Source organism: Eleutherodactylus coqui, chromosome 7, assembly GCF_035609145.1.
Source record: "Eleutherodactylus coqui strain aEleCoq1 chromosome 7, aEleCoq1.hap1, whole genome shotgun sequence".
Classification (NCBI taxonomy): domain Eukaryota; kingdom Metazoa; phylum Chordata; class Amphibia; order Anura; family Eleutherodactylidae; genus Eleutherodactylus; species Eleutherodactylus coqui.
The window spans coordinates 167,795,937-167,864,491 of record NC_089843.1 but is presented as its reverse complement, the minus strand read 5'-3'; the positions used below and the strand labels follow the sequence as shown (position 1 = coordinate 167,864,491).

Here is a 68,555-nt window from a genome sequence, read left to right as displayed (position 1 = left end):
TTCTCCACCCCCCTCGTGGTGCTGAGGCGTTGAAACTTTCTTGCAGTGTGAGGCATGGATCCAAGTGGGTTTGCCTTCTAGCTTGACCGAGGTGGGAGTGGTTAACAGCACTTGGTATGGTCCGTCAAAGCGAGGTTCCAAAGTCTTTCTGACGTGTCTCTTTACCACCACCCAATCTCCGGGATTCAGAGAGTGGGATCCTTCCAAACTATCAGGGTCTGAAATAGAAGAGAAGACTAGGTCGTGCGTTATTTTTAGCTTTTGGCATAAGTCCTGCACAAAAGAAGTAACTTTATCATGACCCAGGGATAGAGCTTGGGGGTGATACAGTCCTAACCTAGGCACGGAGCCAAAGAGAATCTCATAAGGAGACAGTCCTGTTTTCCTATTTGGTGTGGTTCGTACTGAGTAGAGTGCCAGAGGTAGGCACTCGGGCCAAGGTTTTCCTGTTTCAACCATGGCTTTCTGTATCTTAAGTTTGAGGGTGCCATTGAGTCTTTCTACTTTTCCGGAGCTCTGCGGATGGTAGGGGGTGTGAAAGGCCTGCTCTACTCCTAAGGCGGACATGACTTCCTTCATTACCTCACCAGTGAAGTGAGTACCACGGTCGCTCTCAATGGTCTCTGGTACCCCAAATCTGCACACTAACTCTGACACAAGTTTTTTTGCAGTGGCCTGGGCAGTGGCCTTCGTGACCGGGTAGGCCTCAGCCCACCCAGAAAAGAGGTCAATGCATACCAGGACATACTCATACCTTCCTGACCTGGGCAGCTGGATGTAATCTATCTGTAGTCTCTGGAAGGGGTACAAAGGTCGCGGAGTGCACTTCCGAGGGGTCTTTACTACTTGACCGGGGTTGTGTAGTGCACAGATTTCACAAGCCTTGACGTATGCCTTTGCCATCCTGTCAAATCCCGGAGCGTACCACATTTTCTCCTCCAGGGCTACCATGGCATTACGAGAAGCGTGCACCTTTCCATGAGCCAAAAGGGCCATACTAGGATAGGCAGCCGCAGGTAAACACATACGGGAACCCATCATCCAACCTTCGTTTCCTTTTACTGCCCCTGCACTTGCCCAGCGCTCCTGCTCTTGCCCTGAGGGGAGTAGGTCCACCTCCTTCTGTGGTGGGACAGAGAGGGTCTGGTCCTTGGCAGGGGGATCAGGATCCTCCTCCGCTGGGCAGGACCTGGTCTGAACTCTGCACACGGGTGCCCTCCAGTCCAGCAGGGCTGCAGCCTTAGCTGCTCCGTCTGCCTTCTCGTTGCCTCTGCCTTCCAAGGAGTCCCCTTGGGTGTGTGCCTTTACCTTTATTATGGCTACCTGCTTCGGGAGCATGATAGCTGACATTAAACTACTTACTGCCTCACCATTCTTTATCGGTCTGCCTTGAGCTGTTAGGAAGCTCCGCGCGCGCCAAATCGGCCCATAGTCATGCGCAACGCCAAACGCGTACCTGGAGTCCGTGTAGATATTTAGCAGTGACTCCCCGGGCTAACTTGCAGGCCTCGGTCAGAGCGCACAGCTCCGCTTCCTGTGCTGACATATGTGGGGGCAAGGCGCGGCCTATCAGTACTTCATTCATTGATACTACAGCAAACCCTGTCACAAATCTGCCCATCTCATTCTGGTATCGTGATCCATCCACAAACATTTCAAGGTGGGGGTTCAGGAGAGGCTTATCTGTGACATGAGCAAATCCAGCTGTCTCCTGCTCCATCAGAGCAGCACAGTCATGCTGGTGCTCGGTGTCAAAAGCTTCCTCTTCGCCTAGGGAATTGACAAAAAGTTGATCCCCTGTGCTTACTCCCCCATTTGAATCAGTGTCACCTAATGGCAGTAAGGTGGCCGGATTCAAAGTTGTGCAACGTTGAAATGAGACATTGGATGAAGAGTGTACTGCAAGTTCCATTTTAACCTGTCTAGCAAGAGACAGATGTCTACGGCTCACCTGTGTCAGAATTCCATGTACGTCATGGGGCGTGAGGACCACAAGAGGGTAGTCTAGGACCACCTCAGAAGCTTTCTCAAGTAGTGCTTGTACAGCCAGAACTGCTCTTACACAGGAGGGTGAACCCCTGGCTACTGCATCAAGATGTGCACTGTAGTATGCTACAGGGCGCTTTTTGTCACCATGCTCTTGTGTGAGGACGGCAGTAGCATGTCCCGCCATCTCAGTCACGAACATCTGGAAGGGTTTATCATAGTCTGGCAGACCCAGTGCTGGAGCACTGGTGATCTGTATTTTCAGCTGGTGGAAAGCTGACTCGGCTTCCGGAGACAAAGCAAATGGCTTAGAACTCAGGCAGTCGTACAGAGGCTGCATGGTCATGGAGGCAGAGCGAATCCATGGCCGACAATATGAAACTAACCCCAGAAATGTCCGCAACTGAGCATGGGAGGCGGGGAGTGGCATGTCCTCCACCACCTTGGTACGTTCTGGCGTGAGGTGTTTTGTACCAGGACCTAGGCAGTGACCAAGAAACACAACATGAGATTTGCAAAACTGTAATTTGTCTTTACTGGCTTTACACCCGCTGTCTGCAAGAAAACAAAGGAGGCTGAGTGAGGCCGCAACGCAGGTAGGTCTGTCCGGTGCACAGAGTAGGAGATCATCAACATACTGAAGCAGGGCCACACCTGGTGGGACCGTCCATGCATCAAGTACAAGCCTCATACATCGGGTGAATTGATTTGGGCTGTTTTGTGCCCCTTGTGGTAGAACAGTCCAGCAGTACTGTTTTCCTCGGAACGTGAAGGCAAACAGGTACTGGCAATCGGGGTGGAGCGGGACGGACATAAATGCATTGGCGAGATCGATCAGAGTGTACCAACAGGTTCCGGAAGGTATAGTGGACAACAGAGTGTAAGGGTTGGGGACCAAAGGTGTTTCTAGGATGGTCACCTTATTAATTTCTCTTAGATCGTGAACCATCCGGTAGGTATCAGGTTCACCTTTCTTCCCTTTCTTTTTAACTGGGAAGAGTGGCGTGTTAGCGGGTGAGACGCAAGGTTTTAAAGCATTCAAGGCACATAACTCTGTAATAGTGGAGGCTATTGCGTCTTCCTGTGCCATGGCTAGGGGATACTGGCGGATTATGGGGGCTTTTTCCCCATCTTTGAGATATACCATGACTGGGGGTACGTGGAGATGGCCCAAGTCTGTCTTCCCTTTTGCCCATAGGGTCTCTGGCACTGCTGAGAGAACCTGTGTATCTTCTGGGGTCAACACATATACAGTACAAGAAGGAGACGGAGTGACCAAGTCTGCTGCCATGAGACAGAATACTTGGTGGTCGGCCGCAGAGGTACTGACATGAGCCTCACCGGAAGGATGGAGCTGAATACAGCACCCCAGGGGTCCCATCACATCGGTTCCCATGATGCAATCCCCAGCGGGTGACACCAGGAAGCGAGTGAGGACTCGTGACCCTTGAAAAGAGACTTCTATGGGCTCGGTCTCACGCATGGGTGTTGGTTCACCGGACACTCCAACGGCTATGGCTATGGAGTCTGAGAGGGGAATACTAAGGTCATTGACTTGTGAGGTACTGACACATGATTTAGTGGCCCCTGTGTCAATTAAAAAGGGCACCTCCTTCCCCTGAATTTTTAGAGGCTGAAAAATTTGTGGCCCACGTGCGTCAGTAACTATAAGGGACACGGGGGAAGGAGTGCCAGACCTTCATTGGTAATTGGTATACCCGTTATTTCCCTGTGGGCGGGATGATGTGGTATTGGCCGTACTTCCCTGTTGCCCCCTTTCGTCTAACATGTTCTGTCTAGTGCGTTTAGGGGCTCTACAATTACGGGCCAAGTGTCCAGTCTTCCCGCAGTTATAACACTTACGGGTCTCCCGCCTGGGGTCGTTAAGTCGGGCTGTGTCCCCCTCCATGGTGTAATGTTTAACCATAACACCCTTTGCGTGGTCTTCTGTGTCCATGACAAATCCTACAGCTTTCTTATATAGATCACGCGGTCTGGCCTGTCGCCAATCGGGGGTACATGCTTTAACGCGTTCGGACAGGCGCTTATCTATTCCTTGCATAAAGGCTTCACAAAAAGCAGCATTACGTATTGCTTTTGGACAATCATATAAACCCAGATCTCTGCCAACTTCCTCTAAACGGCCAAAGTAACATTCAATAGACTCGCCCTTGTTCTGTCTACACTGGGTTAGGGCTGTACGTCTCTCTTGGGCTTTGTCCTTAAACCAGGCTTTAACCTTGTCCACATATTGAGTACCACTAAGTAATGTCTGGGGGTCATCTGGGCGATCTTCAAGACCACAAAATTGAGCAATACTATTGTAAAGGCCCAGAGGACATTTTACATTCATAAGACATTCCATATCTGTCCAAGTGGCAGAGTAGTTTTTCTGTATGACTTCCAACTTTCTATGGAAAGCTGCTGGCTCTGTCTGGGGATCGGGCAGTTGCTGACACAGTGCCATCTGGTCTGTGGCGCTCCAGGGTCGCCATGTAGTGACTGTAGACCCGGGAGTTGGTCTATGTGCGTCCGTGGGTCTGTCATTAGAAGACGATGGTCTGTCGGTGTCCTCTTGTCTGACCATGCCCAATGGTGGACTCGGTCTGTTTGGTTCTCTATAATGGGTAGTGGAGGTTGTAACTGGGAATAAGGGAATCGGTTGTCTACACTGATCCCTGCGACGTGGAGTGTCACATACCGTACAGATTTCTTTAAAACAGGCATTCTGTTGACCACAACGTGGACAGTCCCAAGCCGGACCTCTATTTACTTCAGGGCCCGGGGATCCTGATTGAGGGCTGTAGGGAGGTGTATCCATCTGGGCAGTAGCCTGTGGATACGTAGGAGGCAGGGGTGGCAAATTGGGATACAGAGAATTAAAGGGATTATTTGGAGACATTGGTGGAGCGGCCGGGACGACAGGAGAGACTAATGGAACCGTAGGGGTTTCCATGGGAACGTCTATTGGTGGCCGGGCCATAGGACAATAAACTAAAATGCCCTCGCCTCGGGACTCGGAGTCCCAGTGTTCGTCTTCTGCTGTTTTAGAGCAGTCCAGAATGGCCTTCATGCCTTTTTCCAAACCCTTTTTTCTTATCTCCTTTCTATGCTTATCCTCATATTGTGACCAAAATTCATAATTGAATGTTCCCGCCTTCTTGAGGCCTATACGTTTGTAAACTTTATAGGCTTGTCTGCAAATGTCCTCCCCTTCTCTATCTTTAATTATCTCAATAGGAGTCTGATATATCTTAGATTGTTCAGAACCCATCTTGACCACTTCCAACTATTCTTCACTAAGTATACAGGACGTATATTTCACACAGTAAACTAAGATAATCACTGAGACTATCTGGGAACACACAGTTCCCTGTCCCGGAATAGATTTACAGAACTAAAACGTGGTCAACTTCAAACACTAGGATTCAGGGGAGACCAGACTTCGCCTCTTAGGGAACTTTTAGTAATATTATAACAGATCCAGAGTAAGAATATGACTGCCAGAAATGAGACTATAACAATAACAATTATTTCAATCTCCAATACAGACAACATGACTCTTTAAGTCCCAATGAGTGAGTTCTTCCGTCTAGGACAGTTAAATGAACTTATTCACTCTAAAATATGGACGGGGCAGAAAATATAGGAAACAGGCAACAACCAACCTCTAGTCCGTTAGAGACACACAGATCAAAAGAATCCAGACTGTATAATAGTAAGATAAGCTCTTACCTCTACACCGGTGTTTTTCAGTCTGGGGTCTCAGAATCCAGTATCCACGTCAACGGGCCAGGAGTTTGTTTCAGTCTACTGGTTGCGATGTCCTGTAAAGATAAGCCCCTAGCCTCTCTGGGTATTCCAGTCCCGTTATTCCATGTATTAGTTTAGTTGCCCTTCTTTGAATCCCCTCAAGCACTGTGACATCTTTCCTGAGCACTGGTGACCAGAATTGTACGCAGTACAAACGGATTTGCATTGCGGAATCCAGAGCGGGCGTCCACCTCTGGGTTCCACAGCAAATATCATCCATAGCATGCTATGGAGAAGTGATTCTTCCTGCACACAAGTGGAGACCAACTGTGGTTTCCGCTCACATAGGAAAAATCGCAGCATGCTCTATTTCTAAGCAGATTCCATGTGGACAGTTTCCATTAAGGTCAATGGAAGCCGTGTGATCCGAAGTCCTTCCGCAATTGACAATGCAAAAAAGTTGTGGACTCCGAGTCATGGCTTGGCAATGACGCAGGAAAAGCAAGAGTTTAAAAAAAAAAAAACTGAGCTCTGCATGTCCAAGGGTGAGCCGTGCGGACCATCCGCAGTACAAAAAAAGGATGTTGCTGCTGCCAGGGCCGTATTCCGCTGCGGGAAACCGCATGCAAGATCCGACCCACTGGTGTGCAGGCAACCTTAATATGAGAGAATAAAGCAAGCACTGGGTGGTGAAAAAGAATGTGGAGTCCACAGTTGCTGATATTTGCTACGTGACATGCAGCATTCCAATAGATGGAGCATGGACCAATGTTATTTGAACAAATGTACCCTTTTCATATATTTTGGAGCTGCCCACTACTTTCTAGTCTGTGGGGTTCGGTGGGTGTTCCGTCTCTTGAAATCACTCTTCCCTTCAGCCTAAATTAAAAGTAGTCCGGGCCAGGCCCTTTTGCTGCTCAGCACTGACATCCTCTGGAGCTACATCTCTGAGTTTAGCCCCACCGCTGTCCCACCACCTCTCATTGAAATTAGCGTCGAAGGGCGGAGAGGGGGAGGGAGCTCAGTGCACTGCTCCTGGCTCTTCCAGCCTCCTCCCCCTGCAGAGAGGGACGCCGTATATCGGCCGGGCTGAAAACCCAGCCGATATACGGACGTGTGAATGCGCCCTGATAGTTTCAAACAACTGCTTATATGAAAAATTGCTAGCAGTCCAAGGTGGGAAACTAGATGCCTTCAATGACAAACGTATGACTCAACCGTTATCCTCTGTTAATCTAAAAACTAAACTCCTCCCCTAAGGGTGCCCACCCACTAGCGTTGTTTTACTGCGAAATTCGCAGCGTTTTTTTTTTCTGTAGGGGTCTTTGGGCTATGGGACATGCAAAGCTAAATTCGCGATCGCGCAAATCGCGATCGCGATTTTTACATTACAAGTCCCATAGACCCCCTGCAGAAAAAAAACCTGCGAATTTCGCAGTGAAAAAAAACGCCAGTGGGTGGGCGCCCTAATTCTACCATCCATCAATACCCCAAGCCTATGAGAATGTATAATCTATCCTTTGTATTTAATACTGATGTCCACAACCATAATTACACCTGTATGTTATGTTAATAAAAATACCAATAAAAATCATTGGAATAAAAAAAAATAATGTGTAAAATGTATTTATCGTTTTTAAACATGCTCTAGCTGCAGTGGTTTTTAATGAGTTTGACCATAGGCATCTCTATAGGACTGGAAAATGCATGAAAAAAAATCATGAATTAGAGAAAAAAACACCCACAAAACAATTGCAAAAGACACATGAAAATCCTGGCATTTTTTGTAAAGCAAAATCAAACAGCGACAAAAAAAATTGAGTAAAGGAAGCCTTAGGGCTCCCACACACTTGCGTTTGCGTTTTTTGTTAATGTGATTGTCAATGGGACTTTCTAATGTTAAAAACGCAACGCAACTTGCGTTTTTGGTGCATTGTGTTGCGTTTTTAGCATTAGAAAGTCCCATTGACAATTGCGTTAAAAAACGCAAACGCAAGTGTGTGGGAGCCCTTAAAGAAATACTAACTTTTGAGCAGTATAACTCACTTTTTGCTTACAGTGGATGACATTGTCAAAATCTTATCCAGGCAGAAGTTGTAAAGCTGCCAAGGAGGCATAGCTGAGAGAAAACCTCAGGGCGGGGCGCATACTTAAATGGGACACAGCAACACAAGCTTGTTACAGAATCAGAGGGCAGAACACTGGAGACTGCAACTACAACTGCCAGCACCATGAGCACCGCAGGAAAGGTATTCTACTATTCCCATTCTAACATTACTCTGCTGCCTGCTTTCTTCTTAGCTGCTTCCTTCTCTTCCAGGAACTTTGTTTCTTTAGGTTTGTGAGGAGTTTTATGAAGGAAGATGGGTGGTTTGTGTTACTTTCTACATTATTGTAATACTTTGTAGAAAATGGATCTTCCCGGTTTGTGACTAATTTGTATCTTAGAGAAGAGGAATGTACAACATTACGGGGAGTCGGGCTCGCTTGATGAACAGGAGGAAATGTTTTATATTCTTCCTTTTATTGCTGATGTTTCAATATGGCATAATGTAGATATTCAGAAATGGCTATTTTGCATGGTCTGTGTGACTGTACATAATGTATTACATAAGCTGCTTACAAGGCTAGAGGAAAGAGCAGCTTTTATACAGATGTAGAAAACAGCATTGTGTCAACCAGGCGGTATGTGGAAGGCCTCACAGGGTACATCTGAGCTGCTGTGGAATTACTGTTGGTTTTCTGCTTCTGACCGGAGTTATCGAGCTTTGAAAAATTTGGTGCATGTATTTTGTATGTGAAGTTGCTCTTTTATGTACAAGTTTTTCTTCTGCGGAATTTGTTGTGTTTTTGTGATATGGGAGCCGGAGTTCCTGCACTAGCAAACTTTATTTTCAGCTCTCAACATACTCGGATTTTGAAGCAGATTCAGTACGTTTCCACAGCAGAAAGGCAGCAAAAAAATGCAACATTACTAGAGATGAGCGAGCATGCTCGTCCAAGCTTGAAGCTTGTTCGAGCATTAGCCTACTCGAGATACTCATTACTCGAGACGAGTACCACGGGGGGGGACTCAATAAAAATTTCCCCACGTTTTCAATGGAGCCGCGGCTCCATTAAAAAAAAAAATGGCTGTCTGCACCCCTGCATTCTTTTTCTTTTTCTCTTTACATATAAGCCCTTCCCTGAAAAAGAAAGATTTTAGCATAAAAAAAAAAAATTTAAAAAAAAAACGTACCTCTCCGCCGCTGCCATGTCCCACGGGATACAGAACACATCTGCTGCGTGTGGCAGATGTTTCCTGCATCCCCGCAAGGAAAAAGAATTCCTTGCTGCACATGCCACATATGTGACAGATGCAGCAGAGGAATTCTAAATCCCTGCAGGGAATAAAGGATTCCCTACCGCAGCTGTCACACATACTGCAGCTATCACACATGACAGCTGGGGTGGAGGTCCTGCTGTCGGCACCCCTGAAATGTTTTTCAGGAAGGGCTTTAAATATAAGCCCTTCCCTGAAAAACAAAGAAAAGTGGTAAAAAAAAACACAAAAAAAAATACATACTCACCTCCCTTCGGCTGCCCCCGGCTCTGAAGATCTCCAATCACAATCAGAGCTACCAGCAGGCGGGGATTTTAAATCCCCAGCTGCTGATAGCTGAGAACTATAGAGTCGGGGACAGCAGCAGAAGTTGCCACTGAGCCCTGGCAGCAGTCAATGGCTTTTCAGGGAAGAGCTTCATAAGCTCTTCCCTGAAAAAACATTTAAAATTGTGTCAAAAATTCAAAAGAATACTTACTCACCTGCAGGGGCTCAGCCGCGGTTCCTGCCGCTGTCCCTGGCTTAGTAGTTCTGAGCTATCAGCAGCTGGGGATTTTAAATCCCCGCCTGCTGATAGCTGACATCTATAGAGCCGGGGACAGCCAGGAGAAGATGCTCCTGAGTCCGGGAGCCGAAGGGAGGTGAGTATGTAAATTTTTTTTTTAACACTTTTCTTTTTGTTTGTCAGGGAAGGACTTATATTTAAAGCCCTTCTCTGAAAAATATTTCAGGGGTGCCGGCAGCAGGATCCTCCACCGCAGCTGTCATGTGTGACAGCTGCGGTAGGGAATCCTTTATTCCCTGCAGGGATTTAGAATTCCTCTGCTGCATCTGTCACAGATGTGGCAGGTGCAGCAGGGAATTCTTTTTCCTTACAGGGATGCAGGAAACATCTGCCGCACACGGCAGATGTGTTCTGCATCGCCGCGGGACAAGGCAGCGGTGGAGAGGTAAGGTTTTTTTTTTTTTTACACTAACATTTCAGGGGTGCCGGCAGACTATTGTTTTCAATGGAGCCGCCGGCAGAAGCCGTGGCTCCATTGAAAACAAGTCAGGCAGCTACCGAGCATCGTTCACACTAAAAAATTCTCGGGTCTCCCATTGACTTCAATGGGGTTCGTTACTCGAAACGAGCTCTCGAGCATTACAAAAAGCTCGGCTCGAGTAACGAGCACCTGAGCATTTTGGTGCTCGCTCATCTCTAAACATTACATTTTTTTTTGTGCTGATTTTATGTTACTTATTGATCTTTATGGTGAAAATCCGCAGCCGATATGCGCAGTTTCCACAACATTAGAGATGAGCGAACGTGCTCGGCCACGCCCCTTTTTCGCCCGAATACCGCGATTTTCGAGTACTTCCGTACTCGGGCGAAAAAATTCGGGGGTCGCCGTGGCGGCGCGGGGGGTTGCAGCGGGGAGTGGGGGGGAGAGGGAGAGAGAGAGGGCTCCCCCCTATTCCCCGCTGCTACCCCCCGCGCCGCCACGCCTCTCCCCGGCCCCCGGCGCACCCGAGTACTTTTCACCCGAGTAATGAAGTACTCGAAAATCGTGGTGCTCGATTGCGAAATCGCCCTTACCGAGTACGTTCGCTCATCTCTACACAACATAAATAAACATGCTGCAGAACTCAAAAGCGCAGTGTTTTCAAATTCCATGCTCCGCAGCAGAAGCAATCTGTGACCTTTTTAAAGGAGGTTAGTAAAGTCTCATTCACTTGCCTCGAACTGTAAACCCTGCAGAAGTCCCGCAGCATTTACTGCCTGTGTGACAGCTACCCAATTCTTCAAGTAGGCTCAAATCAGTTGTGCAGGGTTAGGCCGGCTTCACACAAGCCGCAGAATATTCCGCAGTGAAGCCCGTCACGGCGCCCCCCAGAGACCCCATACTTACCAGCGGAAGATAGCGTGAAGACGCTTCCCCACCCACCGCCGTCGCGTCATGTGACACGCCCACCGCGTCACATGACGCGGCCGGCCGCGTCATATGACGCGGCAGCGGTAGGCGGGAAAGCGTTTTTTTACGCTATCTTCCGCTGGTTACAGCGGGAGATAGCGTGAACGGACGGCTTCCATTGACTGCAATGGAAGCCGTCAGCGCGTACACCCGCGGCAAATAGAACATGCTGCGGGTGAGGACGGGAGATTTTACGGTGCGAAATTCCGCAGTGGAATTCCGTATCGTGAGCATTGAGCTATTAGGTTCAATAGAACCTAGTAGCAGGGGGCAACGCAGCGGATTTTTGCCGCGAATTTACGCGGCGTAAATCCGTTCGTGGGAAGGAGGCCTTAGAGCAAAACAAAGAAGTGGATCTAAAAAGCAGGAAAACTTGTTTCCTCGTTTGGCCAAAAAAAACCCCCTGAAAAACTGCTACAAAAAATGTCGTGTGACTTCAACCTAAGGCCTCATGTCTCCACCTGTGCCCACAGCAATAAGGCCAAAAATGTCATTATATTCACCTGCCCGTACGCTGTGGGTCTCCCCTCCATCGCGCCCAGGTCTTTCTTCTGACTGGCTAATGTGCTCCCCGTGCACAGTTTAAAAAAAAATAAAAAATCTCTTGCTCTCCCACGGCAAAGCACAATGGGAGCCATTTGTGCGGGAGATCCACAGAAAAAAAAATGGAGAATGGTGCGATTGTTTGCCGCACGAGCGATCTGTGCACCTGGGGAAAAAAAAAATCACATGCATTTATTTGACCTGCGGATGCTAATGTGCTATGAGCTTCTGGAGCTGCAGGAGACGTGCAGATTTTATAATTAAAATCCACACGTGGACTTTGGGCCTCCGCAGTGCCTTGTCTGTCATTTGTTCATAAGTGTGTTGAAAAGCTCTTCAGGTTAGGTTTACATGTAGCATTTATGTTGGTATTTTTAGTGCCGTCTGTTTTGACAAAAAACAAACTTTAAAATTTATATATAGAACTCTTGCAGACACGTGTATGCGTGACAATTGCGCTATGAAGAGAGCCCTATTGCCGGCTATCATGTGTGTATCCCCGCAGCCTAGTGTACTCTTCTACACTGCTGGGCCCGTTCACATTGGCACGAGACCCACCTATGCCATGATTGAACAGGCTGAGTAGCCTAATTGGCCGTTGTTATGCTCCTATGGTGTCTTAAGTGCGCAAATGCGCACAAAAAATAGAGCATGTCACATATATCTCCGCAAGTGTGACAAACGCTGAATGTGAGGGAATCCATTGAAATCAAAGGGTTCTACTCTGAGGTTTGTACAACTGAAAATGCACGCAAAATTGCCCCTTCTGCAGAAGCCCTAGAATGTTTTTTCCCCCCCTTGGCTTGAGGTGAAAACAGGGTTTAAATGAAGCCTTAGGCCTCATGTCCACGGGGAAAATAAGAATTAAAATCCGCAGCGGATTTTAACTCTTCTCCCGCGCGCGGATCCGCACCCCATAGGGATGCATTGACCACCCGCGGGTAGATAAATACCCGCGGATCGTCAATAAAAGTGATTTAAAAAAAAATGGAGCATGAAAAAATCTGGACCATGCTCCATTTTCATGCGGGTCTCCCGCGGGGACGGCTCCCGCGGGCTTCTATTGAAGCCTATGGAAGCCGTCCGGATCCGCGGGAGACCTAAAATAGGAATTTAAAAGCATTTACTCACCCGCAGCGGGCCGGGAAGGTCTTCTCTTCCTCACGGCCGCATCTCCCTTGCTTCGGCTCGGCGGATGTGCCCGGCGTATGCGCGCGGCACGTCGACGACGTGCCGCCGGCGTGACGAATTCATCCGCCGGCCGAAGAAAGAAGATCCGGCCGCGACGCAGAGAAGAAACGGAGCGGATGGGAGGTGAGTTTATTGTCATTTATTCTTATTTTCAGCGCTCATGTCCGCGGGGCAGGAGGGACCCGCTACGGATTCTCCATGTAGAATCCGTAGCGGGCCCGATTTTCCCCGTGGACATGAGGCCTTAGGCCTCATGTCCACAGGGAAAATAAGAATTAAAATCCGCAGCGGATTTTAACTCTTCTCCCGCGCGCGGATCCGCATCCCATAGGGATGCATTGACCACCCGCGGGTAGATAAATACCCGCGGATCGTCAATAAAAGTGATTTTAAAAAAAATGGAGCATGAAAAAATCTGGACCATGCTCCATTTTCATGCGGGTCTCCCGCGGGGACGGCTCCCGCGGGCTTCTATTGAAGCCTATGGAAGCCGTCCGGATCCGCGGGACACAAAAATCAGAGTTTACTCACACGCTCCGGTTCTTCTCTTCGCAGCGGCGTCATCTTCTCTCAGTCGCGGCCGGATCATTTTGCTTCGGCCCGGCGCATGCGCGGGGCACGTCACCGACATCATCATGCACATCCGCCGAGCCGAAGAATGAAGATCCGGCCGCGACGAGAGAAGATGACGCCGCCGCGAAGAGAAGAAACGGAGCGGATGGGAGGTGAGTTTATCCTCATTTATTGTTATTTTCAGCGCTCATGTCCGCGGGGCAGGAGGGACCCGCTGCAGATTCTCCATGTAGAATCCGTAGCGGATCTGATTTTCCCTGTGGACATGAGGCCTTAGGCACTTTCATTGGGATAGAATTGGTCCTGCTAAACTATGTTCTTACTAGGGATCTCACATGGGCTGGAATTACGCCACAGAACGCACCTCACGCCGCAGTAAACTCTGCACCAAAATACACAGGCTAAGTGCAGAATTAAAAGTGGCTGGAAACCTGCCTGTAATTCTGCATAAAAATCTGCAGTTACACCTGTGGATTTTGGCATGGAATTCCACAGCTACGGATTTGGGTGCATTTTGCTGCAGATTTAAGAACATCTTGTGAAAATTGTTGCTGTGGATTTCTAATCTACAGGAGATGTAATTCCTCAATTAAAGTCTGCAGTAAAAAAAAACAAAAAACACAAAATAGCCATTCTACAAGACATATCTGCAGTTAAAAATGCACCAAAACCCGTAATTGCGCTTCATGCTGTGTGTAAATACACTTATAGACTTTACTGACTTCTCTCCATAGTTCTGCCTACTTAGAAAGTTGCCGATCCAAGACAGGTGCTTTACCTTATGTTATTGAATCAATGCATGACATGCAGAAATCTGTCTCTTGGTATACATGATACATTCACATGCCTAAACCATAGCAAAGTGATGTTATTTGTAAATACAATTGAAATTTACATATTTTCACAAATAGTAAGCTTTGTGGAACTACAACTCCCAGTGTGCTTAGGCAATCATGGTTGCTAGTGCATGCTGATTGTTGTACCTGGCGGATACCAACTTGCTATTGACAGTTGCAGCTGTGTAATTATGGAAATGTCCACAGGGCAAACTATTACATAACATTTCCATGCTAACATGGCCGGTTATAATCTAGTCTTGTATCAGCAGCACGCCTCTTACCAGGAAATAAATGGGATCTGTATGCCCCGCTGAGGGCAGGATTCAAGCCCAATGAAACCAATAATGGATAAAAGTGCGCAGGACAGCAGGGTTATGGTGCCGATGCAAAAGCATCCCAAAAGATGTATATTTATTCCTTCACAATTACAACATACAATCACCCTTAGGGCTTTTACCCACTTTTTTTTTTTCTTTTACATGATTGTCAATGGGACTTTCTAACAATCTGACAATCGCGTAAAAAAAAAAAAAAAAAAGCAATTCGGTAGGAGCCCTTATAAAGAGCCATAGACCAATTACACAACATTACATAAATTAAAAACCTAAAACAACTGTGTAAATGCCTAACTCCTCCTCTGGTTAAGATTGCTCTCTGCCGTCTCACGCTGCCATACAATGTCCGTACCAATGTTACCATCAGCCTATTGCGCGAGAATCCAGAAGGCTCCCATGACATGTTGTACATCATCTCACTCTTCTGTTACCATGGACGCTAGGAGTGCCATCATCATCACTATTCTCCCATCAGGGCGCGCAATCCACATGGCCATGTTGTCGTAATCCAATAATGTTAGAGGCACTGTTAACATAGCGACCTAACAGATTCACTATAGCACTATATGCAGTTTCCCTTGCGCTATTACTGCAGCTTAATCATATAACTGCATATTAGTCATGGCTGCAGGAGGGGATCTATTATATATTCCCATTGGTATAGAGTCATGCAAAGCACTACTGTAATGTTAGTCATCATTTATATCTATATCTTCCATATCCTACAGTTATGTAATCCCCTCTTCTACCACTTGATTATTTGAAAACATTATTGTTATATCACACATAGTAACCAAGTAAGTAGCCCTATGTCCTTCTGACAAATGGACAGAACCGTAACACACCAGATCCCTAAAAAGATAGGAGGGCCAGTCACTGTGTGAATTTAGTCTTGTTTACTGGATACTGAAAAATAAGTAAAAAGATGCACCAGAATATAAATCACGTCAGTATTTAATATGTGATACATCCTTCCCAAAGACCAAATCCACCTGTATTCTCATGATGTCAAAGAAATCAATATAAATGCTGAAATCTATATTCTTATTTCAATCCTAGGTGTTAAAGTTATCTGTGATCTATAAAGTGTTACAACTAAAGTTGGTGAAACTTTTTTTAAAAAGTATTTATTCAACATGCATATCAAATTTACTTGACAAATGGACTCTTTTATTTATAAAGGAATTCTTTGGAGGTCGTGGGCATGAGATACTTCATTCCAGTATGTTGCAGCATGGGACGATGTGAGAGCAATCCACCCACTTAATAGCAGAGAAGAGCCTACATCTGTAGAAATATCACAAACACCTAGTTAAAAACCTTGCTTCTAAGTCAATACTACACATAAACAATGGTGTCAGTAGAGGCTGTCTGAACCAGAATACTATATAAATGGAAGAACATTGTATTCGATATTTAGCCCTTTTGGACTAAGTACATTGAGGTCCCATATCCATTTTGCCTCTTTTCTGTTAAGTAGATGTAAGCAATCCCCTCCCCTGATGATGGGTACATGGTCGACCACTCTGTATTTGAGTTGCCATACACTGTCATTTATCCACAAAGTGTTTAGGAATAGGGAGGTCCATATTCCTAGTTCTAATCATGCTTTTATGTTTTGTGATCCATGAATGTATTTCCATTGTGGTCTTCCCCCACACAGAGGAGACCACATGGACATGAGATCACACAAACCACATAACTCAACCTACATGTATATCTTGCTTTGATTCCAGAAGCTTGTCGTATTGATGGATGAAAAAACCTATCCCCTTTTACTTATTTCCACAACAAGCACAACTAAGGCATGGAAAATTACTTTATTTAATAGAGGCAAAAACACTTTGTCTTTTAACCTAAGTGCCGTGGATATGAGCGTACCAGACAGTCCCTCAGATTAGAGCCACGCCTATATGCCATTATTGGCATTTGTTGAAACTTCTTAATATGCGAACAGTTCCTCATTATTATCGGCCAATACCGTCTCAAAATATCAGAGCTATGACCACTATTAGGTCCATAAGTGGACACAAATGGTATTCTTTGTACTTTAGACTTTTCTTTCTAAAGATTAATAGCTCTTCTTGTGTCAGTTGTCTAGCCTTCTGAGACATCGTGGAGATGAGGGAAGGTGGGTAACCCCTTGCAATAAACCTATTATACATTTCTTCAAGTCGAACATCGACATTTTCATCATTCACAATTCTTCAAACTCTCGGGAGCTGGCTCCATGGGAGCGATTTCAGCATTTCCTGAGAGTGGTAGCTATTGTATGCGAATAAGTTATTACGATCTGTGCGTTTGGTGAAAATGTTGGTATAAAGCTATTTTTTTTTTTTATACACTAACACATCCAAAAATTGTAGTTCTTTCGTAGAGTATGCTAAAGTAAATTTAAAGGGGTTGTCCCCCGCCGAAACGTTTTTTTTTTTTTTTTTCAACCCCCCCCCCCCCCCCCCGTTCGGCGCGAGACAACCACGATGCAGGGACCTAAAGAAAAATCCGCACAGCGCTTACCTGAATCCCCGCGCTCCGGTGACTTCTTACTTACCGGCTGAAGACGGCCGCCGGCATCTTCTCCCTCGGTGGACCGCAGGGCTTCTGTGCGGTCCATTGTCGATTCCAGCCTCCTGATTGGCTGGAATCGGCACGTGACGGGGCAGAGCTACATGGAGCTACACGGAGCCCCATTGAGAAAAGCAGAAGACCCGGACTGCGCAAGCGCGTCTAATTTGGCCATTAGACGGCAAAAATTAGACGGCAACCATGGAAACGAGGACGCTAGCAATGGAGCAGGTAAGTGAAAAACTTCTTATAACTTCTGTATGGCTCATAATTAATGCACAATGTACATTACAAAGTGCATTAATATGGCCATACAGAAGTGTATAGACCCACTTGCTGCCGCGGGACAACCCCTTTAAGCTCTGGATAGATGTTATTTAACTCTGCCTGAGTTCCCAACATGACCCTTTTCACACCATAAACACATCATCAATATACCACCACAATCTGCATATAAACTGCCAGGATGGGGAGGTATACATGTGTGTTCTTTCAATAAAATCTGTGTAGGTAGGGACCACGTTCAAACCCATGGCAGTCCCACAGCATTGGTGACAAAATTTCTCACCACAGATAAAAAAAATTGTTCTTCAAAATGAGCTCTAGAATGGCAATTACAAAGTTCACAGTATTGTTTCCCCAATTAGATGAGTGAAGACAACATGAGTCTCATACAACAAGAATACCTTTATCGTGGGTAATCGCAAACAGTGAGACCACATCCATGGTGACCATGGTGGTCTCACTATGTCCTTCAGTTTCTTTAATTTTAGATATATCGCTTGTGTCTCTGATATATGATGCTGCACCGACTGCCCATTTTCGAGTATCCAGTCAAGAAACAGATACATTACCAAACAAGGAGCCTTTGCTGGAGATTATAGGCCTACCTGGAGGCTCTTTCAGATTTTTACAAATCTTTGGAAGTGTATAAATACTGGGAACTCTTAGATGGGACCCAAATAAAGCCCACGCAGACTTCTTATCTATGATACCCAACAAGAATGCCTCATCAATTAGTATCTTTAATTGTGTCTGAAACTGAATTTGTATTGCCTCTCAGTTCATATACCTCCACATCATTTATCTGTCTGTTCACCTCATTAAAGTATTTGAGTCCATTATGACCACAGCCCTGCCCTTGTCGGCGGGCTTGACGTGGCTAGTTATAAATTCAATGTTAAGTCTTCCACGTTCAACATAATGATTGTGATAGGCCAGTTTCACATTCGTGTATGAACCTCCATTACAAGGCTTAAAATGCCAGGAGAAAATGTGGCACCTGAGCGGAAACTGAACGGACCTCTATTGTAGTCAATGGGATACATTTGGCGCTGCTCAGTTCCATACTGGGACGGAGCCATTCAGCCACGGGAATTAACGTTTGCTGCTCCCTGAATGGAGCAGTAAAGTGGAACCCCGGGCACAGATGTGAAACCACCCTTAGATAATTATATGAAACATCACCCAAAACAATGACTTTGTTTTTCAGGTTATTAAATGCAAGGCTGCTGTTGCCTGGGAACCTTTTAAACCTCTCAGCCTTGAGGAGATTGAAGTGGCTCCACCAAAAGCTCATGAAGTCAGAATAAAGGTAAGAGGGCTGTAATTAAAACGTGTAGTATATGGCATGCTGAGAAAATCCTGTAGGACACATGAGTTGTGTAAATCGAATCATGTCCAATATACTGTAACCGTAGTATCTATTAGATCTATCCTCCTTTTTTACCTCCCTATTTTTAAACTCGATGGGGTGGGGAGATGGTGATCTGTTTTTTCCTTCCCAATTCTTCTGAAGGATTATCAATCACCCATAAGAGCCAATTATGCAAAAAAATGTATTTGAACGAAAATGTGCATTAATGATTGCAAATGCAAAGCCATTGTGCCCTAGCCGTTAACTTGTTTGTTGCTCATTTTCAACCAGTATAAAACATCGCTGGATCACTGACTTCTTGCTGCATATAAACGCGAAGTGAGTGATACTCGGTGGTGGTCTACCTTTCTAATTGCTCTGTATGAGCGCAAACTAGCAGTGCCGTCACCCACTCATGCAGTTCATTTAGCCAACAGTCTACCTGTATAAATGGGGCAATAATGACTCCACACTTTCTCTGGTCTCAAGTCCACTACCTCTGGATGACCTTGGATTTCACCATTTCTTCAAAACTGTACATACAAGCCCTTACCAACTCCTACTGCATCAGACTCTAAATATTTCTCGAATCCACCTTGAGTCAACAGAAATGCTAGTCTATGCCCTTATGTCCCACCTAGACTACTGTAACATCCTTCTCTGCGGCCTACAGTCAAATATTTTTCCATCACTCCAATCCATATTCGACTCTGCTGCCCAGTTAATCCACCTCTTCCCACACTTCTCCTCTGCCAATTCTTTCACTGGCTACCCATTTCCTAGGGAATGTAATTCAAGATGGACAACAAGGCTATCCACAACCAGTTTACGCCACACTAATAAATTACTTGTGGTGAAAAATAATGTGGGGCGATGCATTAATTCACAGAACTGCCATGATAAATGGGGACACACGTGCAACCTAAAGCAAAAATTCACCAATGAAAATCACATAACATATAGCAGAATTGCATCTCAGGAATACATTGCAAACTGGTCTGACTGGTTTACTGCTGTGCCCACACAAGGAGATGGGCGGTGGCAGGGAAAATAATTTTTAACCCCTCTGTCCCTGACTAGAACCCCTCTTTATATAAACGCATGTTCCATCTGAAAAACAATACTATAGTGTATGAAGCCGACTTTTATTAAAACAACATCTTTAGTCCCTTGAGGACCACCCACCATAAAGCAGTTTCTGGCAGCTACCTGCAACGGTTATAATCAGGGCTAGCTTGGATTATCCCTGTTAACTGTTTAAATGTGGCTGTCAAAGGTTTACAGTGTTTTGAGCCCATTGGGGTCTCACAAGACAACTAGGACCCTTGACGTAGGTTGAGAGCTTCCTTATTTTGGCTGAAACATGAGGTCCAGGCCAGTATGCCAGGCTGAATTGTATGGGTCCTCAATAATGGGCTGTAGGCCTGCATGGTGCAAGTGAAACAGCTCTCTTGGGTCTCTGGAGAGTGGAGATTTTAGGTTTTAGGCGGGAGCTACCCCATATAAAGGAGAACATGAGTGAGTTCATGGTCCGGAAGAATCTTCTCGGGACAGGCCCCAAAATATGCTGTAGAATGTTAAGGCATTTGGGTAGGACTATCATTCTCATTTAATGTGGCCCGCAATTCATATAGGTAGGGATCCCCAGACTCTAAATTTGGATTTAACTAGTACCACCAAGTGATAGACATTAAGGTCCAGAGTTCAGCCAATGGAGTTGGTCATCAGTAATTTGAAGGCCTCAGAGAGATTCCATGAGCCTTAGGAAACTCTGGAGGGATACTGGCATTAAGGCAGATTTGGATTAGTTAATGTGTAGGTTTGAGTACAACCCAAATCTGTTACTGTCTATGGCGTGAGGCAGGAGACCACTGGATTGGACATGAAAATCATAAGATCATCGGCATGTAATGCAACACGGTCCTCTGTCCCCACCACAATCCTATGTTTGGACCCATTGTTGTAAGCCACGTTATATGCTGCCAATAGTGTCAGGAGAAGTATCTCTTGTTTTGAGTAGATCTCAATTGGCAGACCATTGGGGCCTGGTGACTTTCCACAGGATATTTCTAAAAAGGGCCTCTGACAATTCTTGCAATGTGAATGGGGCATCTAAGTGACTATTGGGCCGGGGTGAGTACAGGAAAGATGAGGTCAGAAAAATGGTCCACAAGCTTTTCCTGAGTGGTGTGGAACCCGGCAGCATACAGCTCACTGTAGAAACGCTGAAATCTCACCCCAATAGGTTCTTTTTATTAAGGATCTCTCCAGTATCGGATCTGATACGAATATCGATGATGATGTGCAATTTTGATGTACCAGGTGCACTAATGGGCTATTAGATTGGTTTTGCAATTCATAAAGGCATTTTTTAGCGAAAAGGGATTTGCTACAGACCTTCCCTTGCAGAATGATTAGGTATTGCCTTCCTTTCCCAACCACTGTTCCCCATTATCAGCGGATGGATCCGCCATATAGGTTGCCTCTAGTCGCACATACTTGGATGCCACCTCCCGCTCGTGTTGGGAGGGGTCCCTTTAATATATGAAATGGAGGACTTTAGAGCACCCTGTAAAAGCTTTCAGTGTCTCCCATAGCAATACAGGATTTGCATCTGGTTGATTTCACTCTAAAAAGCTAGTAATTTGGTCAGGAATCCTATCATTTAAGCCTAGCAGGCTTAACCAGAATAGGTGCATGTGCCAATTATGTCTGTGTGGCCTGTGCATCCGCTGTAGGGATTTCGGTACATAGGGGGGAGTGATCCAATATGCCTCTAGCGTTTCCGAGATAATAATCTATTCTGCCGGTGGAGTGACATGACTACTCTTGAGCTGACAGTTGCTGAATTCTCCAAATATCTTTCCAGCTGACCAGCTGTACAAATGGGGACAGTAAACAGCGAATTGATTTCAAAAGACTTGTTTTACATGAGGATTTTTTTTTTCTTTTCTCAGTCATGCAAAACAATAACCCACAGCATGTTCTACTTTCTGGTGCATTTGCACCCCCTCCCTCCTTCATCAGCTCTCACTGGTGAAGACCTAATGGCCAATTGGTTTAATAAGTTTCTTTCACCATTTGAATTTGTGTGTGTGTGTGTGTGTGCAGTGACATATATCAATGTGCATGCAAAAAAGCAACATTTGTTCTGCTAAGCTCCTACACGCATACAATTTCCATACTAGTGGTGTGTTGGTTTTGTTTTTTCTTTAACCTGCGTATTATACAGAATGAATTTACACAAGTGTATAGAACATCCGCAAATTTGAATTGCGGTGTTTTTGCCGCTTGTTATCCATGTAATCCACAACTCAAATACACCCTTGTGAGCCTGAAGCTAAACTTGGCGTTCCGCTGGCTTTCTGCAGTGCATTGTGGGAACAAATGAGTTACAACTATGCTATTTTATCATTTGTCTGGCTTCTGAATGCAGATAAGCCTTTATCCAAACTATTAGGCTGCATTCAGGCGAACGTATATCGGCTCGGTTTTCACGCCGAGCCGATATACGTTGTCCTTATGTGCAGGGGGTGGGAGGATGGAAGAGCCAGGAGCAGGAACTGAGCTCCCGCCCCCACTCTGCCTCCTCTCCGCCCCTCTGCACTATTTGCTATGGGGAGAGGCGGGCCGGGGCCGGGGCTAAGTGGGAAGAATTAGAGAGCTCAGTTCCTGCTCCTGGATCTTCCATCCTCCCCCCCCCCCCCCTCCCCCACTGCACACGAGGACAATGTATATCGGCTCGGCGTGAAAACCGAGCCGATATACGTTCATCTGAATGCAGCCTTAGGCTTATCTGCATGCTAATCGTTTGGTTTAAAGACCGATTGTTCAGTCGTTCTCTTTTACTTATACAATGAATGTGAGTGACTTATCAGCCTGTATAAATGAGTGTCCGAACCATAGATCACTCCATCGAAGGGGAACCTTCCAATTATTCATGTTGGTCTTCTGATCTTTACACATTATGTTTAGTTTCTCATTATATCGACTTGAACAGATGGACAAAACATATAAATTTACAGATTATTTGCACTAACATGTAAAACAGGTTGCTTTAACCAGACCTTCTGCTAGCACCAGGCTCCCTGGAAGCAGCACCAGCCTCAGCTGTATCATGTCCTCAGGACATATGGATGAAAAATAACATGGAGGTTATACAATAAGAGCTATGCTCGCCTATCGCTCGGGTCCTGGTTTTGTCCAGTCTGTGCAATGAGGCACCACATGGTTATAGAACTCAGAAATTATTTTGCATCTTTCTCACTTTGCAGATGGTTTCTTCTGGCGTTTGCGGAACTGATAACAGCGTACTTCATCAAAAAATGATAACCCCATTTCCAGTGATTTTGGGTCATGAAGGTCTTGGAGTGGTTGAAAGCGTAGGTGAGGGAGTCACTAATGTTAAACCAGGTAAGTCAGAAGTAATCAGAATAGTTGTATGGAAGCTACTATAGACATACTGTATGTCAAAGCAATCATGGCCACTTTTTGTGACACAAGTTATATTTTTCAATTGCACTATTTAATGTACTGAAAGACTATTTAAAAATTCTAAGTGGAGTGAAATAGTGGAGTGGGGGGAGGAAATTCCAAACGTGAACTTTTGATGGTTTGATCACTCCTGTAGCGTCATGTAATATCATAGTATTATACTGCAATCTGCATCGGCAGCCCCAATGACCTTCAGAAAGCCCCCGGCTGGCACCCTGTGATCTCATCATGGGGAGGGGGTCTAGGGGAAGCCATTCAAGCTCCCCCCTACAAAAAAAAAAAAAAAATCGATTGGGGATTTTAAATACCTCTGTCACAATTGACGGTGGCATTTTAAAGGCGGTTAACACCTGCAATCAGTGGCAGTGCTGATTGGAGCTGTTACGGGTGGATGTTGGCTGTAAGACAGCCGATACCCACATTGTATGGCGTGGGATTGAACAACCCCTATTCCCCTCCATACAAATCCCAAAACTCATTAATAGTTGATTGGTTGGGCCTGCTGCGTGGGTCCCCTGCCAGTCAGTCGACTGGGCGCTAGCTCTCAGCATCAGAATACACAGGGGTTAAAGTGGAAGCCTATGCTGCGACTCCCCCTGTATAATGGGCATCTCTTATAACTGTAGATTGCTGTCTCAATAAAAATTAATATTAGCTGCATTTGCAGGTATGAGCATAGGACACTACATTGGTGTTGTGGGAGCAGCTTCCACTCCGATCCCTGTACATCCCAGAGCTGATAGCAAGCACCCAGTCAGCTGATTGTCTGGGGTCAACCTTTTGCAATCCTGGCCTAACAACCATTGATCACCTGTTCTGAGGAGACCTAATCAGAAGTAATTTGCTTAGAAAACCCCCTTTAAATATTGTGCCGCACTAGTTCTGAAATAAGTATTTTCTCCCTCTGTCTTTTCTTGCATTTCTCCATTCCGTTCGTGCATTTCATTGAAGGGGAAAAAATGTTTTTACATAAAAATCAACAGCAACTAAAGCTTAAAGGGGTTGTCCCGCGCCGAAACGGGTTTGTTTTTTTTAACCCCCCTCCCGTTTGGCGCGAGACAACCCCGATGCAGGGGTTAAAAAAACAAACCGCTCAGCGCTTACCTGAATCCCGGCGGTCCGGCGTCTTCATACTTACCTGCTGAAGATGGCCGCCGGGGTCTGCTCCCTCCGTGGACCGCAGCTCTTCTGTGCGGTCCATTGCCGATTCCAGCCTCCTAATTGGCTGGAATCGGCACGTGACGGGGCGGAGCTACACGGAGCCGGCATTCTGCACGAGCGGCTCCATTGAAGAGAGCAGAAGACCCGGACTGCGCAAGCGCGGCTAATTTGGCCATCGGAGGGCGAAAATTAGTCGGCTCCATGGGAACGAGGACGCTAGCAACGGAGCAGGTAAGTAAAAAACCTTTGATAACTTCTGTATGGCTCATAATTAATGCACAATGTACATTACAAAGTGCATTAATATGGCCATACAGAAGTGTATAGACCCACTTGCTGCCGCGGGACAACCCCTTTAAGTCTGTTTAGACAAGATAACCTCCCCTTATGGTGCGCCCGCACGTCGTGTAATTTTTGGCAGAAAGCCTGCAACGTTTTACATTACAGGTAATGTGGATGGGAGTTCAAGAAATCTCGCCCACATGCTGCAGGAAAATCTGTGTAAATTAAGCTATTTTAACCCCTTAGGGATGCAACTTTTTTTTTTTCGTACTTTTATTTTTCCGTTGACGTAGTTGTGCGAGGGCTCTTTTTTTCAAGATGTCCTATAGTTTATGTTGGTACCATTTTGGAATCCATTTGATCGCTTTTTGTTGGCTTTTTTTTTTCCCTAGGAGACAGGGAGACTGAAGTGCATTTTTGGCTTTCTTCTTTTTTTCAGACGACATTCACCATGTGTGGTATATAATGCGCAACTTCAATGGATCAGACTTTTATGGACGTAGCAATACCAATTATATATTTTTGTTTTATGATTTTGTTTATAGATATAGCAAAAGGGGGGTGATTTTACTTTAATTATTTTTACAACTAATAAAACTTTATTGATCTTACTTTATAAAAAATAAAAATTATATATGAAGCTCCCCTAGGGAACCACAACCAGCGATGCTTTGATTCCTCCTGCAGTATGATGTAATGCTATAGCATTAAATCATACTGCAATCTGACAGGCAGTCTACCAAGCCACCTCATGGGGACGGCTTGATAGGCAGTCTGTTAAGTCAGCCCTGGGGCCTTTCAGAAGGACCCTGGCTTCCATGACATCCATACGGTTCCCTGCGATCTCACACAGGGGCTGTACAGGACCCCCAAACATCGTTTGGGAGGATATAAATGCCACTGTCAGAAGTGACAGCGGCATTTAAAAGGTCAATTGCCATGATTGGGCACGTGGCTGATTACAGCTATTGCCCGCGGGTGTAAGTTATAATAAACGGCTGATGCTCGCACTGTATGAAGAGGGGTCGCCCCACGATCTCTTTTTGTACATGGGCCGTCAAAAGGCGTATCAGCAGTCCATGGGGGTTTAAAGGGGTTGTCCCGCGCCAAAACGTTTTTTTTTTTTTCAATAGCCCCCCCCCCCCCCCCCCGTTCGGCGCGAGACAAACCCGATGCAGGGGTTTAAAAAAAAAAAAACGGATAGTACTTACCCGAATCCCCGCGCTCCGGTGACTTCTTACTTACCTTGCGAAGATGGCCGCCGGGATCTTCACCCACGGTGGACCGCAGGTCTTCTCCCATGGTGCACCGTGGGCTCTGTGCGTTCCATTGCCGATTCCAACCTCCTGATTGGCTGGAATCGGCACACGTGACGGGGCGGAGCTACGAGGAGCAGCTCTCCGGCACGAGCGGCCCCATTCAGAAGGGAGAAGACCGGACTGCGCAAGCGCGTCTAATCGAGCGATTAGACGCTGAAATTAGACGGCTCCATGGAGACGAGGACGCTAGCAACGGAACAGGTAAGTGAATAACTTCTGTATGGCTCATAATTAATGCACGATGTACATTACAAAGTGCATTAATATGGCCATACAGAAGTGCTGAACCCCACTTGCTTTCGCGGGACAACCCCTTTAAAGTCCACAACAAGCTCCTTCCCGGAGGGATGCATGTAGCCTCGGTCAGGGCAGCGCCGGGCCTCTTCCAGACACTGCTTGGAGAGGGATGCCCAATAAACTTGAGAACAGGTATAGGGGTTGTAATGGGTGATGCCACCGTTCGATAACTCACCGAAAAAACCCTCAGCGGTAAATAAATGAGCTGCAGACTGTATAATGTACCTAAGGTCCCTGGGAATGGACAGGACCTGGCAAAACTTTATTTGCAATAAACACCGGGTGGGAGGCACAATTTACACAAAATTAACGTGCAGACAATAGGATAGTACCTCTAAACGGTGATCCCAGGCATAGGACGGCCATGTAGGACAAGCAGTAGGTGAGTACCTCCTGCATGGGGAATTGGCCTAGACTCCCAGCAACACGCTCACTCTCTCTCTTGGGACTCACTCCTCCACAGTCACTCGCACACAGAAGATCAGGAACCGCTCTTTCTCCTCCATTCTTTACCACATGGGAGTCGAAGGTGCCCCCATGTGGCTGGCAATCTCAAGAGCCCAGAAGCAATGGAATCTCTCAACACGCCTAAAACACTCATTTATAAGTTCACTCATACCACGTGACAAGACAAAATGATTGCAAGCATCTCCCAGTCTCTTGCAAACACTTAACTCCTCACTTGTTGCAGCTGTGTAATACACACGCATAACAGAAGGACGAGACAATTTGCACAGCACACCTACAAAAGATATGACATTATGAAGGGGGCCAGAAATGGATATACTGGACCACTACACTCATCACATGCACTATTCTGACTTGTTTTATGGAAAAGATTTACCCATCCAGGTCAATTTGAAGGGGGGTGGGGGGGTGGGGACAGTATGTCAATCATGTGCAATCCATGTGTTTTATTTCTACGATGTAGTGCAAAAAATACTATGGTAACATGTTGGCCAGAAAAACCTGTGATCATAGAATGCTATAATTAGAAGGCACCTCCAGAGCCATCGGGTCTAACCCACTGCTCAATGCAGGGTTTACTAAATCATCCAAGACAGATGTCTGTCCAGCCTCTGTTTGAACACTTCAATTGAAGATCTTCCCAACTCCAGTAGTAGTAACCTGTTCCATTCATTGATCACCCTCACTGTCAGAAAGTGTGTGTGTGTGTGTGTGTGTGTGTGTGTGTGTGTGTGTGTGTGTGGTGTTTTGAGTCTTTTTTTCCCAGTACACTTAAAGGTGCCATTAAAAAAAAAAAAAAACACATCCCGCAAAGAAAGCCCGCAGCATGCATAGAAGTCCAAATCTGTACAATGACTTATTATAACCATTAAACCGTTCAGAATTTACAAAGACTGTTCCCTACTATTTTCACAGGTGATAAAGTCATCCCACTGTTTGTCCCAGAATGTGGACAGTGCCGAGGTTGCAACAGTCCAAACAGTAACGTGTGTGTGAAACTTGAGTAAGTGTATCTATGTAACTGATCATCCTTTGGGTACTTCAACATTTATCTATTCTTGCAATATGCTTCTTGATTACATATTGATGCACTTTGAGATATGTTTCTGCCAATGGAGGTGAATAGAATATGTTGACTAACACATTTTGGATTTTTTTTTCTTAGACCCCTTTCTCCCCCCCAAAAAATGCTAGTGTAGCTGTACCCTCTTGTTCAGAATGCATTATTTCAACCCTAAAAGTACAAATGAGATCTTAGCTGTGATATCCAAATGTTGACTATCAAAAATCAGTAAGTAGTAGTATAACGGTTACATAATAAAATGACCCATGAGATCCAAATAAGTAGTCATCCCTTGCATTCATGAATTGTGCAGGGGGAAACACCTATTAAAGAAACATGCAGTAGAAGGCGCATTTCAAGGGTGTTATTTGCATGTACAGTTGACTATCCCTTTAAGGTGCAGACCAGTCTGAACCATAGGAATCAGGTATTCTACAGTGGTTTCATAAAACATGGCATATCCAGGCCTAAAGTTTTCTTAGATTTTTTTTCTGACTTCTCTACGTGACACTTGTATACAAGATGTTTAGAGCAACCCTTGAGATCACATTTATGGTTAAAATATTAGAAGACTGGTAAATGGTGACTTTGGTTTTTGTAAATAAAGCTTGCCTATTGTACAATAGAAATTTCTTTTTTCTAATACACACACTAACTCTAAATTGGTCTGCCTGGATTCTGTAATTCCTGTCTGGCATCTTACTGAGCGAGAGCACAGCATGTTGTGCTAGTTTACAGATGTAACAGAAATCAGCTAGAGACTCTCCAAAGAAAACCTCTGCAGCAAATGTGAATGAGCCCTTATTTACTAAAGACAGAACACCTTTCAATATCAATTCTTCAAACTATTAGTTCTATTTTATTTCTTTTTTGCCTAATAGTTTTGGATCTGGTGAACACGCTGGACTCATGTATGATGGTACAAGCAGGTTTTCTTGTAAAGGCAAACTGATCCATAATTTTGCGGGCACAAGTACATTTACTGAATACACTGTTGTGTCTGACATTTCCATTGCCAAAGTGGATGCCAATGCACCTGTTGAAGCTTGTCTTATAGGCTGTGGATTTGGAACTGGATATGGTGCGGCCATAAACACTGCTAAGGTAAGAATTTTTATGCATAAACTGGAGTAACATATGGTGAAGGACAAGCTTTTGGCACAGATTTGTCCTGTAGAAAATGTTTGGGTCCAATAGTCTTCATCTAGATACACACCCCCCCGCCCCCCTTCTAGGGCTTTTGAGCCATCGTTTATAGAGATGAGCAAGCACCAAAATGCTTGGGTGCTCATTGCTCGAGTCGAACTTTTCGTAATGCTAGAGGGCTCGTTTCGAGCAACGAACCTCATTGAAGTCAATGGGAGACTCGAGCATTTTTCAAGGTGACCCCTGCTCCGCATAGGGGAGGTTGTGTGAATCACCTGAAAACATCAGAAAGCCATGGAAACACCACAGAAATGGATAGGGAACGGCAGGGGCAGCATGCATGGATGCATCTGAGGCTCCAAGGTCGCACTATTAAGCCAATTTGGGGGCAAGGGCCTGGCAGTCACCCCCTGTAACAGTTTATACAGTAAACCTGTGAGTCATTAAATCACTAACGCTTCCTGTGAATGCTCCAATCCAGTATCTCGGATAACTGTGGTAAAACGAGAGCTAATGCATGGTGACCAGTGCCGATTTTTTTTTTTTTTTTTTTTTTCCCCCCCTGCTCCCCAGGAATGCGTGCGTTTATCAGAACCCGACCGGCTGTTTACCACTCGGGGTATTGCACGTCCGCGGAAATCCAAAATCATGCAATGTACAATGAGTTCTGTATTGCTATACAGTGCTGAGCTGAATTCCAATGCCCATGCCACCTCCCTCACGACTGTCAGGAGCCACAAACGTGGCCATAAAGGGGACTCAGATGCTATTACTTCTAACCATCTGCATAATTCAACAACCCTTTCTAAAAGAAAAGATTGGTTTGAAGCAGGAGGTGTCACCAAAGGTTGCCACCACACGTATACAGTGACCCTGTGGAAATCTCATGAAATCAGTTACAGTTCCTTTGATCGCTACAAGGACAGCATGAACCATGAAGAAATTTGATTGGCCAAAGCAGGACAATTCATCCTGTGTATGTGTCAGCTAGCTGAACACTGCACTGGGAAACATTTGTGTACCAACAGTATAGACGAACCCCAAGAGTACAGGTGTGCCCTGAAAAACTTGTTTACCCAGATGGCAGTTGAAACCCAGAAATTTTTTTTTTTAAAGATGGAGCTTGTACTTGCTTAATTTGTTAGCAGAGCCTGGAGGCAGCCCTATGAAAAAATTAGTTTTTACAGAGTCTTTTGGCCCTCTGAATAATTAGGTGTTCAGCGTGCTGACATGCTGGTGGAGGAGGATCTGAGGGGGATAGACCGAGCTGCTTCTCACTTTTTGGGGTGATAGAGGGTGCATGGTTCTCCTGTTCCAGATTAAAGAATCTTTATGTTCCGCTGCTTTCCACTGGTGAAGAGAAGTCAGGGGAAATCCAGGCTTTGTTCATTTTAATGAGTGTAAGCCTGTCGGTGCTGTCAGTTGACAGGCGGGTACGCTTATTCATGAGAATTTCCCCCCCCCCCTCCCCCTCTTCCGGCAGCACTAAACACTCTCTCTGATAACACAATAGCGGCTGGGCAGGCCAGCACCTCCAAGGCATACAGCGCAGGTTTGTACCACGTGGCCAGCTTTGACACTCAATAGTTGTATGGAGTAGAGGGATCATGGAGAATGTTGCTACGGCTATGTACTCCCTCACCATCTTTTTACAGTGTTTCCTCCTACTTAGCCTAGACTGGGGGGCTGTGACAGTCTGGCTGGGGAGCCATAAAACTGGCAAAGGCCTTAGAGTGTTCCCCTGCCTGCACTGGACATGCTGCCTGTTACCTGCATCTCCCCTGCTAGTTGGCCCACTGAACTACGTCCTCTACCACTAGCGTTGTCAGATGAGAACTTTAGCATCAGCTTTTCCACCAGCGCCTGTGGTATTGCATCACTCTCTCATACTCCTTTCCTCTTCGGGAATGAGAGTGGAAAGGATCTCCTTATACCGTGGGTTGAGAAGGGTGACACCCAGTAATCAGTGAGGGTCACGGGAAAGGCAGCTTAACATGAAGTCAACCATGTGTGCCAGAGTCCCAGTACGCAACACATCACTGTCATTCCTAGGAGGATGACTCTCACTCTCCTCCTCCTCTTCAGCCCATGCACACTGAACAGATGTGAAGGAAGTAGCATGGGTACCCTCTGCAGTGTGGCCAGCAGTCTCTTCCTCCTCCTCAAATACATGCTGAGAAACAGACGTGAGGGTGGTCTGGCTATCAAGCAATGTATTGTCATCCCCCATCTCCTGTTCTATCCACAAAGCATCGGTCTTAATGCTTAGCAGTGACCTTCTCAGCAGGCAAAGCAGCAGGATGGTTACACCGATAATGGCCGCATCGCTGTTCACCATTTGTGTAGACTCCTCCAAAGTTTGCTAAGACATGGCAGATGTCAGACATCCATGCCCACTCCTCTGAAAATTTGAGGAGGCTGACTACCACTCCGACGGCTATGTTGCAGCTAGTATTCTACAATGGCTCTACGCTGCTCGTGAAGTCTGGCCAACATGTGCAATGTTGAATTCGAGCGCGTGGGCACGTCGCACAACAGTTAGTGCACTGGAAGCGATGTTGCAGTGTTCAGAGGGTGACAGCATCTGTGTTGGCTTTTCTGAAGTGTGCGCACACGCGACGCACATTGCTGAGCAGGTCAGACAAAGGGGTGTAGTTTTTAAAGTGCTGAACTACCAGATTGAGGATGTGGGGAAGGCATGGCACATGTGTTAGTCTGCCAAGCTGCAGAGCCGCCACCAGGTTATGCCCATTGTCACACACAACCATGCCTGGTTGGAGGTTCAGCAGCGAAAGCCACAAATCTGTCTGACCGTCAAACCCTGTAACAGCTCTTGGTCAGTGTGCTTCTTGTCACCTAAGCTCGGGAGTTCCACCCCGGCCTGCTGACACTTCCCCATGGCAGTTTTGCAGCGCCTTGAGCTACCGACTGCAGGTGACGTGCTCACACATGATAATTGAGAAGTAGAGGAGGAGGTGGTGTTTAGAGGATGTGGCATAATAAGCCAGAGAAGCCATGACCGAGGTAGGACCACAATCCTCGGTGTGGGTAGCACGTGAGCAGACCCAAGGTCAGACTCGGTTCCAGCCTCCACCAGGTTAACCCAATATGCCATCAGGGAGATGTAGTGTCCCTGCCTGCCAGCACTTGTCCACGTTTAGGTGGTTAAGTGGACCTTCCCAGTAACTGCGTTGGTGAGGGTACGGTTTATGCTGTGTGAGACATACTGGTGTAGGGCAGGGATGGTGCAGCAGGAAAAAAGGGGCGACTGTCTTCAGTAGGCTTAGCAACCCAGGTGGGGTCAGTCACCTCATTATCCACCAGCTCTTCCTCTGAATCCTGTGTCTTCTCCTCCCTCAGACTTACTGCCCTAACAACAACCTCACTGACAGACAACTGCGTCTCATCATCCACAAATAGCTCTTGAGACACTACTTGGAAGTCCCCACCCTCATCACCCTGACTGTCATGACCAATGCCCAAAATTAGGACCTTTCACAAACTCCTCAGTTGGTTAATGAACTGTTTTTTCCAACTTGGCAGGGACCCAAGAACAGTTCCTGGGAGTATGCCTGTTCAGAATCTCTCCTTTTTCTAGAGTGACCAGTCTGTGAGGAAGGAGGAGCAGCTTGAGGATTCAGAGGTGCAGTCCCTTGGCTGCCATGAGTGGACTTGGTGTTTGGATAAATTACTGGACGTGTTATCCGCTATCCCTGTCAGCAACTGATTGCACTGTTGTGCTTGTAATAATGGTCTACCACGCGGACCTGCAAAATGTGAGATGAAGCTGGGGAGTGGAGATACGCAGCCCTCTACTAATCCCTCAGCAGCAGGCACTGTTTCACCCCGCCCAAGACCTCGGCCTCTGCCCGCACCCTCATTCAAACGCCCATGTCCTCGAACCTTACCCCTAGTCTTCACCATGTTGGATAAAGCACTTTGACTAAATGCTACACAAAATGCAAGTTATTTGGGGTACGCTTATAGGCCAAAACAGAATAATCAGTGTATACTGTTAGCGCAAATTCACAGCCCCCAGAGACTAGTATATAGAAATTTTTTTCTAGTGGGTATACTGTTAGATAGCGTAGATTCACATCACCAACACACGGGTATATAGCATATGCTTTGAGCCCCCGAAAAACTAAAAATGAGAAGTGATAGGAGGTTTGTTACTTCCTATGTACTGTGTACACCCCTGGCAGTAAACTGCATACAACCGGTAACAGTGGACAGAATACAGCCGGGATGCTTGGGGGGAAAAAAAAATCCGTGTGCACTACTGGTCCCAGCCAGCCAAAATGCTGATGCACACAATGAGAGAAGGAGTAGTAGTCCTAAAAAGGACTGTTGGGTTCTGGTAGTAAGGATCCCTGCCAAACCACATTCTAATCCCTACACTAACGCTTTCCCTATTGTAGCAGCTCTATCCCTCAGCTCATGCAGCATGCGTCTGAGGCAAGCCGAGGGTGACCAAAGTTTTAATACTTGGCGGTTACCTGATCAGGCCAGCCAGTCACTGTTGTAGACGTGCACAGGGTAGGCATGTCACAGCAGGAAGTGGTAAAGCCTTCCCTGCATGTTTAGTGGCTAAAAAATGGCGCTAAACATGCAGGGAGGGGACATAAAATTCTCGCGCACCATCAAGTATGCTACTACTCAAACGAGCATCAAGCTCGGACTAGTATGCTCGCTCATCTCTAATCGTATAGCCTCCTTTTACATGGCTCTGCTGTATACACAGTATTGCGAGCAACAGCAGACATGGGTACCTGCAAAAAATCTTACCTCAGATGCAGAGCGAAACATTTTAAAGTTTTATAGAGATATATAAATTTATTAAGCAGAATATATGAATTCACGTGCTTTCATAAATGTAATTTCTAGTCAATTTTATGCCGTTACTGATATCTGATACATTCCTGCTTCTTAGGTGACAAAGGGTTCAAGCTGTGCTGTATTTGGCTTGGGAGGAGTTGGTTTTTCAGCAATAGCAGGATGCAAAGATGCAGGAGCTTCACAAATTATTGGAGTGGGATCACATAAGGAGAAGTTTCCAAAAGCCATGGCAATGGGGGCCACTGAGTGTGTAAACACAAAAGATCTTGAGAAACCCATTCATGAGGTCATTTGTGAGATGACTAATGGAGGAGTGGATTTTGCCATTGAATGTGCAGGACATATTCCGACCATGGTAAGAGGAAAATATCATGTGGTATGAATTAGTTGTGAAATCTTAGAGTTTGGAAGTGACCTCTAGAGTCATCGGATTCAATCCCCTGCTCAATGCAGATCACTAAATCATCCCAGACTGAAGTCTGTTTAGCCTCTATTTGAAGACTTCCATTAAAGGAGAGCTCGCCACTTCCCGTTCCACTCATTGATCACCCTCACTGAAAGCTTTTTCTTTGTCTCCTCCCATTGCTTGCAGTCTTTCCTTGTGCAAATGAGAATAGGGCTGATCCCTCTGCACTGTGACAGCCCTTCAGATATTTGAAGACAGCTATTAGGTCTCCTCTCAGCTTTTTTTTTTTTTTGCAAGCTTAACCGTTACTCATAGGACATCGTTTGCAGACCGCTCACAATCTTGCTAACTGTTTGCCGAACTTGCTCCAGTTTGTTAATGTTTTGTTTATTGTTTTATTTTTTATTGGGGTACCCAGAACTGTATACAGTATTCTAGATAACATCTGACCAAGGAAAAGTAGAGCGGGATAATAACATGTGATCTAGATCTCTCTTAATACATCCCAGAATTCTGTTTTGCCCTTTTTGCTACTGCATCATACTGACTCATGTTTAGTCTGTGATCTATTAATATACCCAAGACTTTTTCACGCGTGCTGCTGCATGGCTCAATTACTCCCATTCTGTGTGTATTTTATTTATATAATTTTTTTTTCTGCTCTCTGCATTTATTCTTGCTAAATACCATTTTGTTGCCACCCACTGTTTAAGCTTGTCTAGATCTTTTTGAATCCTCTCAAACAAAATTGCATAAGAGTGAATGAAGACGCAGAATTATGAAACTAATAATTTCCAGTGGTTCATTCCCATTTGTGTAGTATTGAAGTATTGCTGCTGTTGCACGTACTTTCTGAGAGAAAACGGATACAAAATAAGAATTTAAAAGTTCGTCCTTCAACATCATTTTTAACAAATTCACCATTTTCCTCCTGTAAACCCTTATAGAATCTTTTGACATACCCCTAAAATCCTTTTCATTGCTTTTGGACTCTTGCAATGCTTAATTACTTATTGGCTGTAGCTTTCTGACACTTGCCCTACAGTTTCTGCAGACTGCATTATAGTCTTCTTTAGACATACCCCCTCTCCTTTTCTCATTTGATATATATTTTTTTTCCTTTTTTTTTAAATGCTTCCCATTCTTCCTCCTTTTTAGGGGTTGGTAACAATTGTGCTTTGAAAATCTTATTTTGCTATCTTTCTTGGACATTTCTGTTTTTAACATCCACCCATTGGATCCTTCTTACCCTCCTCTTGACTCTATTAAAATCCTGTCTTTCTGAAGTCCAATCTTTTTTTGAAGTTTTGTCTTCTCAAGTCCTCCTTCCCCTTGTTAGCAATCATGAGATCCTTGAATTTTGGATGTCTCCTAATGCCTCAGCCAACTGTGATTCCTCAACCATTTCCTCACTGTTGATAAGAATTAGAGAAAACAAGGGGGATCTGCTATCTTGGTCAACCTTTTTGGAAGATGAAGTAGTCAAGAGTGAATAAGAAATTGTTGGATGCATTACTTTTGTCTGAGACATTTCCAACAAATATCTGGATAGTGATCAGGGGAGACTTTAACAGTCTGACTTTTTTGAGAACTTGGCTGTCTGATGTAGAAAGAGTTCCTCTGTATCTTCTACTTGTCCAGGTGGCCTATAGTAAATGCCCACAATGATGTCTCTTCTGTTCTCTCCCTGTATTCTCTTACCCAAAGAGTTCGATGGTCATAACTCAATACAAGTGAACATTTCTAGAAGGTCAAATATATTCTTACACCTGTCTTACAAACCTAATAACACATTCTAACTTCTTTTTAGATGACTGCTCTTCAAAGTACATACCCCTGCAATGGTGTTGCTGTACTAATGGGTGTGGCATCACCAAAGGATACCATGCCTTTGCATCCAGGTTTGCTTCTTACCGGGCGCACATTGAAAGGATCTGTATATGGAGGTAGGAGATTTGCACAAAAAAAAAAATCAATGTCATGTTAGCAAGAACATTTTAGATATTTTAGTTGTGTTTCTTAGATAAAGGGGTTGTCTTGTCATAGACAACATCTTTCAGATAGGAGCTGCAGCAGCAATCAGCTGATTTTGCTAGGGGAAGCCATGGCGAACTGAAAAGCCATCCATGTAGTTGCAAGAAAAAGCAAAATAACCCTTTGAAATTACCTGAATTTCTGAATCTATTACTAATAAATTGTCTGTTCTATGACCCAATCTAATTAAACTACAAACTGATGGTCCTTTTACGCAGGCTGATAACTGGACCCAATTTTTCTTCCGAACACATGGTCCTTTGACATGACCTGATTTCTATGGAGAACAGTCAGCTGACTAATGAGCAAGCTCTCATTCGTCAGATGATTGGCTCATTCATGCAAACATAAAGGTGCTCGTTGCTTAGTAGTAAATCTCCCCATGTGATCAGGGAGACGTACACACATCCTACTGAAGGTAAATGACTATTAGCAATAGATTGTCCGCATAAGCCAATTCTCAGGCCGTGCAAAAGAAAATGAAAACAGAGCAGATTGCCGCATGAGTGTCCAACTACCACCAGGCTTTGTTCACATCTGCATCAGACGTTCTGTTCAGAGCCTCCATCAGTTTCCTGTGAAAATCTAGGACCATTAGCACTGAATACAGCACATGCTGAGCCCGAACTTTCAATTTTGCAGTTTTTTTTTTTTTTTCCCATTGTTCATTTCTAAGAGCCAAACCATGGCAAAAGTGTGAATTAGCCCATCGTTAATGTGCTCAGTAAAAGAGTATTCAGAGAGCAACAGTGCCCCTCTGTTAATTGTCTCACGTGTCTCCAAAAGCTTAATCTACAAAGAACCTTTCACACAGGATGTATTAGCCCAAGCGCACATGCGGCCGGCAAAACGCCATAATTGTGATAAGGTGCGGTAAAATAGAGCAGACAGTACTCAAAGCGTGGTGTTTTCTAAGCGAGAGCATGTCTGTGAGGCCCCATTGAAATAATTTTGAGCATTATACCACGGCGTTCAAAATGCTGCCGTAAAAAAAGCATGTGAGTTGCTGCCGAATTCCACACCAAAATCCACAGGTCTAACTGCAGGTTTTGATGCAGAATTTACTGACTTGCAGTGCATCTTATAACCGCCCCCATGTGAAGGATCCTAAAGAGGTTTCTGATAAGGCAACAAGCTTTGAGTGTTTTAACAGGCAAAGCATCTGTGAAACCCACCAGAGTTTAATTACTAAAAATCTGTTCTCAAAGATTGGTGAGTGTGAACGATACTTTGATGTAAACACCTCTTTCAGAAGAGTTTAAAAGGCAACAAAAACCACTGAAAACCTGGGTGTAAATGAATCCAGTTTGCCAAGTTATTTACAAGTGGAGAAAATTCGGAGCTGTTACTTCCTTCCACAGAAGGGAGCTCTTCACTTATCTCCAAGGCATCGAAGCATCCTTTCTAGAGATGAGCGAGCACCAAAATGCTCGGGTGCTCGTTACTCGGGACGAAATTATCGCGATGCTCGAGGGTTCGTTTCGAGTAACGAACCCCATTGAAGTCAATGGGCGACCCGAGCATTTTTGTATATCGCCGATGCTCGCTAAGGTTTTCATTTGTGAAAATCGGGGCAATTCAATAAAATGATGGGAACGACACAGCAACAGATAGGGCAGGCGAGGGGCTACATGTTGGGCTGCATCTCAAGTTCCCAGGTCTCACTATTAAGCCACAATAGCGGCAAGAGTGGGCCCCCCCCCCCCCCTCCCAACAACTTTTACTTCTGAAAAGCCCTCATTAGCAATGCATACCTTAGCTAAGCACCACACTACCTCCAACAAAGCACAATCACTGCCTGCAGGACACTCCGCTGCCACTTTTCCTGGGTTACATGTTGTCCCCCCCCCCCCCCCCCGCACGACGCAGTTTTCACAGCGCACACCAAAGTGTCCCTGCGCAGCCTTCAGCTGCACTCATGCCACACCACCCTCATGTCTATTCATAAGTGCGTCTGCCATGAGGAGGAACCGCAGGCACACACTGCAGAGGGTTGGCACAGCTAGGCAGCGACCCTCTAAAAGGGGCGGGGCGATAGCCCACAATGCTGTACACAGGCAATGAGAAATATAATCCTGTGCCACCGCCATCAGGAGCTGCACACGTGGGCATAGCAATGGGGAACCTATGTGCCACACACTATTCATTCTGTCAAGGTGTCTGCATGCCCCAGTCAGACCGCATTTTTTTATAAATAGTCACAGACAGGTACAACTCCGCAATGGGAATTCCGTGTGCACCCACAGCATGGGTGGCTCCCTGGAACCCACCGGCTGTACATAAATGTATCCCATTGCAGTGCCCATCACAGCTCAGGTAACGTCCGATTAAATGCAGGTGGTCTTCGACCCACACTGCATGCCCCAGTCAGACTAGGGTATTTTAGAAGTGTACACATTGAGTTACAACTCCGTGTGGACCGACAGCATGGGTGGGTGCCAGGAACCCACCAGCGGTACATAAATATATCCCATTGCATTGCCCATCACAGCTGAGGTAATGTCATGTTTAATGCAGGTGGGCTTTGGCCCACACTGCATGCCCCAGTCAGACTGGGGTTCTTTAGAAGTTGACACATGCAGTTACAACTCCTTGTGGACCCACAGCATGGGTGGGTGCCAGGAAGCCACCGGCGGTACATAAATATATCCCATTGCAGTGCCCAGCACAGCTGATGTAACGTCAGCTTTAATGCAAGTGGGCAAAAATTAATTGGATTACACTGTAGGCGAGGGCCCCCAAAAATTGGTGTACCAACAGTACTAATGTACCTCAGAAAAATTGCCCATGCCCAACCAAGAGGGCAGGTAAAACCCATTAATCACTTTGGTTAATGTGGCTTAATTGGTAACTAGGCCTGGAGGCAGCCCAGTTAAAATAAAAATTGGTTCAGGTGAAAGTTTCAACGCTTTAATGAGCATTGAAACGTATAAAAATTGTTTAGAAAAATTATATGACTGAGCCTGGTGGGCCTAAGAAAAATTGCCCGTTCGGCGTGATTATGTCAGGTTTCAGGAGGAGGAGCAGGAGGAGGAGGATGAATAGAATACACAGATTGATGAAGCAAAAATGTCCCCATTTTTGATGGTGATCGAGAACAATGCTTCCATCCGCGGGTGCAGCCTACGTATTGTTTAGGTATCGCTGCTGTCCGCTGGTGGAGAAGAGAAGTCTGGGGAAATCCAGGCTTTGTTCATCTTGATGAGTGTAAGCCTGTCGGCACTGTCTGTTGACAGGCGGGTACGCTTATCCGTGAGGATTCTCCCAGCCGCACTAAACACCCTCTCTGACAAGACGCTAGCCGCAGGACAAGCAAGCACCTCCAGGGCATACAGCGCGAGTTCAGGCACGTGTCCAGCTTCGACACCCAGTAGTTGTAGGGGGCAGAGGCGTCACCGAGGATGGTCGTGCGATCGGCTACGTACTCCCTCACCATCCTTTTACAGTGCTCCCGCCAACTCAGCCTTGACTGGGGAGCGGTGACACAGTCTTGCTGGGGAGCCATAAAGCTGGCAAAGGCCTTGGAGAATGTTCCCCTGCCTGCTCTGTACATGCTGCCTGATCTCTGCGCCTCCCCTGCTACCTGGCCCTCGGAACTGCACCTTCTGCCACTAGCGCTGTCGGATGGGAATGTTACCATCAGTTTGTCCGCCAGGGTCCTGTGGTATAGCATCACTCTCGAACCCCTTTCCTCTTCGGGTATGAGAGTGGAAAGGTTCTCCTTATACCGTGGGTCGAGCAGTGTGTACACCCAGAAATCCGTAGTGGCCAGAATGCATGTAACGCGAGGGTCTCGAGAAAGGCATCCTAACATGAAGTCAGCCATGTGTGCCAGGGTACCTGTACGCAACACATGGCTGTCCTCACTAGGAAGATCACTTTCAGGATCCTCCTCCTCCTCCTCCTCCGGCCATACACGCTGAAAGGATGACAGGCAAGCAGCATGGGTACCCTCAGCAGTGGGCCAAGCTGTCTCTTCCCCCTCCTCCTCATGCTCCTCCTCCTCAACGCGCTGACATATAGACATGAGGGTGCTCTGACTATCCAGTGACATACTGTCTTCCCCCGCCTCCGTTTCCAAGCGCAAAGCGTCTGCCTTTATGCTTTGCAGGGAACTTCTCAAGAGGCATAACAGAGGAATGGTGACGCTAATGATTGCAGCATCCCCGCTCACCATCTGGGTAGACTCCTCAAAGTTTCCAAGGACCTGGCAGATGGCTGCCAACCAGGCCCACTCTTCTGTAAAGAATTGAGGACGCTGACTCCCACTACGCCGCCCATGTTGGAGTTGGTATTCCACTATAGCTCTACGCTGCTCATAGAGTCTGGCCAACATGTGGAGAGTAGAGTTCCACCGTGTGGGCACATCGCACAGCAGTCGGTGCACTGGCAGATTAAACCGATGTTCCAGGGTCCGCAGGGTGGCAGCGTCCGTCTTGGACTTGCGGAAATGTGCGCTGACCCGGCGCACCTTTCCGAGCAGGTATGACAAGTGTGGGTAGCTTTTCAGAAAGCGCTGAACCACCAAATTAAAGACATGGGCCAGGCATGGCACGTGCGTGAGGCTGCCGAGCTGCAGAGCTGCCACCAGGTTACGGCCGTTGTCACACACGACCATGCCCGGTTGGAGGCTCAGCGGCGAAAGCCAGCGGTTGGTCTGCTCTGTCAGACCCTGCAGCAGTTTGTGGGCCGTGTTCCTCCTATCTCCTAAGCTGAGTAGTTTCAGCACGGCCTGCTGACGCTTGCCCACCGCTGTGCTGCCATGCCGCGCGACACCGACTGCTGGCGACGTGCTGCTGCTGACACATCTTGATTGCGAGACAGAGGTTGCGTTGGAGGAGGAGGAGGAGGGTGGTTTAGTGGAGGAAGCATACACCGCTGCAGATACCAGCACCGAACTGGGGCCCACAATTCTGGGGGTGGGTAGGACGTGAGCGGTCCCAGGCTCTGACTCTGTCCCATTCTCCACTAAATTCACCCAATGTGCCGTCAGGGAGATATAGTGGCCCTGCCCGCCTGTGCTTGTCCACGTGTCCGTTGTTAAGTGGACCTTGGCAGTAACGGCGTTGGTGAGGGTGCGTACAATGTTGCGGGAGACGTGGTCGTGCAGGGCTGGGACGGCACATTGGGAAAAGTAGTGGTGACTGGGAACCGAGTAGCGCGGGGCCGCCGCCGCCATCATGCTTTTGAAAGCCTCCGTTTCCACAATCCTATACGGCAGCATCTCCAGGCTGATCAATTTGGCTATGTGCACGTTTAACGGTTGAGCATGCAGGTGCGTGGCGGCGTACTTGCACTTGCACTCAAACAGTTACGCTAGCGACGTCTGGACGCTGCGCTGAGAGACATTGCTGGATGGGGCCGAGGACAGCGGAGGTGAGGGTGTGGGTGCAGGCCGGTAGGCACTCGTGCCTGTGTCCTCAGAGGAGGGTTGGATCTCAGTGGCAGGTTGGGGCACAGGGGGAGAGGCAGTGGTGCAAACCGGAGGCGGTGAACGGCCTTCGTCCCACCTTGTGGGGTGCTTGGCCATCATATGCCTGCGCATGCTGGTGGTGGTGGCTCCCCAGCTGATCTTGGCGCGACAAAGTTTGCACACCACTGTTCATCGGTCGTCAGGCGTCTCTGTGAAAAACTGCCACACCTTAGAGCACCTTTGCCTCTGCAGGATGGCATGGCGCGAGGGGGCGCTTTGGGAAACAGTTGGTGGATTATTCGGTCTGGCCCTGCCTCTACCCCTGGCCACCGCACTGGCTCGGCCTGTGCCCACACCCTGACTTAGGCCTCCGCGTCCTCGCCCGCGTCCATGTCCTCTAGGCCTACCCCTACCCCTCAGCATGGTGTATTACCAGTAATACAGAAACAGAACGCTGTAATTAAATGTGCCGCTTATTGGCCTGTGGTTGAAGGCTGACTTCGCTTACGGAACGCACAGCAAAGGCAGGAAAGAATTTTGTGCAAGCCTGCTGTAACACTTAGCTGGCTGCGTATGAATTAGGACAACTACCCCCAGCAGAGACCCAGTACACTTGTGGACAGGAATACAGCGGTGATGTAACAGGCAACACAGAGGCAGGAAAGAATTTTGCGCAAGCCTGCTGTAACACTTAGCTGGCTGCGTACGAATTAGGACAACTACCCCCAGCAGAGACCCAGTACACTGAGGACGGTCACAGGCAGCCCAAATAGATTTTTTTCCCCAAATGTTTTTGGAAAGGCCCACTGCCCATATACACTAAATATGTCTTCTGTCCCTGCCTCACCACTAGTGGCCCTGGACAATGTAAAATTACTGCAGGACGCAATACTCTGCACGGCCGATATACAAAAAAAAAAAAGTGCAACACTGCAAAAAGCAGCCTCCACACTACTGCACACGGTTAGATGTGGCCCTAAGAAGGACCATTGGGGTTCTTGAAGCCTAAAATAACTCCTAACGCTCTCCCTATAGCAGCTCCGGCACCAACAGCACTGTGGCGAGCCGCGGGAGGGGCCGATTTATATACTCGGGTGACACCTGATCTCGCCAGCCACTCACTGCAGGGGGGTGGTATAGGGCTTGAACGTCGCAGGGGGAAGTTGTAATGCCTTCCCTGTCTTTCTATTGGCCAGAAAAGCGCGCTAACGTCTCAGAGATGAAAGTGAAAGTAACTCGAACATCGCGTGGTACTCGTCTCGAGTAACGAGCATCTCGAACACGCTAATACTCGAACGAGTATCAAGCTCGGACGAGTACGTTCGCTCATCTCTAATCCTTTCACCTTTTGGCTCGCCATGACACCTTGTACTTACTCCTCATGTGCATAGAAAACCTTTAGCATGCCCATTCTCCCTGTTTTCACACTCCCTCTGGGGTCCTGCGTGCTCTGACTCCCAGCCTCTCCCTAGCATGGTTGCACATGCAGAAGCACAGCTTCTCAGTTTGTTATCATAATGGCCTCCACTACTTTAATAGTGCAATTTCTGCATCCCTGTGTACCTTTTTTTTCTGTTTTTTTTTTATTTCCATCTGACTTCAGCAATTGACATTGTAAATCTGATATTTTACTGTTACTCATTCTAGGAGATATGGTTAAAACATCTATTTATATATGTATATTTTTTTCCTAGGCTATAAGAGTGCCGGTATCACAAAACTGGTGCAAGATTATATATGTAAAAAATTCACTCTGGACTTTTTGGTTAGCAGTAGGCTAAAACTGGATCAAATCAATGAAGCATTTGACATGATCAACAATAAAACCGGGTAAGTACATAAAATACACAAATGTGGATATGAGCTTTCCTCATGTGCAAACCATCACAGTACAGAGTATACATATATAGCGGTTATTGTGAGGCTGGCACTGAGAACTTGCCGGGTTAGTGAAATGGAATTTCCCTTAATTCAGAGCCCTATGGAGGGTGTTCAACTGCTACAAATGAGATAAAATTCAGACAACAGCCACTTCAGACGGTGCCCTCGCCATTTGTGAAAAAAATAAATTTGCCAGTTGGTGCTGTAGCTGACCAGATCTACCGTGACAGACCTGCATCAGTCTCAAATCTGAAGGATCGTATTCGGCAGCATACTGTGGCAATTAAAGCTGACTTGCTACATTCAGCAGTGGAAAGTCTACTTTTGAGCATGCAGAGTGTTGTTGGAAACCAAGGGGGATCATTGAACACTTGAAGTGGGATTTGCAGCACCTTCTATTGGTGCCTTTTTTTCATAAATGGCAAGCACAATGTCTGAAGTGGCTGTTGTCCTAAAATTGTCTCAGATCACCCTCCAAAGGCCTGAGTTGCGAAGTGTAACCCTGTACTTTGGATTCTTCTATTGTTGATGACAGTATGACCAGAAGCTCTCAGGAAGGTGTGAGCAGAGTATTAGAACAAGCAGCATTTGGTGCTCTCCATGTACCACACCTCCTCCATCTCCAATTCTGGAAAGTGAATGATGTGTCTATTCACAAAAAAATATAAACCTTGGGCCCGTTTTTCTTACTACTGTAAAATTCTTTTAAATAGGATCTGATTAATACCAGCGTATTATAGGAAGAAAAGCGTGCATCCGGCATCCATAGGCAGTTAATTAGTTCCCATAACATCCAACATGTCAGCTACTTCTTGTACTTCAGGCCAGTAGAGGCCTGACTCATAGCATGCGTCCAAATGATCAGAGACATCAGAAAGAAACGCTGACCAATTGGTAAGGACCTCTGGGTATGATCACATCGTGTACAGCAAAAAATACAATCTAAATTTGGTATTGTTGTAATTATACTGACCTATAGAATAAAGGTAAATCACGTTTGCTGCAGTATTAAAACAGACTACCTCAAAAAATGGTGGAATTGACTTTTTTAAATCCATTTTATATAGTAAATTAAGTGGTAAAATTAAAAAATACAACTTGTCCCACCAAAAAAATCTAGCCCTGAGACAGCTACGTCGCACGAGCTTCGTGTGAGATGCACAACTCTCATACATCTTTTTATTTTAAAAAAGTGTGAAGAAAGGTCTGAAAAGGGGGGGGGGGGGGGGGGGAGGGTTGAATATCATTCTCTTTTCATAGATGACCCAAAATTGGGTATATGTGTGTGTGTGTGTGTGTGTGTGTGTGTGTGTACGTGTGTGTGTACGTGTGTGTGTACGTGTACGTGTGTGCGTGCGTGCGTGCGTGCGTGTGTGTGTGTGTGTATAGATTTATTACAAAGCACGAGAACACAATGCTCTTTAGAGACCCTCTCTAGGCAGTCCCGCAAGCTGATTAACTGTAAATTCCTTGAACTGCTACTTCCCTCCTTCTTGTTGCAGGATTCGGAGTATTATGATCTACTAATCACACTGCAAGCTGATCTTCTGGCTCGGCCGATGAATCTTTCCTACTTCAGAAGAATTTCCAGCCTCTGTTTAATAACTATTCCTAGACACACATGTACTGACTGTGCTATATAGGGATATGTATCTTCTGCATATGATGGTAAAAATGACTTATGAAATATGATTCTAAGGCTAGTTGTTAATTCAATAAAATTTGGCATAAATATTGCTGTTTTACTGCCTTTATTTTAATGGCTAGAACATACAGGTATCCACTAGGGTTATAACTTTTTTTTTTTTTTACAACATTCTATTCCTGTATCCTAATTTGATGTACTTTTGCCTAAAAACAAAACTTAAAGGGGTTGTCCCGCGAAAGCAAGTGGGGTTATACACTTCTGTATGGCCATATTAATGCACTTTGTAATATACATCGTGCATTAATTATGAGCCATACAGAAGTTATTTACTTACCTGCTCCGTTGCTAGCGTCCCCATCGCCATGGTGCCGTCTAATTTCAGCGTCTAATCGCCCGATTAGACGCGCTTGCGCAGTCCGGTCTTCTGGCTGGTGAATGGGGCCGCTCGTGCCGGAGAGCTGGTCACCGCGTCGTCATCGTAGCTCCGCCCCGTCACGTGTGCCGATTCCAGCCAATCAGGAGGCTGGAATCGGCAATGGAACGCAAGGAAGTAGAAGAAAATCCAGGGTGCACCGTGGGAGAAGACCAGCGGCGCCATCTTCACAAGAAGAAAAGAAGAAGCTGCAGAACGCTGATGCAGGTAAGCGCAATGTGCTTTTTAAAAACTAACCCATGCTTTCTTTTTAAGAGGGCAGAATGCGGGGGTAAGTGAAAAAAAAAAATTTTCACTTTCGCCGCGGGACAACCCCTTTAATCATTTCAATATTTTTTTCCAGAAAAGGTCACCCTGAAAATATCATTGAGGTATATGGATGCATATAGAATGTTGCGTCCTTACTAGAGATGAGCGAACGTACTCGTCCGAGCTTGATAATCGTTCGAGTATTAGCGTGTTCGAGATGCTCGTTATTCGAAACGAGCACCACGCGATGTTCGAGTTACTTTCACTTTCATCTCTGAGACGTTAGCGCGCTTTTCTGGCCAATAGAAAGACAGGGAAGGCATTACAACTTCCCCCTGCGACGTTCAAGCCCTATACCACCCCCCCTGCAGTGAGTGGCTGGCGAGATCAGGTGTCACCCGAGTATATAAATCGGCCCCTCCCACGGCTCTCCACAGATGCATTCTGACATAGCTCAGGTAAAGTGCTGCTGGTGCCGGAGCTGCTATAGGGAGAGCGATAGGAGTTATTTTAGGCTTCAAGAACCCCAACGGTCCTTCTTAGGGCCACATCTAACCGTGTGCAGTAGTGTGGAGGCTGCTTTTTGCAGTGTTGCACTTTTTTTTTTTTGTGTGTATCGGCCGTGCAGAGCATTGCGTCTTGCAGTAATTTTACATTGTCCAGGGCCAGTAGTGGTGAGGCAGGGACAGAAGACATATTTAGTGTATATGGGCAGTGGGCCTTTCCAAAAACATTTGGGAAAAAAAATCTATTTGGGCTGCCTGTGACCGTCCTCAGTGTACTGGGTCTCTGCTGGGGGTAGTTGTCCTAATTCATACGCAGCCAGCTAAGTGTTACAGCAGGCTTGCGCAAAATTCTTTCCTGCCTCTGCTGTGCGTTCCGTAAGCGAAGTCAGCCTCCAACCACAGGCCAATAAGCAGCACATTTAATTACAGCGTTGTGTTTCTGCACTACTGGTAATACACCATGCTGAGGGGTAGGGGTAGGCCTAGAGGACATGGACGCGGCCGAGGACGCGGAGGCCCAAGTCAGGGTGTGGGCACAGGCCGAGCTCCTGATCCAGGTGTCTCGCAGCCGCCTGCTGCGGGATTAGGAGAGAGGCACGTTTCTGGCGTCCCCACATTCATCTCACAATTAATGGGTCCACGCGGTAGACCTTTATTAGAAAATGAGCAGTGTGAGCAGGTCCTGTCGTGGATGGCAGAAAGTGCATCCAGCAATCTATTGACCACCCAGAGTTCTGCGCCGTCCACTGCTGCAACTCTGAATCGTCTGGCTGCTGCTTCTCCTTCCTCCCAGCCTCCTCACTCCATTACAATGACACATTTTGAGGAGCAGGCAGACTGCCAGGAACTGTTCCCGGGCCCCTGCCCAGAATGGCCAGCAATGGTTCCTCTCCCACCGGAGGAGTTTGTCGTGACCGATGCCCAACCTTTGGAAAGTTCCCGGGGTCCGGGGGATGAGGCTGGGGACTTCCGGCAACTGTCTCAAGAGCTTTCAGTGGGTGAGGAGGACGATAACGATGAGACACAGTTGTCTATCACTCAGGTAGTAGTAATTGGAGTAAGTCCGATGGAGGAGCGCACAGAGGACTCGGAGGAAGAGCAGCAGGACAATGAGGTGACTGACCCCACCTGGTTTGCTATGCCTACTGAGGACAGGTCTTCAGAGGGGGAGGCAAGTGCAGCTGCAGGGCAGGTTGGAAGAGGCGCTCAAAGGTCTGGCAGTTTTTCAGACGACCGACGAACAGTGGTGTGCAACCTTTGTCGCGCCAAGATCAACCGTGGAGCCACCACCACCAGCATGCGCAGACATATGATGGCCAAGCACCCCACAAGGTGGGACGAAAGCCATTCACCGCCTCCGGTTTGCACCGCTGCCTCTCCCCCTGTGCCCCAACCTGCCACTGAGATCCAACCCCCTCTCATGACACAGGCACTACCGTCTCCTGGCCTGCACCCACACCCTCACCTCCGCTGTCCTCGGCCCCATCCACCAATGTCTCTCAGCGCACTGTCCAGCCGTCGCTAGCGCAAGTGTTGGAGCGCAAGCGCAAGTACGCCGCCACGCACCCGCATGCTCAAGCGTTAAACGTGCACATAGCCAAATTTATCAGCCTGGAGATGCTGCCGTATAGGGTTGTGGAAATGGAGGCTTTCAAAGGTATGATGGCAGCGGCGGCCCCGCGCTACTCAGTACCCAGTCGCCACTACTTTTCCCGATATGCCGTCCCAGCCCTGCACGAACACATCTCCCGCAACATTGTACGCAGGGCCACTATATCTCCCTGACGGCACATTGGGTGAATTTAGTGGAGAATGGGACAGAGTCAGAGCCTGGGACCGCTCACGTCCTACCCACCCCCAGAATTGCGGGCCCCAGCTCGGTGGTGGTATCTGCCGCGGTGTATGCTTCCTCCACTAAACCACCCTCCTCCTCCTACGCAACCTCTGTCTCACAATCAAGATGTGTCAGCAGCAGCACGTCGCCAGCAGTCGGTGTGGCGCGGCATGGCAGCACAGCGGTGGGCAAGTGTCAGCAGGCTGTGCTGAAACTACTTAGCTTAGGAGAGAAGAGGCACACGGCCCATGAACTGCTGCAGGGTCTGACAGAGCAGACCGACCGCTGGCTTGCGCCGCTGAGCCTCCAACCGAGCATGGTCGTGTGTGACAACGGCCGTAACCTGGTGGCAGCTTTGCAGCTCGGGAGCCTCACGCACGTGCCATGCCTGGCCCATGTCTTTAATTTGGTGGTTCAGCGCTTTCTGAAAAGCTACCGCCGCTTGTCAGACCTCCTCGGAAAGGTGCGCCGGCTCTGCGCACATTTCTGCAAGTCCCACACGGACGCTGCCACCCTGCGCACCCTGCAACATCGGTTTCATCTACCAGAGCACCGACTGCTGTGCGACGTGCCCACATGGTGGAACTCTACGCTCCAAATGTTGGCCAGGCTATATGAGCAGCGTAGAGCTATAGTGGAATACCAACTCCAACATGGGTGGCGCAGTGGGAGTCAGCCTCCTCAATTCTTTACAGAAGAGTGGGCCTGGTTGGCAGACATCTACCAGGTCCTTGGAAACTTTGAGGAGTCTACCCAGATGGTGAGCGGCGATGCTGCAATCATTAGCGTCACCATTCCTCTGCTATGCCTCTTGAGAAGTTCCCTGCAAAGCATAAAGGCAGACGCTTTGCGCTCGGAAACAGGCGGGGGAAGACAGTATGTCGCTGGATAGTCAGAGCACCCTCCTGTCTACATCTCAGTGCGTTGAGGAGGAGGAGCATGAGGAGGATGAGGAGGAGGGGGAAGAGACAGCTTGGCCCAATGCTGAGGGTACACATGCTGCTTGCCTGTCATCCTTTCAGCGTGTATGGCCGGAGGAGGAGGAGGAGAAGGAGGATCCTGAAAGTGATCTTCCTTGTGCAGACAGCCATGTGTAGCGTACAGGTACCCTGGCACACATGGCCGACTTCATGTTAGGATGCCTTTCTCATGACCCTCGCGTTACACGCATTCTGGCCACTACGGATTACTGGGTGTACTCACTGCTTGACCCACGGTATAAGGAGAACCTTTCCACTCTCATACCCGAAGAGGAAAGGAGTTCGAGAGTGATGCTATACCACAGGACCCTGGCGGGGTCAAGCTGATGGTAAAATTCCCATCCGACAGCGCTAGTGGCCGAAGGCGCAGTTCCGAGGGCTAGGTAGCAGGGGAGGCGCAGAGATCAGGCAGCATGTACAGCACAGGCAGGGGAACACTCTCTAACGCCTTTGACAGCTTTCTGGCTCCCCAGCAAGACTGTCACCGCTCCCCAGTCAAGGCTGAATCGGCGGGAGCGCTGTAAAAGGATGGTGAGGGAGTACGTAGCCGATCGCACGACCGTCCTCTCCGTGACGCCTCTGCTCCCTACAACTACTGGGTGTCGAAGCTGGACACGCGGCCTGAACTCGCGCTGTATGCCCTGGAGGTGCTTGCTTGTCCTGCGGCTAGCGTCTTGTCCGAGAGGGTGTTTAGTGCGGCTGGGTGAATCATCACGGATAAGCGTACCCGCCTGTCAACTGACAGTGCCGACAGGCTTACACTCATCAAGATGAACAAAGCCTGGATTTTCCCAGACTTCTCTTCTCCACCAGCGGACAGCAGCGATACCTAAACAATACGTATGCTGCACCCGCGGATGGAAACATTGTTCTCTATCACCATCAAAAACGTGGACCTTTTAGCTTCATCAATCTGTGTATAATATTTATCCTCCTCCTCCTGCTCCTCCTCCTGAAACCTGACATAATCACGCCGAACGGGCAATTTTTCTTAGGCCCACAAGGCTCGGTCATATAATTTTTCTAAACAATTTTTATACGTTTCAATGCTCATTAAAGCGTTGAAACTTTCACCTGAACCAATTTTTATTTTAACTGGGCTGCCTCCAGGCCTAGTTACCAATTAAGCCACATTAACCAAAGCGATTAATGGGTTTCACCTGCCCTCTTGGTTGGGCATGGGCAATTTTTCTGAGGTACATTAGTACTGTTGGTACACCAATTTTTGGGGGCCCTCGCCTACAGTGTAATCCAATTAATTTTTTGCCCACCTGCATTAAAGCTGACATTACATCAGCTGTGCTGGGCACTGCAATGGGATATATTTATGTACCGCCGGTGGGTTCCAGGGAGCCACCAATGCTGTGGGTCCACAGGGAGTTGTAACTGCATGTGTCTACTTCTAAAGAACCCCAGTCTGCCTGGGGCATGCAGTGTGAGCCGAAGCCCACCTGCATTTAATCGGACGTTACCTCAGCTGTGATGGGCAATGCAATGGGATACATTTATGTACAGCCGGTGGGTTCCAGGGAGCCACCCATGCTGTGGGTACACACAGAATTCCCATTGCGGAGTTGTACCTGCCTGTGACTATTTATAAAAAAACGCGGTTTGACTGGGGCATGCAGACACCTTGACAGAATGAATAGTGTGTGGCACATAGGTTCCCCATTGCTATGCCCACGTGTGCAGCTCCTGATGGCGGTGGCACAGGATTATATTTCTTATTGCTTCTGTACAGCATTGTGGGCTATCGCCCCGCCCCTTTTAAAGAGGGTCGCTGCCTAGCCGTGCCACCCCTCTGCAGTGTGTGCCTGCGGTTCCTCCTCATGGCAGATGCACTTATAAATAGACATGAGGGTGGTGTAGCATGAGTGCAGCTGAAGGCTGCGCAGGGACACTTTAGTGTGCGCTGTGGACACTGGGTCGTGCGGGGGGGTTGGGCAGTATGTAACCCAGGAGAAGTGGCAGCGGAGTGTCATGCAGGCAGGGATTGTGCTTTGTTGGAGGTAGTGTGGTGCTTAGCTAAGGTATGCATTGCTAATGAGGGCTTTTCAAAAGTAAAAGTTGTTGGGAGGGGGGGGCACTCTTGCCGCTATTGTGGCTTAACAGTGGGACCTGGGAACTTAAGATGCAGCCCAACATGTAGCCCCTCGCCTGCCCTATCCGTTGCTGTGTCGTTCCCATCACTTTCTTGAATTGCCCAGATTTTCACAAATGAAAACCTTAGCGAGCATCGGCGATATACAAAAATGCTCGGGTCGCCCATTGACTTCAATGGGGTTTGTTACTTGAAACGAACCCTCGAGCATCGCGATAATTTCGTCCCGAGTAACGAGCACCCGAGCATTTTGGTGCTCGCTCATCTCTAGTCCTTACCAGACATGCAATATTCATAAACAAAAGAAAAGGCCCAACTGTGCAATGAATATACAAAACTAAGAGAATCCTTTCCCTGGACACCCCTAACCCAGGAGGGGGCCCTGCCTACTCTGCAGGTCGATTGCTTCCAACAGGTGCGGACCCACAACGCGTGCCTAGGCCACTAATAATTCCCTACCAGGGAGCCCTGATACAAAAAAGGGAACAGTACACCATAAACGCAAAGATACTTAGCTAAAGCAGCAATGTGGAGGAGCTTCAGTGGCAGGCTGCGCTCCTCAGTAGCAGTCCAGGCAGCAACTGAAAATTGACGAGCACTGAGGTCAATTCTAGCACAGCTTTTATAGGAGCAGAGCCACTCAGAAACAGGTGAGGACTGACATCACTCATCCAACCACCACACCCTTCCGCTCCAGGAAAGGTAGAGACACTGCTAAACCCTGGCCCGGCCTGAAAGGCAGGTGAAGACTTCAGAACGGCTACAACAGTACCTCCCCTTCTAGAAGGGGCCCCAGGACCCTTTGGACCAGGACGACCAGGGTTTGATCTGTGAAAATTTTTTACCAGATGATCCGCATGAACATCAACTGCAGGAACCCATGACCTTTCTTCTGAGCCATAACCGCGCCAGTGTACAAGGTACTGCAAAGAATTCCTGACTCGACGAGAGTCCAAAAGGCGACTTATTACAAACTGCACCTCCCCATCCACTAGCACACGAGTCGGGGGTGGTGAATCGATGAATCTTTTGAGCAGAGATTTGTGGAAAACCTTGTTAATCTTCATCGCACTGGGAATTTCTAACTGAAAAGCGACCACATTAATCTTCTCAATTGTTTTAAACGGACCGATAAATCGCTGGCCAAGTTTAGCGGACGGTTGTTTGAGTTTTTTATTTCTGGTAGACAACCAAACCAAGTCTCCAAAACAGAATTGCGCACACTCAGAGCGATGGCTGTCTGCAACTCGCTTGCTCCGCAGAACTGATCGCTGTAAATTTCTCTGGACCTCCGCCCACCTGCCTCAATATCAGAACAAAACTCATTTGCTCCTGGTACCTCAGAAACCCTCTTGGAAAGGGGGCCAAAGCATGGGTGAAATCTGTAGTTACAAAAGGACGGCGATGTCCCCGTAGCCTTCAGTGGTCTATTGTTTAGAGCAAACTCAGCTAGTGGTAAGAACCTCGACCAGTCCTCCTTCTGGTCTTCCGAGACGTAACAATGTAAATATTGCTCCAGGTTCTGATTACATCTCAGGCTGCCCGTGGGTCTCTGGATGGTATGCCGAGGAAAACGAGAGCTGGACACCCAAACGAGAGCAGACTATTCGCCAAAAGCTTAAAAACTAATTGTACGCCACGATCGGAGACTATATTTCCTGCAAACCATGTAGTCTAACAATCTGGCAAATGAACAAACTCGCCAACGTCTTAGCATTTGGTAAACCAGGGAGTGCCACAAAATGGCACTTTTTGCTAAACCGATCCACTGCCACTCAAAAAACTGTGTTGCCACAGGTGATAAATCCATAATAAAGTCCATAGAAAAATGAGTCCATGGTCTCATAGGAATAGGCAACGGTAATAACATTCCCGCTGGCCGACTGCGGGATGACTTGGTTCTGGTCACACACCTCACAAGACGAAACAAAACTGAACGTATCCTGTCGTAATGACGGCCACAAAAACATTCTAGAGAGTAGCCTACGGGTATTATTAATTCCCGGATGCCCGGCCAATACCGAACTATGAATCTCAGCCAGCACCTGTAACCTTAGATGTACTGGAACAAAAAGCTTCCCAACCGGAAGCTTTGATGGGGCCAAATTCTGTGCTCTACGTACTTGCTCCTCCAACTCTAATGATACTGCCGACACCACCACCCCTTCAGACAGGATAGGGCAGGAGGTTCATCCAAAACTACTGGAAGAAAACTTCTCGAAAAAACATCAGCCTTCACATTCTTTCAGCCTGGACGATATGTAACAAAAAAATTTAAGCAGGAAAAGAAAAGCGACCAGCGTGCCTGTCTGGAGTTATGTCTCTTAGCAGATTCCAGATTTATAAGGTTCTTGCGATCCGTAAAAATCGTTACTGTGTGTCGCGCCCCTTCTAGAAAATGACTCCACTCCTCGAATGCCCATTTAATCGCCAGCAATTCCCTGTCCGCAATATCATAATTTCGTTCCGAAGAGGAAAATTTATGAGAAGAATGCACACGGGCGGAGATCTTGTAATGTCTCCGTTCCCTGAGACAGAACTGCTCCAACCCCCACCTTTGAAGCATCGACCTAAACAATAAAATGTCTAGAAGAATCTGGCTGCACCAGAACCGGAGCTGTAGCAAAACACTTCTTCAATCTCTGAAATGACTGCATTGCTTCCGCTGACCATTTAGTAGGAAAGCACCCCTTCTTAGTCATATCAGTAAGAGGTTTAACTATCACCGAAAAATTCCTAATGAATTATATGCCCCAAAAATGTGATCTCTTGTACAGCAAACATACATTTTTCTCTTTTGGCGAACAAACAATTCTCGCGCAAAACTTGGAGGACCTGGCGAACATGGGAATAATGAGACTCAAAATCAGGGGAAAAGATCAAAATATCATCCAGGTATACTAGTATAAATCTGCCCACAAACTTATAGAGAACCCCATTGATAAAGGACTGAAATACAGCAGGGGCATTAGTGAGACCAAAAGGCATCACCAGACTTTCATAATGCCCCTCTGGGGTATTAAACGCAGTCTTCCACTCGTCCCCCTCCTTAATCCAGATTAAATTATATGCCCCGCGCAAGTCTAGTTTAGAAAACCAGTTGGAGCCATTCAACTGCAAAACAGATCCGGGATAAGGGGAAAAGGGTATGGATTGTGTTTCGTGATTTTGTTCAATTCCCTAAAGTCAACACAGGGACGTAACCCGCCATCTTTTTTCTTTACAAAAAAGAACCCAGCTGCTAGCGGGGAATTAGATGGCCGTATATGACTCTCTCAAACTGTCCTGGATATAATCTTTGAGCGCCAGTCTCTCAGGGGCAGATATGTAGTACATGCGACTCTTGGGAAACTTGCAGTCCGGGAGAAGTTCAATTGCACAATCCCCTTCTCTGTGCAGTAGTAATTTGTCTGTCCCCTCCTGGGAAAACACATCAGAGAAGTCACCAATAAATTCAGGCAATTCTTCTGCCTGAATAGAAGCTATATCAACAGAAATGCAACAGGACAGACAACCAGGGCTCCATTTTGCAATGTCCCCCTTCTCCCAGTCCACTACTGGGTTGTATAAGCGTAGCGAAGGTAACCCCAAGACTACTTGCGTAGAGAAGGATTCCATGACATATAATGTTATAATTTCCGTGTGGAACAGCCCAATCTTTAAATGGACACGCAAAACCTCAGACCTCTCTGAGATAGTGGAGCAGCATCAATGGCGGACACAGGGATAGGAAAATCCAAAGGATTCATCTCTAAGCCTAAACGTTTGACCGTTTCCTGATGTATTAAATTAATACTAGCTCCACAATCCAGAAAGACTTTTATGGGACTGCCCACGCTGTCACAAAGGATCTCAGCGGGAAGCACCAGCCTGGAGAATGATACCCAAGCAATTTGATGGCCTAGAGGGACCTTTTCACTAATCTCAAGGCCATCAAGTTCCGGCTGGCAATTATGATGGAGACAAAACTGAGCCATATGACCTGTGCGGTTACAGGAAAAGCATCGACCTTTACACTGTACCTTCCTCCCACTCCTAACCCTGCCAGCCAGTGACCCCAGCTGCATGGGCTCCTCCGCATCCGCAGGTAAGAAGCCAGAATCTATGGAGAGTTCCTGATGCCTCTCCCTGATCCGTCTCCCAACTCTAATAGCCAGAGACATAGCCTCATCTAGACTGCGGGGTACTGGATACCCTACCAGTACATCCTTGATCTTATTGGACAGACCACAATCGAACTTGCTCTTTAAAGCAGGGTCATTCCACTAAGTTTCTGCTGCCTACAGTTGAAATCCAGCATAATAATCCTCAACAGGGGAGTCTCTCTGTCACAAACTTCTGATATTTGCCTCAGCCACAGATATCTTATCTGGGTCATCATAGATAAGACCCAATGCAGCAGAAAAGGTATCCACTGAGGCCAAGACCTCAGACACCGGAAGCAATGAAAAATCCCATGCCTGCGCCCCCCCCCCTGCAGTCTTACAATGCCCCCCTGAAGTCCACTGAAGACCCTGGATGCAGTCTAAAATAGAGCTTACAGGCACCTGAAAAGATCCGAATTTCTGCCTATCACCAGCAAAACGATCGGGTAGCTCAATCTTTGGTTCCTTGTGGGAACCTGCAGCACAAGTTGTCGCTGTTTTACCTCTGTGACCTCAGCAGCCAGCACTTCAAGCTGGTGCAACAAAACCTCAAGGGGATTCATAATACACACACAGAATCTCCCTGAGTAAGTAAGGGCTGGTCAATCTGTTGCGTCCTTACCGGACGTGCAATATTCATAAACAAAAGAAAAGGCACAACTGTGCAACGAATATACAAAACTAAGGGAATACTTTCCCTGAACACCCCTTACCTGGGAGGGGGCCCTGCCTACTCGGCGGGCCGATCACTTGTGACAGGTGCGGACCCACAACGCGTATCTAGGCCACTAATAATTCCCTACCAGGGAGCCCTGATACAAAAAAGGGAACAGTACACCATAAACGCAAAGATACTTAGCTAAAGCGGCAACGTGGAGGAGCTCCAGTGGCAGGCTGCTCTCCTCAGCAGCAGTCCAGGCAGCAACTGAAAATTGACCAGCACTGAGGTCAATTCTAGCACAGCTTATGACGGGCCACTCAGGAGCAGGGCCACTCAGAGGACTGACATCACTCATCCAACCACCACACCCCTCAGCTCCAGGAAAGGTAGAGACATTGCTAAACCCTGGTCTGGCCTGAAAGCCAGGTGAAAACTTCAGAACGGCTGCAACATAGAATCTCTCTATACAACCATATAACTACTCATATGATTTCGGGGTGACCTCTTATTTGAGGTCTTACAAGGATGCCCTCTTTATCTTTGCATCACTGATCTTCAGGAATATTTTGTCTTAGGCAAATCCATCTCTATTTTGACCCATTGCTTAAACAAAGTTCTCTTGAGACCACACTTTAAAATGGAGGGTAAATACACTTTCTCTGGATCAACAAGTGGTTCATGGATATGTAGTGGCATAAAAAAGGCACTACATAAAGCTGTTTAGCTGTGGGGACCGGTAATATAATACACGGCTCTAGGGGTTTAATCTGAGTCACTTTACACAGATGATGCAGGTAGCCTAGCAACCAAATAGGTTGTGATTGGCTGCAAACAAACTGTTTAGGTGATAGAGGCAATAATAGCCAGACAACGGTCACAGTAGGCAGAGTAGTGACAAAGTGATTCGCCAGAAAGAGAGTAGGGGTGAAAACCCACTGTCAAATGCATGATAATGAAATCAATGATTTTCAATGGTTTACATCTTATTAGCAATGTTGTTCACTGTAACCTCGCATTGCAAAGAACAATCTCGCCCATTGTTCTTAATGGGGCCAGCGGCAGCAGCCCTATCCCCATTGAAAACAGAGAGTACAATACGCTCCCCTGACACTGCTATGGCAGGGGATTCCTTCATCCTCGTGGGGATGAAGGAATGCCCTGTCACAGCCGTGGCAGAGGTCCGCGATGCTATCCCATTGCTTTCAATGGCGCCAGCGCTGCAGCGCCATTGAAGGCAATGGAATGAAGGCTACCACCGTGGCAATGATTTTCGTGAAGGACTTGAAATATAAGCCCTTTCCTGTAAAGCATGGCTAGCTGTAAGAAAAAAAATATACAAATAAAAGAAAAATCATTTAACTAGAAGAGCCGTCCGTCTCTTCTCTCTGGCCCTGGCAGTTGTCTTCTGTGTTCTAGAGGCTGGGGATTGAAAAATCTCCACCTCCAGGAAGTGCTTTCTCTGATTGCTTGAGCGCTCAGCCAATCAGAGGCAGCACTCTGCTGTCATTCAATGACTGCTGGCCGCTGCCTCTGGCCACCCCAAAAATCATTGCCGCAGTGGTAGCCTTCAGGTCATTGCTTTCAATGGGGCTGCAGCAGCGCCAGCCCCATTGAAAGCAATGGGATAGCATTGCGGACCTCTGCCACAGCTGTGACAAGGCATTTCTTTGTCTCTGCGAGGATGAAGGAATCCCCTGCAATACTTGTCACAGCTGTGTCAGGGGAGCGCAATGTACTCCCTATGTCTTCAATGGGCTTAGCGCTGCGGTCGCTGGCCCCATGGAAAACAGTGGAAAATATCACAGATTCTTCTTTGCGATCGAGGTTACAGTGAAAAACATCACTAATAAGAAGGAAACCATTGAAAATCATTGGTTTCATTATCATGCGTTTTCACTCGCATCGCAAGGATATTGTATCGCCAGTGGGTGTGAGCCCTAAGAGAAAAAGTGCCAGGCACTAGAGAGAAGAGGCAGAGGGCAACAGACAGGGAGAGCTGAACAAACAGGAGCAAGAAGAAAAAAAGACAGAAACCTGAGTAACTGAGTCAGCTGTGACAGTGAGGGAGATAAAGAGATGTAAATACGAAGAGGAATAGAAAAAAGAAATCCAGAGTAAGCTCCCAGTATATAAATGTGCTAGACACAGGTGTCTTCATTGTGCCAAATTGTGTAACCTTATGATTTGCTGTGTGTGGAAGGAAATTGCTTCATCTCCCTGCTTTATTTAATAATACCATGTTCACAATAAGTTAAGCAAAATATCTGACTCCATGTATTATTCAGAACCTCACCACTACTACAAATTGTGCCCAAGGGTACTGGCGTCAGAGCTGAAACAAAAGGAGAAAACTAATCCCAGTTAGACAATCCCACATAAATTAGCGCTCACCATATATAAGATTGTTCTGTCCTCCCAGGTTAATGATTGCTTTTTTCACTATTTAGGTTTAGTAATTTATTTATTCACTGTTGTCCCATTGACAAACAAAATAGTACTTTGTGAAACCAAACTAGTCCAACAAGAGAAATGACTTAAAGGGGTTGTCCCGCGAAAGCAAGTGGGGTTATACACTTCTGTATGGCCATATTAATGCACTTTGTAATATACATCGTGCATTAAGTATGAGCCATACAGAAGTTATTCACTTACCCACTCCGTTGCTGGCGTCCCCATCTCCATGGCTCCATCTAATTTCAGCGTCTAATCGCCCGATTAGACGCGCTTGCGCAGAAGGGTCTTCTCCCTTCTGGTCGGTCCGGGCACGAGTGGCGTTCTGGCTCCGCCCCCTTCTAAGCATCATCGCATAGCTCCGCCCCGTCACATGTGCCGATTCTAGCCAATCAGGAGGCTGGAATCGGCAATGGACCTCACAGAGCTCACGGTGTACCATGGGAGAAGACCCGCGGTGCATCGTGGGAGAAAACCGCGGTGCATCCCTGGGAAAGGACCGGCGGCCATCTTTGGAAGAAGTTTTATAAGTTGATGAAACGCTAGAATGGTGAGTAGAAACCTTCTTTACACGTGTACATTGTAATGTTTTATTTAGAAGGGGGACTGGGCAGAAAAAAAAATGTCACTTTTGCCTCGGGACAACCTCTTTAAATCCCCACAAATGATCCATTGCTTTTCTTCACATTTGATTTTATCCGACAATTTCACATTCTTATGTCTTTTTAATATTGGCAGCATATGCTAGTGCCACTAATGGAAACCTATTTCCATCTGGAGAAGTTCAGCTTTCACGCTAACTTGAAGCATAATTCTTCTGGTTTAACAACCGTTCATGCAACAAAATGCAGGTTTAATTTGGTGATGAAAAACCACCTACAAGAAAGTCTATAAAATGTCATGTATTGTATAATAAATTATACGTATTATCATAGAGGCCAAAATGGTAAATCTAAGGGTGGTCTCACACAACCTGATTTGAATTGCGAATTCCACTATCTGCACTGACTAACCATGGTAAAACACGGGCATTGAACAGTATGCATTTTCCAATTTTCCTTTACACTCGTCGATACGAATTGTGTATTCCGGGAGCAGAAGAAGAATCGCAACATGCTCTATTTTACCGTGGATTACACATGGATGGCCTCCATTGATATCAATGGAGGCATCCGACTGGCAGCCAATACGCAATTAACATTGTGCTGCGGGCCTCCCACATGCAAAATCCAACCTGGTTATGTGAGCCCGACCTAAGGGTGATAGAAAAATTCTGAGGTCTTTTAGTAGTTTGTGGAGAAAAATTTCATATAGCAAACTACATTTCTTGCCATGCTACAAAATGTTTGTAGACCAGTGTAATTTTTCCACACTTGCCCTGTTGCCCAGTTTTCTCTTCTATATCCATGAGTAGTTGAGTAAACAACTTGGAAACAGAGCTGATCCAGGCTGAATTAAGTCTATATTTTCAGTTATGTGTTAATGAGGGCTGACCAATAGACAAGGAAGCCTATGTATTTTGAGTGGCACTTATGGAAACCCATGAGCAACCAAATAAAAGAATGATTTTGTTAACTTTGAATAACTTCTATTATCAACTCCCTGAAGGGAATAAATGGAAAGTTCTTTAAATATCCTGCTCAGCAATTTGGGAGGCTATTTGTATTGTACCCACAAGTACAGTGTTACCTTTTACTAATGGTCAGTAAATGGCTCTGATCAGGAGCATGGCTATAGGGGGTTGTGTCTGGCCCTAGTGATACCAGTATTATACATGGCACGTGGTAGGCAGGTGCCCCTGTTAAAGACACTACTTGAAGCTCATGGGTCCTAACGTAAAACCTATAACAGTGGCCCAGAGATTTTTGTTTGGGTCGGTGGATGTGGAACTGGTTCGACTTTGGGGCAAATCTAGAGGCAACACCGCAGGAACACGCTCTTCACTATTACCCCCACCAGTTTGGACATGGGTTTTGCTGCGGGAGCTCCAGGATGTTACACTGAAAATTGGTACTAGTAATGTGGCAGCTGACACAACTATAGAACAAGACGCATGAGGGTATCACCCCTAACTAAGATTCCCTAATAAGGTATATAAAAATGATTTTTCTAAACAAACTTTTTTTAGGCTTTTCAAACCATTAAAATTTGGTCATTGATATCCCTTATAAAAATAGATCTATGAATATGGGAAGCCACCAGAGCAGAAGATTGGAAACACAGTCAAGTCCTATGGAGTAGGTGTCTGTAAGCTTCAGGCTTGTAACTGCATTTGGTGACCACTGATTTTAATTTTTATGTATAGTATGAAGTGTACTCGGGGTTTGAAAACCTTTTTTACTAATGGTAGAATTCATCTACTACAGCAATTTAAAACCTTTTGTTGCTGTTGCCACCTGATCCTGTACAAATTCCTGTGTCTCCCAATACTGTTCACCATCCAAATGAATACAAATATGAAGCTGAAGAACAGACTCGGACTCTTACAAAATAGTCTCTATATGCAGTAATAGGCTCAAATACTGTTGTACAGACGCATGCATGAGAAATGGGTGAAATTATTCCCAAAATGTCGCTGACATATGGCTGCATCCTTTCCTCCTCCTGACTGCACTCCACGTGAAGTGGAGAATCACCCCCTGAATATCTGTTTGGTAGTACAGTGTCTGAGTGATACATGCCAAAGTGGAGTAGACCATGGGGATTGCAAGATGGATGTCACGGGTAGCTCTGCAATCTCTCCCAACAATGGCGACAAGGATGTCCTACTCGGTTGCCACACAATGGCACAATTAATAGATATATTATTACAATCAATGGTGGTTTGTCACGTGATGCTAGCACTTCATCCGGGACTGTAAGGGTCAATTTCGGAAATAATTTGATACGAGTCCTCGTAGCTTTTAAATTAGTAAACTGGAAGTGCACAGTTTTACAGAAGCTTGAATTTGGTAATCCAATACAACAATGGCAGTCTTGCAGAAGTTTGACAGAGCAACTGATCATTCTCGCGGCCATGCCATGTCACCCATGTGAAGGAGGCCTAAAAGTCTCTCAGGATGCTCGGCTCATTTGTGCTGCTGTCCTGTCAGGGCTGAATCTGCCGGCAACCAATGAGAATTAACTGGTCACCAGGCAGATTAATTATAGCTGAGTGGCAGGGCAGGTTAACTAGTGGTTAACCCCTGCTTGCCCTGCTGAATTTAAACTACAGCAAATAATGATAAAGGCGCTTTTGTAGGACCCATTTATTGGGCACTACACCAATGCTCTCAGGCTGGGAGGCCATCCTATGGTCATATTGTCAAGCTGTTTGGAAAGATAAATAATGCAGGAGAAACCATTGAAGATGACGGAGGGAAGGCAAACCTATTAAATAGTTTCGTTTTCATAAACGAAAAGAAAATGCCACATGAGATGCAGGGGAATAAAATGAACCCCTCACAAAATATCTCCTACCTAACGCAGGAGGAAGTGCGGAACAGGTTAAAGAAGATTAAAATAACTATGTATAAATACATGAGGGGACAATACAAGGATCTCTCCCTTGATCTGTTTGTACCCAGGACTGCGACGGTAACGAGAGGGCATCCGCATGAAAGCAGGTTTCATCGCCAACACAGAAAAGGGTTCTTTACTGTAAGAGCAGTGAGACTGTGGAACTCTTTGCCTGAGGATGTGGTGATGGCAAAATCCATAGAGGAGTTTAAAAGGGGACGTGATGTCACTGGAGGGGAAGGATATTACAGGATATAAATCTTAGGTTAACTGTTAATCCGGCTATACAGGCAGGTAGGAACTATTAGAGGTTGATCCAGGGATTTGTCTGATTGCTATTAGGGAATCGGGGAGGAATTTTCCTCCAGAAGGGCTAATTGGCTCCTGCCTCTTGGGGTTTTTTGCCTTCCTCTGGATCAACAACATAGGAGGATAAACAGGCTGAACTAGATGGACATTGTCTTCATTCGGTCTTACATACTATGTTACTATGTAGATGGGTAACATGATCCCAGCATCTGGGTGAGAATACTGATCACCAGTTCCTTCTTCTCATGAATATACAGAATAAATGGTTTCTCCATACTAGGCAAGGCCAGTGTGGGTGATTTTAGGATAGCTTGCTTGATGTGGTCATAGGCCCTTGTTTGTTCCTGCTCCTAGTAGAAGGGGGCATCTTCACCTCCCTTTGGGACTTCATTAAGGGGTTTGGCATATTCCAGCAATACAGTGCCTGGCTAGGAAGGAAGAGAAAGTTTCCTTAGGTCAGTAGCAAGAGCTTTTTCGAAGACTGTGGGTGAATTCTTGAACCCTTGGGGAAAATTGGTCCAGGTAAGCTTTTACTTAGGTCTTCCCATTGGAAGGCAAAGATGAGCTGGCTATCCTCTGTCAGCCTGACGGTGAAGAAAGCATCTTTTTTTTTTAATTCCTGAACAAAGTGGTACTTCATTATTTTGGGCTTCTTTACAGGCAATAGAGGGGTGATCCAGGGTGATTAGCATCTCCTCAGCATAGTGTACTTCACAAACGTCTCCAGGTGCACTGCAATACCATGGTAGGCGGCTGATGGCAGGCGGTATTGCTTAATGAACACCGATCATGCTCCTGGTTTCAGCTGTACTGAGACTGGGGGTATATTCAGAGCTAGTCCTGGTAGATTATCTTCTGCCCAGACTCCTGGTAGCTTCATTACCAGGTCCAGGGTGGGACCCGGGTGATCTTGCTCATAAGTTACAGCAAACAATCACCATTCTTCCATAATGTCGTAGTGATGTCAAAGCGTCATGAACAGCTTTCATGCATGAAATATTATAGTGTTCTGGAAAGGAACGCTGTTTTATCATTTAAATGTTAAATTAAATGTAGAAGAAAAATGTTTTTTGTTTTTTTTGTGTCTGTAGTGTGTGATCATTATGGATAATACATTTATGTGAAGGCTATGTCACACAGCCTTCACATAAATGTATTATCAATACTGATCACAAACGACAGACACAAACAAAATGTAAAGACATTTTTCTACCTTTTTTTATAATATTCCATGCATGACAGCTGTTCATGATGCTTTGACGTCACTATGACATTATGTCGTTTTTGAAACACACAACATTGCATTCCACTACTTAAACAGACATTGTGGCTGCCTCTTTAGAGCAAACTGAGATGTATCTACGTCATCACGTCATTCCCCCTCTTTGGAACGTAGTTCCTTGTAGTTCCCATCAATGTCAGCACATTACTGCGCATTGACGTTATTGTACGCCGCCTCGCCATGACTGCACCATGTAAATCTGTAAGTTATGTATAAATGTATTATGTTGTTGTATGTTTTTAAAGCTTGAAATAGGCTCAAACGCGTTAATTTATTCAGTAGAATGCAGTCACAGATAAAGTAAACCCTTGTTACATCTTTGGGTTCGGAGATCTATTTCTCTTCATCGTTGTGACACACTTCAGGGGGGATCCAGGGAGGAATCCCCCCAATCTAGTAAGTGATGTTTCTATCATTACATAGGTACATATATGTGACATCTAACACAGAGATGTCTCATTCATTGTGAACCGTTTCCATCACATCCATTGAGCACAGCCTGTTTTTTTCTTTCTTTTTACATTTCATTTGCAATAGATACATTTGTAATAAACAGAATAATATATTACATGTTTCTGCTTTCTGGCTGATAACAGAGAAACAATAGCTTCCTCTAAGTCATCGTACCAGACTGTGATGTGGTAGAAAATGGAGCTTACTGATATGGCATAAACACCTTTGAACCTTTTTCTGTGATCTGTAGATTGTGTTCCTGTCTTTTTGCTTCGTTTGCTGTTAAATCCCCAAATCTGTTTCTTCTTTTTGAATAACCCAGTATTACTTTTAGGTCTTGAGTGAAGGAGTACTTAAAACTGGGAAAGTTAGAAGTTACACTGATGATGCAAGGATAATTATTGGAGATGAGCGAGCACCAAAATGCTCGGGTGCTCGTTGCTCGAGTCGAACTTTTCGCAATGCTCGAGAGTGCGTTTCGAGTAACAAACCCCATTGAAGTCAATGGGCGACTCAAGCATTTTTGTATATGACCGATGCTCCACATAGGTCTTCACCTGTGAAACTCTGGAACACATCCGAAAGTCATGGAAACACCACAGAAACGGATAGGGAAGGGCAGGGCCAGCATGCAGGGCTGCATCTCAGGCGCCCAGGTCCCACTATTAAGCAACAATAGGGGCAAGAGTCTGCCCCCCCCCCCCTAACAATTTTTACTTCAGACAAACCCTCATTAGCAAGGCACACCTTAGCTAAGCACCACACTACCTGCAACCAAGCACAATCACTGCCTGCGGGTCACACCGCTGCCTCTTCTCCTGGGTTACATGCTGCCCAACCCCCCCACACAACCCTGCATCCACAGCGCACACAAAAGTTTCCGTGCGCAGCCTTCAGCCGCCCTCATGCCACACACCTTGCTTCATAGCTACACCACCCTCATGTCTATTTCTAAGTGCGTTTGCGATAAGGAGGAACCGGAGGCACACACTGCAGAGGGTTGGCAAAGCCAGGCAGCGACCCTCTTTAAAAGGGGGGAGTGATAGCCCACAATGCTGTTGAGAATTGAGGATAAATTGACATTTGATCATCATTCCAATCCCGTGCCACCTCAGTCGCAAAATTGTCAGGAGCCGCAAACGTGGCCATAAAGGGGACTCAGTGCCAGCCCACCACTTCTACACATCTCCACAATGCCGCTATAGTCTGTGTGGGAAGTATGTAAGCGGACCCTGGGTCAGGCTGGGTGCCAGCAAACACCGTGTGTAGCCCAAGGTGCCGCGAGTGACATAGCAATGGGGAATCCATGTGTCCATATACTACTTATTCTGTTTGGGTGCCGGATACCTCATCGACTACGCAAGGGGAAATCCATCTGCACTCTGTACCCTACCCAAGTTAGTCAGTGACTTTGTGCCAGACAGGTAAAACACCGCTATGGGAAGTCTGTGTGCACCCACAACATAGATGGGTCCTAGTCAACCCAAGACATGAAGGATGAAGAAATCAGAGTGCCAAAACATGGCAGACTTTCACTGCACCGAGGACATAGGCCTCTGCACAAACCCTCAGCAATCGCAGGCATAGAGCGGACTCCGATGCTAGTGCAGCTGTGAACGTCTCATTTCTGCAGTATCGCTCCTCTTGTTTGGACCTAAGCAGTGCCCCGGATAACTGTGGTAACCCGAGAGAAAATACATATTGGCCTCGGCCCACAATTCATGCCATAGTCAGTCAGTGTTTTTGGTCCAGATCGGTAAAACACCGCGATAGGGGGTCTGTGTGCACCCATGGTATAAACAGACCCCTGTAACATTCCAGTAGCAAAGGTAAAAGCAGAACCCAGTACCATTTCTGTAGCAGTAGTATAGGCAGACCCCAGTGCCATTTCTGTAGTAGAAGTATAGGCACACCCCAGTAACATTTCTGTAGTAACAGTATAGGCAGACCCCTGTAACATTTCTGTAGCAGAAGTATATGCAGACCCCTGTGATATTTCTGTAGCAGAAGTATAGTCAGACCCCTGTAACATTTCTGTAGCAGAAGTATAGGCAGACCCCAGTACCATTTCTGTAGCAGACGTATAGGCAGACCCCAGTAACCTTTCTGTAGCAGAAGTATAGGTAGACCCCTGTAACATTTCTGTAGGAACTGTATAGGCAGACCCCACTAACATTTCTGTAGGAACAGTATAGACTGACCACAGTAACATTTCTGTAGGAACTGTATAGGCAGACCCCACTAACATTTCTGTAGGAACAGTATAGACTGACCACAGTAACATTTCTGTAGCAGAAGTATAGGCAGACCCCTGTAACATTTCTTTAGCAGAAGTATAGGCAGACCCAAGTATCATTTCTGTAGTAGAAGTATAGGCAGACCCCTGTAATATTTCTGTAGCAGAAGTACAGGCAGACTCCTGTAACATTTCTGTAGCAGAACTATAGGCAGACCCCTGTAACATTTCTGTAGCAGAAGTATAGGTAGACCCCTGTAACATTTCTGTAGGAACTGTATAGGCAGACCCCACTAACATTTCTGTAGGAACAGTGTAGACTGACCACAGTAACATTTCTGTAGGAACTGTATAGGCAGACCCCACTAACATTTCTGTAGGAACAGTATAGACTGACCACAGTAACATTTCTGTAGCAGAAGTATAGGCAGACCCCTGTAACATTTCTTTAGCAGAAGTATAGGCAGACCCAAGTATAATTTCTGTAGTAGAAGTATAGGCAGACCCCTGTAATATTTCTGTAGCAGAAGTACAGGCAGACTCCTGTAACATTTCTGTAGCAGAACTATAGGCAGACCCCTGTAACATTTCTGTAGCAGAAGTATAGGTAGACCCCTGTAACATTTCTGTAGGAACTGTATAGGCAGACCCCACTAACATTTCTGTAGGAACAGTATAGGCAGACCCCTGTAATATTTCTGTAGCAGAACTATAGGCAGACCCCTGTAACATTTCTGTAGCAGAAGTATAGGTAGACCCCTGTAACATTTCTGTACGAACTGTATAGGCAGACCCCACTAACATTTCTGTAGGAACAGTATAGACTGACCACAGTAACATTTCTGTAGCAGAAGTATAGGCAGACCCCTGTAACATTTCTTTAGCAGAAGTATAGGCAGACCCAAGTATCATTTCTGTAGTAGAAGTATAGGCAGACTCCTGTAATATTTCTCTAGCAGAAGTACAGGCAGACTCCTGTAACATTTCTGTAGCAGAAGCATAGGCAGACCCCTGTAACATTTCTGTAGCAGAAGTATAGGTAGACCCCTATAACATTTCTGTAGGAACTGTATTGGCAGACCCCAGTAACATTTCTGTAGGAACAGTATAGGCAGACCCCTGTACTATTTCTGTAGCAGAAGTAAAGGCAGACTCCTGTAACATTTCTGTAGCAGAACTATAGGCAGACCCCTGTAACATTTCTGTAGCAGAAGTATAGGTAGACCCCTGTAACATTTCTGTAGGAACTGTATAGGCAGACCCCACTAACATTTCTGTAGGAACAGTATAGGCAAACCCCAGTAACATTTCTGTAGCAGAAGTATAGGCAGACCCCTGTAACATTTCTGTAGCAGAAGTATAGGCAGAACCCTGTAACATTTCTGCAGCAGCAGTATAGGCTGACCCCAGTACCATTTCTGTAGTAACAGTATAGGCAGACCACTGAAACATTTCTGTAGCAGAAGTATAGGCAGACCCTTGTAACATTTCTGTAGCAGAAGTATAGGCAGATCCCTGTAACATTTCTGTAGGAACAGTATAGGCAAACCCCACTAACATTTCTATGTGAACAGTATAGGCAGACCCCAGTAACCTTTCTGTGGCAGACATATAGGCAGACCCCTGTAACATTTCTGTAGCAGAAGTATAGGCAGACCCCAGTGCCATTTCTGTGGTAAAAGTATAGGCAGACTCCAATACCATTTCTGTAGTTGAAGTATAGGCAGACCCCTGTAACATTTCTGTAGCAGCAGTATAGGCAGACTCCAGTACCATTTCTGTAGCATCAGTATAGGCAGACCCCTGCAACATTTCTGTAGCAGCAGTATAGGCAGACTCCAGTACCATTTCTGTAGCATCAGTATAGGCAGACCCCTGCAGCATTTCTGTAGCAGCAGTATAGGCAGACCCCTGTAACATTTCTGTAGCAGCAGAATAGGCAGACCCCTGTAACATTTCTGTAGCAGAAATATAGGCAGACCCCTGTAACATTTCTGTAGTAGAAGTATAGGCAGACTCCAGTAACATTTCTGTAGTAACAGTATAGGCAGAGCCCAGTAACATTTTTGTAGCAGAAATAAAGGCAGACCCCTGTAACATTTCTGTAGCAGAAATACAGGCAGACTCCTGTAACATTTCTGTAGCAGAAGTACAGGCAGACTCCTGTAACATTTCTGTAGCAGAAGTATAGGTAGACCCCTGTAACATTTCTGTAGGAACTGTATAGGCAGACCCCACTAACATTTCTGTAGGAACAGTATAGACTGA

General features: G+C 46.3%; 1 protein-coding gene across 1 annotated transcript; it reads left to right on the top strand.

The window, feature by feature from the left end:
* The first annotated feature begins 7,866 nt into the window (after nucleotides 1–7,866).
* On the top strand, nucleotides 7,867–45,235 carry LOC136572945 (NADP-dependent alcohol dehydrogenase-like). The gene is made up of 9 exons (XM_066573988.1): nucleotides 7,867–7,988; nucleotides 18,555–18,656; nucleotides 22,973–23,111; nucleotides 27,635–27,722; nucleotides 28,664–28,886; nucleotides 33,862–34,122; nucleotides 35,984–36,119; nucleotides 43,315–43,450; nucleotides 45,004–45,235. The coding sequence occupies exons 1-9, from the start codon at nucleotides 7,971–7,973 to the stop codon at nucleotides 45,026–45,028; spliced, it is 1,128 nt and encodes a 375-aa protein (XP_066430085.1). The 5' UTR covers nucleotides 7,867–7,970; the 3' UTR covers nucleotides 45,029–45,235.
* Nucleotides 45,236–68,555: the final 23,320 nt, after the last annotated feature.

What these genes read in the sequence shown, in the direction of transcription:
- LOC136572945 (XM_066573988.1), top strand. An exon ending in CTCATGAAGTCAGAATAAAG is followed by an intron (nt 18,657 to 22,972) that starts GTAAGAGGGCTG and finishes CTCACTTTGCAG; the next exon opens with ATGGTTTCTTCTGGCGTTTG. An exon ending in CAGGACATATTCCGACCATG is followed by an intron (nt 34,123 to 35,983) that starts GTAAGAGGAAAA and finishes ACTTCTTTTTAG; the next exon opens with ATGACTGCTCTTCAAAGTAC.